Raw genomic sequence first — 72,089 nt, 5'->3', positions numbered from 1 at the left:
TAAACACTAAAAGGAAAACAGATGAGAGGATGATGAAATCTAAGCATACATGAATCAATTTAATGGGCAAAGAATTACAAAAAAAAGGGAAAAGTAGAAATTGGATATATAGAAGAAAGTGAATCATCCAAGAAAGGAGCTCCAAAGAATCAAAGACCTACTTGAAGCCACTATGGTAAGATAGGTCATACATCAAAAAAATGTTGAAGCAATGGGAAAGATAAATTTAATGGAAAATGCTATAATTTCAATCAGCATGGTCATAGAGCTAATGAATGCAAAAAAAAACCTAAGTTTGAAGTTAAATGTCAGAAATGTAGGAAGCGTGGACACAAATCCTCAAAACAAAAAACTAAGATATTGAACCCATCAGAACAAATTATAAAAGCTATATTTGATTGGGACTATAACATTTGGTGAAAATCTCATTACTATGGAGAATTTGGACACATTGTAATGAATAGTGTAAAACATCATATGAGGACAAGAAACACTACCCAAAATTGTTTCAGTTGTACATAACTTGGTCATCCTGCCAAGAATTGTATGAATACTGGAAGAATTAAAGATGAAAAGAAAGCCAAGGCTAATAACATGAGAAATTAGATGAGAAAATAGTGGATTCCAAAATATTCTAAGAATGAAAGTCCAAGCATTGAAGTAATTGTCACTCAAGAATTGGGTGACTCAACTATTTCTACTTGATCTGTCTCAAAGAGGACTAGAACTAGGATTCTGAAGAAGACATCTCACATCAATTCTAGTTAGTAGAATGTAAGATCCATATCAGTATTCAAGATGCAAAGGGATCACCAAGCATTTGAAAGGATACCAATAATTACAAAGTGAGGTTAGGTTACAGACTTTACCAAACAAGGTTAGGTTGTGGACCCTACCAAGCAAGGTTGAGAGCTACTAAAATTGTTGTCTAGACACCGAGTCATGGATGACTCTATCGAGAACTTAATGCAAGTGAAGTGGATGATAGTCTATCTTTTGAGAAAATAATCATACCTAACATTTTTTATGATCAAAATGAAAAATTTGATAAAAGGGTGAAATCAAAGTTATTTGTCAATGCGAAGTTTTTAGAGCTATTTGTATAGAATGTTCTTAATGCATCTAAGTAATCTATGTGAATTAATCTTAAATATTTCCATGTTCTCTCAAACCCTACTGAGAAAAATGGCATCCACTAGCAACAAATCAAGGAAAGGAATTGATATGTTAATTTGAGGTGTTGAATGGAAGGCACCAGACTTCAAGCTAAGTCTGACTGTCACAAAAACCCTAGATCCAAGTGGAGCTCAATCTCAAATTCCATCAAAGGTAATATTTATTAATGATATTCATTCACACTTTTTTTGTGCTATTCAAGATATTGGATCACTAGAAATGGATGAGTCATTGAGAGAATTGAGATTGAATGGTGTGTTAAAACCAGAGCATCAACACCTTAAAGTGAAGGGTTTGACTCACATTTCGGATATGCCACAAGACTTTCAAATCAAATGGATAAGATTTATCCTTAGTCATGTGCATAATGGTCTTCTATGGTTGGAAAAACCCATTGTGATATCAAAGAATATGATCCATAGGATCACTGGTCTTCCTATGTCGGAAAAAGAAATAATGACTAAAGCCCCAAGTTAGGTCAAATTAGAAAAAAAAACCCTTGCCGAGTGGGATGGAAGGGGAATGAAGATCAATTGTGTCATGAATATGGAATTCAAGTTTAGGATACATGTCATCATGCACAAAATATATAGCTCAAGAAGACTCAACAATGTATCATGTGAAGCAGTGGATCTCGCATACAAAGTGGTCAAGAATGATATGTCACTTGACCTTGTTGAGTTCATGTTGAATCAATTCAAAAAGAATGTGGAGAGTATAAGAACTTCAAAGAAAAATCCTTGTAAGTTTGATTCACTCTTAACTTGTCTATTTTTCTATGTGCAAAAGTTTTTCCCATCTAAAAGTACAGTCATATGAAGGAAGGATGTACCTGTTCTTTATCAAATCCATGAATATATAGCTAAAATGGGAGAAAACTATGTGATTATTATGGATAATTAATTTGATGCATTCAAGGAAAAGATGAATAATAGATTTAGGATACCCAAAAAACTTTTTGATGATTACAAAGATAATAATTGTTTCATGGTTGATAGTGATAACGTATATATACAAGTAGTAAGACTAAGAATTGTATGGGTCAAGCCTCTAGGTTATGAGGTTAACATAGATGAAACCAAGGACATTATTGAAGAAATAATTAATGAGCCTATTGACCCAAAAGCTACATACTTTGGCACCTTTGATGAATCAAAGGAAAGAATAGAACTTGAAATAAAACTACCTCAAGTAGTCAACAAAGGGAAGAAGAGAATTACAAAATTAAAAACTAGCTCCACTCTTTTGTTGACTGAAGTCAAAAGTGATGACATTGAGGATGATGAAACAAAATATGAAGAGGAATTAGAGGAAGAAGAGCTAGAAAAGAAGAAAGGTAAGGTTATTATATCCAAACTTTCCAAACCATCTACTGCTATGTTCACAAGGAGGACATCCAGTAAGAAACTTGATAAAGAAGGGGAGGAGATATGATATATAAATGACCTCCACCTACCTTTTAGGAAAGATTGAAAGAAATAGAGTTAGGAGTAGGCATAAAAAACTTTAGATCACTAAAGTATGAGACTAGGGCTATAGGATAGCAGAAGAAAATAGAAGACATGATAGTGTCTAAGATGGGTAAATGGAAGTATTCCCTAGATCAGCTTGCTTAGCCAATTTTGAGTGATTTAATGTATTAAGTCAAGCCAAGATGGGAGAATTCTATGAAAACTACTAAAGAAATATATGAGTAGACCCTGAGGAAACTTATGTTGAGCTTAAAAGACAAGGAAGTAAAAGAATCCTTAAAGAATAATGAAGAAAAACTTACCTTGAGATTCAACACTTGCCTTATATTGATGAATGACATTGAACATGTGGTAAGGAATGTCACTAGCACATGGAAGAGTTGTAAATATTTAGATAGGCTAGGGTACTAAGAGGGGAGGGGTGAATCAGTAACCCTATAATTTTTTTAACTTCAATTATCCAATTAGTATTTAATCCTTCTTACATAATCTGATCTGATTGCATGCATAACAAACTAAAAATATGAAAGCATCCATAACACTTTAACACATAGATTTGGTGATCCAGAAACCTTCCAAATAGAAAGTAAAACTGGGATGGGAATGATACTTACAAGCTTTAGTACTCTAGTATAAAGTTGGCCTATTCAGGCTTACATTGATCACTTATAATGATCTGCCCTATTAGGAGCAATAAGGACTGCTAGGTCCACCTTATGAAAGGATTTACAAACATACAATGAAGTATGCACTTGGTAAAGATATTTTACAAAAGACTATTAGGTCTACCTTATTGAAGGATTTTATTGATCCACCTATTAGGATGAAGTAGTAGTTGATCTCTAATCTATAACATGGTTTGCAAAATGAGATTACTTTATGTACTAATCACATTGATGTGATAGATATAACTGTTTTGCTCCTTATACTATTGTAGCCTTTGTAATTCACTCTTTTCTACTCTTCTCTGATTATATTCAATTACATTTCATATATACTCACATACTTGGATATGTTACAATATAGTACATATATATCAATCCAATTACAAAATTACAAATTCGACCACAATACAAGTTTTCATAAATATTACAAAGTTGGTACAAATGTAGACACTTGGGCTTTGAAGACTAACTTGGTGAGGTTCTAATACTTGACATCATCATGCACTCACTAGATATAGAAGCTTGGCCCATACTAATCACTTCCAAGTAGTCTTGAACTCAGTTTGCACTAGTGACCTTGTAGATACTATGAAACTCGTCATATAAACTGAGTCTCTTAGTTTACATTGCATGACTTGGTAAACACTATTTCCTTGAGCTCAATGTAAACTAAATCACTTGGTTAACACTGAGTAGCTTGTTTAACACTGGATTCACATCATATAAACTACAAACTTAGTAAGCACTACTCTACTAAGTTTACATTGGTAAACTCGGCATACACTGAGGTGCTCGATTTACTCTATTGGTCTTCACACTAACTATAACTACTTGGAATGCACTAGAATTTGTCCAAAGGACTTGCTAGCAACTATAGAAATCAATCAAAAATAAAATGCTTGGTAAACACTAGTAATTGTATAATAAGCTTGGTAGATACTTACAATCTAAATAAGTGTATGTCACTAATAATAAACTTGATTGATATGTCAACAATCTCCCCTTTTGGCATTAGTAATAAAAACACTCATCAACCAAAATTGAGTTTAAAAAAAAAGTTTCTTGAATACTTATCCATTGCCTAGTGATTCTTGCTCAGTAGAGTATACTATTTTTGATATTTTTCAAAATTGATTTTGTAAGGTATATGTCTATATATGGTAAGGTTCCTTCATATAGTATACTATACAACTTTTTGCTATACACAATATATACTTACTATATATAAATTTTCTCCCCCATAACATCTTTCTCATATCTGCTATACATATATCTCTCTCCCTCTTTTTGACATTAATGCCAAAGATTTATTCTATTTATTCACATGTTAATGACAAAATGCAATAGAAAACATGAATGTACCTTGAGAATGATTTCCAAGGTCTTGTCCCACTCCTCTTGCAAAACCTTACTTTTGTGTAGTGTAATTTGAACTTCTATAGTGCATCATATGGTTTAGTATGGACCAAGCCCTCACTTCTACCGAGTGCATGATGATGCTGAGTAATGTAGTGGATGCCCAATATCAGAAGGTCAGCAAGTTAGTTCAGTGAACCCAAGTTAATTACTGTTTGGCCGACTCAATAATATTTTATTCACTTGTGTTTTAGCCAAAATTGCAATTTTAATTATTGGAATGGTATATATGTAATGTATTATATCATTTTCAAGATGTGTGTGTGTGTGTGTTTGATGTGGATAAGAGTATCAAGAGAGACATGTAATGTTTTGAGAAGTGTAAATGTGAATCAGAAGAAGAGCAGAATCTTCAGCAAGGTCTACAAGGAGCAGTAGAGATTTATCAGTCACAAGAGGTGATCTATACATCAAGGATCTAATCAACAAATCAAGTTTGTAAGTAGATCCACTATTTCATCCTAATAGGTGAATCAATTTTGTAAATCCTTTAACAGGGTAGACTTAATAGTCTTTGTATAAATCTCCTAGCAAAGTGCATGCTTCAGTGTATGTTTGTAAATCCTCTAACAAGGTGGACCTAGCAGTCCTTTATGCTCCTAACAAGGCATATCACTAGAAGTTCTCAATGTAAGCCTTAACAGACCAACTTCATACTACAATAATGAAGTTTTGTGGGTATCATCCCCACCCCAGTTTTACTTTCTATTTGGAAGGTTTCTAGGTCACCAAATCACTGTGTACATGTGTTATGGATGTTTTATTTCTCATATATGCAGTAGATTAGATGAATGAATGATGAATGGTTAAAGTGTTGAATTGTTTAAAGTTTTAAAGTTGCTAATTTTTCCCTCCCTTCTCAGTAATTTATCATATCTTGAATATTTCCAACAATTGGTATTAGAGAATTTTGGTTCTCAAGACAAAGCTTGACAGCTTGAGCAAAGATCAAGGACAATGGAGATATTCAGACTTGACAAAGCTATTGAAAATGAAAAGCTAGATCTGGAAATGGTCATGGCTCAACTCAAAGAAGCTAAGGAGCATCTTTCTCAATCCTTGAAGAGAAGGAAGTAACTTGCAAGACAAATGAATGATCATCAATATGTTGAAGAAAAGATAGAAGACCTTTTACCATTAAGTAGTTCAGATGAAGCTAATGAGGCTATCAAGAAACTCCTAGCAAAGAATGGTTCCCTTCAGGAAGAAGTAAAAAAGCTCAAAAGAGAACAAGAAATTCAATCAATTAGGCTATGTGAAGTTTTGGAACAGAGAGACAAGACAAATGAAGACTTAGAGGTAAGAAATAGTCAGTCCCTTTAGCATGAAGATCTTATAAATCAACTATCTAATGCAAATGAAGAAATTATGAATCTGAGATCTGAGAATGAAAGCTAGAGGAATGATTTAATCATCGAAAAACAAATCAACGAAAGCTTAAAAAGTGACTTCAGGTCTGAAAGAAAAATCAATGAAAGTTTGGAAAATAACTTAATCACTGAAAAGTAAATCAATGAGAGAATGATGAAATCTCAAGCAGGCATGACTCAATTAAATCAGAAAAGTGAGCAAAATCTTCAAAGACAAAAAGGCAAAGCTGGACTTGGTTACAAGGAACAAGGTGCCCAAAGGAATTAAAGACCTACTTGCAATCATTGTGGTAAGCTAGGTCACACATCAAACAAGTGTTGGAGCAATAGAAAAGGTAAATTCAATGGTAAATGCTACAATTGTAGTCAGCATGGTTATAAAGCTAATGAATGTAAAGAGAAACCAAAATTTGAAGGCAATTGTCACAAGTGTAAGAAGCATGGTCACAAGGCATTCCAATGCAGATCCAAATCATTCAATCTAGCTAAACAACTTGTTCAAGAAATCTTTGGATGGGATTACAATACCTGGTGTAGATGTCATTATTGTGGAGAATATGGACACATTGGCAAAGACTGCTCAAGGCATCACTTAAGGAAAAGAGACACAACAATAAGATGTTATACATACACTGAACTCGGTCATATAGCTAAAAATTGCATGAATATAGGAAGAGTTGAAGATGAAAAGAAAGCTAAAGATAAAAACATTTGGAAGCAAATGAGGCAACAATGGATTCCAAAATCTACCAAGAAAGATAGTTCAAGTGATGGCAATGTCACTCAAGAAGTGGGTGACTCCATCGTTTCCAATTAGATTCATAAAGGATCTAGAACTGTATCATCAAGCTATATCCAAAGCAGTTCTGAATGCAAGAAAAGAAAAATGATCAAATCAGTATTCTAGATACACAAAGATCAAAGAAAGCATATCTATCATTGAGTTACATCTACCGAGGAAAGTCAATTGAAGACCTTACCGAGCTAGGTCGGTAATAACTAAAATTTTTGTTTGATCATTGAGTAGCAAGCTTCTAACTAAGAAAATGAATGATAGCCTGTCAAACACTATGTCATCTTAGCCACCTTCATACCAAGCATTTATGGAAATTTTTTGTCAAAAGGGCAAAGATTTCATTCTTCATTGCAATTTCAGAGCTAAGAAATTTCAAAGAAAATTCCAAGAAACTCCAAGGGATTTCAAGCAATTTTAAAGTGGACAACTAGAATTTTCTTACACTTACTGAGAAACAATGGCATCCAGGAGTACGAGCAGCACCAAGGCAAAAAGAGGTTTAGAAATGCTGGTAAAGGGTACAAAATGGAAAGCGCCCAAATTCAAAATTGTTTCGATTGTTGCAGAATCACTCGACCCGAATGGAGCTCAATCGCTAATTCCACCTAAGGTACTTCTTATCAATGATATTTGTACTCATTTCAAATATGTTGTTCAAGAAATTGGAAACCTAGAGACGGACAATGCCCTAGGAGAAATGAGTGTAGATGGCTCTCTGAAACCCGAATACAAGCATCTTGAAACCAAAGGTTTGACTCATATCTCTCATATGCCTAGAAGCTTCCAAACCAAATGGATTAGGTATATTTTGAGTCGAGTGCACAATAGGAAACTATGGTTAGAGAAGCCAATATTAATTACAAAGAAGATGATTAATAAAATCATGGGTCTCCCTATGCTCAGCAAAGCAAAAATCACCAGAACCCTAGGTCAGGAGGAGTTACAGAAGCAAACCCTATCTGAGTGGGATGGTAGAGGTTTAAAGGTCATTAGTGTATCAAATGTCAAACTAAGATTTGGCATTCATGTCATTGCCCACAAAATCTATAGCTCCAATCGACTGAATAGTGTACCTAGTGAAGCTGTGGATTTGGCCTTTAAAATTGTAAAGAAAAACCTTGAATTTGATCTATCAAAATTACTGTTGAGACAATTGAATAAAAATATGGATAGTATAAGGACTTCAAAGAATAATCCTTTTAAATTTGGCTCTTTATTGATCTATTTTTTTTTTCTATGTTTAAAAATTCTTTCCATCAAAAGGAACAATTGTATGGAGAAAAGACATTCCCATTCTTTATCAAATTAATGAGTTTCTAGCAGAAATAGGTGAAAATTTTGATAGCATCATGGACAATTATTTTGAAGATTTCAAGTAGAGAATGAATAATAGGTTCCAGATTCCACCAAAATTAGTTGAAGACTATAGAGATGATGTATGCTTTATGGTCGACTATGATAAGGTATACATTCAGGCAGTCAGACCCCGAGTTGCATGGGTAAAACCTCTTCCTTATGAGGTAAATATTGATGAGGCTAGGCATATTATTGAAGCACTGGTGAATGAGCCATTAGACCCAAGGAAATCAATCTTTGGAACATATGATAAGGCAAAGACTAGAATTGAGCTTGAAATCAAGCTACCCTAGGCCATAAGAAAAGGAAAGAGGAAGATAGGAAAATTAAAAACTACTACCAATCCTCTTATGCTTATTGAGGGAAAAGGTGAGGATGAAGAAGATGATGAAGAAGAAGAAGGAGGAGAAGAAAAAGAGGAACAACCAAAGAAGAAAGGTAAGGTAACTATTAGCAAACCTAAGAAAAAGCCCACTGCAGTATTCTCTAGAAGAACCAGAAAAGGCAAGTAGGAACACATACTGGTCAGACCTCCACCCACATTTGAGGAAAGGCTTAAAAAATTCGAACAAGGAGCTAGCATCACAAATTTCAAAGAATTGAAATTTGAAACAAGAACTAATGCTGAGAAAATGCAGATTGAGGAACTGGTACTCAATAAGATGGGTAAATGGAAATACTCCCCAAACCAGCTTGCCTCTCAAATCTCCAAAGAACTGTTGGAGAGATTGCAATTGAGATGGGAGTTGACCACCCAAATAGTCAAGGACATATATCAACAATCTCTGAAGAATCTTCTATCGAGTCTCACTAGAGCAGACATAAAGGTAGCAATGAAAAAACATGAAGGTAAAATGATGATTAGATTTCACACATGTTTGATCTTAATTAAAGACATTGAGAATGTTGTAAATGATGCAACAAACATGTGGAATAACATCTATCATCTACAAAAGCTTAGTAAATATCCAGTTGAGATCAAGGATGATGATAGTAGTGATGGTGATGATTTTGATAGCACTCCATCCATCACAGTTACTCTGAGAGAGCTTCATGCACTTATGGAAGAAAAAGAGGAAGAAGACAAGGAGGAAGAAGAAAATGAGGAAGAAGAAGATCCAATTAAAATTATAGCAAAAGTGATTGCATCCCTTCCTCACTCTCCACTAAAGATTGTTACATCCACTATGGAGATAGCTTCGGCAAGTGAGATTGTGACCACAACAGTCACATCAATTGCTCAATCTTCACCAACCTCCTCCCAGCTCCAGGTATCTGAAATAGATGTGCCAAGCACTTCATCTACTAAGCTAACTATTACTTCTTTAGCTACCGAGACAGCCTCCTCAAATCCTTCATCAACAATAAGTGTACTAGTAAGTTCCACAATTTCATCTTCATCAATTCCGGCAAGTTCTATAGTTTTTTTTTCATTAGCATCAACTATATCCACATCCACTCCAATCAATTCTGCTATGGGTACTCTACCGAGTATGATACCATTTCTGGGAAATGTTTCAAATTTTGATCTGGTTAATACTCCTATTGGCATTCAATCCTCAAATCCTATCTTATTTTTTACTACTAACCCTTCCATGTCCACTATTTTGTCTATTCCTAAGGTCAAACTAGTCATCAGAAAAGTCAAACAAAAGCATCCATTAAGACATCTGATCATTGGAAAGGAAATTGTATAAGATATTGACTTAGACACAGAGATAGTAATTCTAAAGATTGACTATGAAAATGCTACCATTGAAGAGATGAGGTTAGCTAGTCAACTAATAGAGATGAAAGCTATGCAAAAGTAGTTAAGGTCTAAAAGGGATAATGAATACATAATAATTGAGAATGCCAAGAATATAATTACAAATGCTATAGGTGTTGAAGTAGATTCTACTCAACACATTTTGATTTAGTTAGAAGAGGCTGTATAGAAATTCAATGAGGATTCTTCTGGACAAGAAAAACTTATTGAGAAAGCTGAAAGGAAATTTGATCATAAGGTGCTAGAGCACATTGCTCAAAAGATAGCAATAAAGGAAGTTGAATTGTCAACATTTTTGGAAAATTTTGAAAATTCTTTTGATAATGTAGCATCACTTTTTGCTAAACTTTGTGATTTTTTTGGCTTCACCAAAGAATTAAAGGATAAGTTAAACAAGATTGACATTGATATGCAATGAAGTGCATCAAAGTTGAAGGTGGACTCCAACTCCACAACCTCCCATCACACCAAGATCAGCTATTTGGCAGATATACAGGCAGAACTATTGAGAGAGGAAGCAAGGATCTGGTCTACACTCATAGACATCTAGAATATGACCCTTCCTATCATGGACACAATGCAAAAACATCTTGTACATTGCAAAAAATTGGTCCAAGATTAGAGCTTCTCAGTGGTTGATCACTTGATCCAATTATCAGCACAAGTTGAAATTGCCCTCTCCACCTGTCAAATTTTGTAGGAAACTTGGGATAGTACTTTTGCAACCATTCTTAAGGTACATCAAGAATTTATATCTCATTTTGGTGTAGCCATATAAATTGTATATATGCAGTCGTTTGGCATTATTGTCAAAAAGGGGGAGAGATTCAGAAGAAAGTCATCATTATAAGTGATAGAGGGAGTTAGCACACAATAAAGTTTGCATGTGTACATAAGTAATTTGTATATACAATAGTTCTACAAAGATCAACTTTGAAAAACCTAAATTCATTTAGTCAGGCTGTGTACATATGTTTTGGCTTATAAGTGTTTTTGTCACTAATGCCAACAGGGGAGATTTTTGGCATTAAGCTACTATTGCCATTAGTGACAACACTTATCTATATCAGTATAGCTACTAAGCTCATCACTAAGTCTATAATGTATGCCAAGTATTCAGTGGTTACCTTGTACATTCATCATTGAAGCAATTTACACTGAGCCTCGTAGTTCACACTGAGCATTTAAGTGTTAATCGAGCTGAGTATAGCTACCAAGTGAATGTGCAATCCAATAGTGTCTACCGAGTGATGGAAGCATAGTTCCTACCAACTGATGGAAGCATAGTGTCTATCAAGTGATGAAAGCATAGTGTCTACCGAGTGATGAAAGCATAGTGCCTACCGAGTGATGCAAGCACAGTGTTTATAGAGTGAAAGCAAGGTAAATGAAGGACTCAATTTTTACCGAGTGATACTATATCCACCAAGTCTCCAATGGTTACTAAGTTAAGAACTACATTTGGTGATTAGTATGGATTGAGCCTTTACTTCTACTAAGTGCATGACAATGCTGAGTAATGTAGTGGATGTCGAGTATAAGAAGGTCACAGCATCAGTTCAGTGAACCAAAGTTATTTACTATTTGGCCAACTCAGTAATATTTTGTTCACTTTTATTTTAGCTGACCGTGCAATTGTAATTATTGGAATGGTATATATGTTATGTATTATATTATTTGCAAGATATGTGTGTGTGTGTGTGTGTGTGTGTGTGTGTGTGTGTGTGTGTGTGTGTGTGTGTGTGTGATGTGGATAAGAGTATCAAGAGAGACATGTAATGTTTTGAGAAGTGTAAATGCAAATCCGCAGAAGAGTAGAATATTCAGCAAGGTCTACAAGGAGCAGTAAAGATTTATTAGTCACAAGAGGTGATTTATACATCAAGGATCTAATCAACAAATCAATTTTGTAAGTAGATCCACTATTTCATCTTAACAAGTGAATCAGTTTTGTAAATCCTTTAACAGGGTAGACTTAATAGTCTTTGTATAAATCTCCTAATAGAGTACATACTTTAGTGTATGTTTCTAAATCCTCTAACAAGGTGGACCTAGTAGTCCTTTATGCTCCTAATAGGCCAGATCACTAGAAGTGGTCAATGTAAGGCTTAACAGGCCAACTTGATACTGTAGTAATGAAGTTTTGTGGGTATCATCCCCACCCCAATTTTACTTTCTATTTGGAAGGTTTCTAGGTCACCAAATCAATGTGTACATGTGTTATGGATGTTTGATTTCTCATATATGTAGTAGATTAGATGAATGAATGATAAATGGTTAAATTGTTGAATTGTTTAAAGTTTTCAAGTTACTGATTGACCCCTCCCCTCTCAGTAACCTATCATATCTTGAATATTTCCAATAGAGGGAAGAGTCTACAGCTCAGTAGATGAAGTGGAAGTCACTGTAGTCAATGATGTTCTCAATTGAGTAGGAGAAAAGAGTGATTGGATATTTGTATTATCATTTCTGGTCACAATCAATATTTTTGCGGTTGTCTCCACACTTGATGTTGTCACTAGTTTTCTTGGAGAGTGAGGAAGTGAGGCAATGACTACTATAGCTATCTTAACTAGATTGGTTTCCTCATCATCTTGCTTTGCTTCCTCAATAGCCTCTTGCTCCTATTCATCTTCATCTTCTACATTATCAAAATGAGTTGCTTCTTCAACATTTTCATCTTCATCTTTCTCCTTATCCTCCTCCTCCTCATCATCATCTTTTACATCAATAGGAAAATCACTTGGTTTATGTAAAAGATAGACATTTTTCTAGGTGTTTTTTGCATTCCTCACAATATGTTCAATATCTTTCATCAAAACCAAGCAAGTATTGAACTTTAGAGTCAATTTTTCTTCAGTGACTCTTTTACCTCTACATTTGATATGCTTGATATAAGCTACCTCAAGTTTTTCCCATCGATTTCTTTGGCAATTTGCATGGAAAATTCCCATCTTGGCTTTATTTTCTCCAACAAAATATTAGGAATCTGTGAAGCAATCTAATAAGGTGAGTACTTCCACTTACCCATTTTGTCCATCACAAGATCTTCTATCTACTTCTACTCTTCAGCTATCCTAATCTCATACTTTAAAGACTTAATGTTTGTTATACTGACTCTAGCTTCTAGGTCTTTCAATCTATCTTGGAAGGTGGGTGGAGGTTTTATGAATATAATGTCTCATCCTTCCTTGTCATCTTTCTTCCTTGACCTCTTGGTAAACATAGTAGTGATGGCTTGGTAATAATCACCTTGCCATTTTTCTTTAAAATTTATTCTTCCTTAGATTCTTTTTCATCCTCTACTTCCTTATCCTCTACTTCCTTATCCTCTACTTCATCATCCTCACCTTTTCCTTTGGTCAACAAAAGAGTAAAACTTGTTTTTAGTTTAGCTCTATCCTTGCATTTGCTTCATCATATGTACCAAAAAAAAATTCCTTAGGATCTACTAGCTCATTAACAAGTTCCTCAATGATATCTTTGGTTTCATTTATATTAACCTCATATCCAAGAGGTTTTACCCATGCTATTCTAGGCCTAACTACCTGAATGTACACTTTGTCACTGTCCATCATGAAAGACACATCATCTTTGAAATCTTCAACTAACTCCTTGGGAATCCTAAACCTATTTTTATTCTTTTCTTCCCATGATACTATTATAGTTTTCACCCATCTTAGAAATGTACTCATTGATTTGACGAGGCATAGGTACATATTTTCTCCAAACAATAGTGCCCTTTGAAGGGAAGAATTTTTTAGCATAAAAGAATAGAAATGTTATAAGGAGCCAAACTTACATGGATTATTCTTTGATGTCCTTATGCTCTCCATATTCTTGTTGAACTATTTCAATAGTAGCTTAGCAAGGTCATAAGATAGATTATTCTTCACTACCTTATATGCAAGGTCAATTGCTTCGCATGATACATTGTTTAACCTACTTGAGCTATAAATCTTATATGTGACAATATGGATTCCAAATTTCAGCTCCATGTCTATAAGACTACTAATCTTCATTCCTCTGCCATCCCATTCTACTAGGGTTTTCTTTTCTAGTTCAGCCTGACCTAGGGTTTTAGTCATTTTGGCTTTGGCTAGCATTGGAAAACTAGTGATTCGATGAATCATCTTCTTTGTGATCAACACTGGTTGCTCCAACCACAACTCCCCATTATGTATCCAACTAAGGATAAACCTAATCCATTTTACTTGAAACTCGTGGGGCATGTGAGGAATGCAAGTCAACCCTTTATTTTCTAGGTGTTTGTGCTCAAGTTTCAAAACTCCATTTACATGAAGTTTATCTAGGGCATCATCCATTTATAAAGTGCCAATCTCTTGAATAACACATTTGAAATGAGTGTGAGTATCATTGATCAATAGTACTTTTGGAGGGATTTGAGATTGCACTCCACTCAGACCTAAGGTTTCAGCAATTGAAGGGGTGAGGTTGAAGTTTGGTGCCTTCCATTCCACTCCACAAACCAACATATCTGATCCTTTCTTTTCATTGCTACTTCTGGATGCCATCTTCACTCAGTAGGGTTTGAGAGAATTTTAAATCTTTTGTTGATAATTAACTCAAATCACTTGGATGCTCTAAATTTCACACTTCACAATAGCTCTCAAGAGTTTCATGATAAGGATGACTTTGATTCCATTCTTTTTATAAAATTTTTTCCATAAATACTCAGTATAAAAGGTAGATCAACTAACATTATGTTGATAGACTTTCATCAACTTCTTTGCATTGAAAACTCGATGAAGACTTTATGACTCAGTAACCATATGCATCTTTGTTACTCCCAACCTTGCTTGATAGAGTCTTCTATCATTCAGTAACCACATAGAATTTAGTTACTTTTGACCTTGCTCAGTAGAATGTATGATCCAACCTCACTAAGTAAGGAAAGTAACTAGATAGATACTAGTACCCTTTTACTCAATGATCCCTTTGTATGTTAAATACAGATATGGATCTTCTTTCCTTTCAATTTGGAACTATTTTAACTTTTTTTTGGTAGTATAGTCATAATTTCTTCTTTGAGGAATTAAGTAGAAATGATAGAGTTACCCAATTCTTGAGTGACTTGATCACCATTATTTGGACTTGTATTTTTGGTATACTTTGGAACCCATTATTGTCTCATCTATTTTCGAGTATTATCAACTTTAGCCTACTTCTCATCTTTAATTCTACCATTATTCATGCAGTTCTTGGTAAGATGACCAAGCTCTATATAAATGAAACATATTTTGGTAGTATCTCTTTTCCTCATATGATGTTTAACAGAATTCATACCAATATTTTCAAATTCTCCACATCAATGACATTTGAACAAGGTGTTGTAGTCTCAACCAGATAATGCCTTCACAATTTTCTCTACTGGATTCAATATCTTGGTTTTGCATTCTAATGATTTGTGTCCATGTTTCTTACATTTGTGACATTTGCCTTCAAATCTTGGTTTCTCTTTGCATTCATTAGCCTTATGACCATGTTGATTACAATTGTAACATTTTCTATTGAATTTTGCCTTTCCATTGCTCTAGCATTTGTTTGAGGTATGACCTATCTTACCACAATGATTGCAAGTAGGTCTTTGATGCCTTTGAGCTCCTTGCTTGGATGATTCTCCTTCTTCTGTATATCTAATTCTTGCTTTTCCTTTTTGTTTATAGAGATTTTTCTTATTTAATTGATTCATGTCTGCTTGGAATTTCATCATTCTTTCATTAATTTCCTTGTTAGAGTTGAGGTCATTCATCAATCTTTCATTCTTAGATCTTAGTCTCATGATTTCTTCATTTGCATTAGTGAGTCAATCAATGAAGTCTACCTACTGAAGGGGTAGGTGTTGGATTTCATTGTTCTTTCCTTCTATCTCTTCTTTTATCTAATTCTTCTCTTCCATGACTTCATATAGCCTTACTAACTAAATTTCTTACTCTTTTCATAGTTTTCTTACTTCTTCTTGCAAGGAACCATTCTTTTCCAATACTTCTTTAATTGCATCATTTGCTTCATTTGAGCTACTAGCAGGATGAAGGTCTTCAATTATTTCTTCAATGTAGAGATGATCATTCATTTGAATTGCAAGATATTTCTTCTTTTTAGGAATTGGGAGAGTTGCTCCTTTTCTTTCTTGATTTGGGATATAGCCATTTCCAAATCTAGCTTTTCATTGTCAATAGCTTTGTCAAGTCTAAATATCTCCATGGCCTTGATCTTTTCTCAAGCTATTAAACTTTCTCCTGAGAACCATAAAGCTCTAATACCAATTGTTTGAAATATTTAGATAGGCTAGGTTACTAAGAGGGGAGGGGTGAATCAGTAACCCTATAAAACTTTTAACTTCAATTATTGAATTATCATTTAATCCTTCTTATATAATTTGATCTAATTACATGCATAAGAAACTAAAAATATGAAAGCATTCATAACACTTTGACACATAGATTTGGTGACCCAGAAACCTTCCAAATAGAAAGTAAAACTAGGGTGGGAATGATACCCATAGGCTATAGTACTATAGTATAAAGTTGGCATGTTAAGGCTTACATTAATCACTTCGGATGATCTTCCATGTTAGGAGCAATAAGGACTGCTAGGTCCACCTTGTGAAAGGATTTACAAATATACAATGAAGTATGCACTCAGTAAAGAGATTGTATAAAAGACTATTAGGTCTACATAGTTAAAGGATTTGACTAATCCACCTGTTAGGATGAAGCAATATCTGATCTCTGATCTACAACTTGGTTTGCTGAATGAGATTCCTTTATGTACTAATCACCTTGCTATGATAGAGATGACTTTGTTGCTCCTTATACTATTCTAGCCTTTGTAATTTTCTCATTTCTACTCTTCTATGGTTATATTTAATTACATTGCATACATACTCATATCCTTGCATATGATACAATATAGTACATATATATCAATCCAATTACACAATTACAAAGTTGGCCACAATACAAGTTTTCAAAAATAATACAAAGTTAGCTCAGATTTAGATACTTGAGCTCTGAAGACTAACTTGGTGAGGTTCTCATACTCAGTATCCACTATCAATGCTCAACATCATCATGTACTCAGTAGACATAGATACTCAGTCCATACTAATCACTTCCAAGTAGTCTTGAACTTAGTCTACATTAGTGACTTGGTAGATACTATGAAACTCATGATATAAATTGAGTCTCTTGGTTTACAATGTATGGCTTAGTAAACACTATTTCCTTGAGCTCAGTATAAATTGAATCACTTGGTTAACACTGAACTCACATCACATAAACTATGAACTTGGTAAGCACTCCACTGCTCATTTTACACTAGTAAACTCGATATACACTAAGATGCTTGGTTTACTCTACTAATCTTCACACTAATTGTAACTACTCAGCATGCACTGAAATTTGACCAAAGGACTTGGTAGCAACTATAGAACTCAGTGGTAATTAAAATTCTTGGTAAACATTGTTAATTGTACAATAAGCTCGATAGATACTTACAATTTGAATAAGTGTATGTCACTAATAACAAACTTGACTGATATGTCAACTAGAGGAACATTTTCAATCTTCGCAAGAAGAGTGATTTTTTTGTTAATGTTAGTGACATGGATGAAGATGATGGTGAACATTACAAGGAAGAGGAAACTAATAATGAAAAGTAACAAATTATGATAACATAGATGATGAGGAACTAGAATAGGAATAGGAAGCTACTAAGGAAGATTTGCTTGAAGTTCAGAATATTAAGGAGATCAACCCAAAGAAGATTACAGTAGTGTCCATACCCTCACTTCCTCATTCTCTGAGTAAAGCACTAAAAACATCAAGCTTAGAGAAAGATACTACAAAATTGATTGTGTCAAACATTTCAAGTACAAGCACTCGATCAATTTTTGCACCTATTCAACTTAGTACTTAATTGCAAGTAGTAAACACTTCTTCCTCTATAAATTATGGTTGCACAAGGTATTCCTTCAATAAGTGCAATATCTACTTTTTTTGCTAGTACTACTATTTCTACCATTTTTTCCATTCCTAGCATGCAATTAATAAGTGCAAGGACAATTGAGAACAAGTCTCAACTTAGTACAAAATTTTTGAGTAAAGGAAAAGAGAAGGAAGATGAAATTGATCTTGATGAGGAGATTATTATTCCAAAATGGGATATCTCCAATCTTAATCTTGATAAAATGTATATATTTACAGAACTTCTTTAGAAGAAAGTGTTGACGATTGGCTAATTGTGATATTTAATAGTTTTCATTAATGGCAACATATGATGTACATGTTGATAGGAAACTTTAGAAATAAAGATACCTGGTGTTTGGTTATCAAAAAATTGTCTAAGTATATAATTTGGTTTACAGCAGTGTATTATTTTGTTTGTAATATGTTGTAGACACCATATTATGGCAAGAGAAGTTATATGGAGATAGTATACATGTTAGTGATGACATGTATAACCTTAGAAGTTTGTAAAAACTATATAGAATAGAGTTGATCATGTTTTGATGAAGAAAGACAATGGAATTGAAGGAAAGAATTGTTTTGGTTGCAAAACAACTATTTTCCAATTAGGGATGACATCCTAGATGTTTACTCTAACTTGGAAAAGTGAATTGTGATCTTAGCCGACCAAGTAGTATTTTATGTAAAGGAATGGTATTTATGTAAAGGACTTCTTGCGATAAGAAGTGCAATTATGAAGTACTATCAAGTAAGATCGTGAAGTGAGTGAACTTTTGTTTAATTGATATATGAAAAGTTTTGTATGAACTATCTAGTGATTCAAGATCAAGTTGAAGATCAAAAATTAGATAAGGAAGGAAAATAACCACAGATTACTTGTTTGAGTAGTGAGCTCTTCTTGTAGTTAAAATTGCATGTTTGGATAATGGGATAATCTTGCATACATTACACTACAACTCCTAACAGGGTTGGAATCTCCTAATAGGGATTCAAAGTTTTCTAATAGGGACTACCATACTAAATTTTCTCATTGACTCCTAGCAAGGTCCATCCTCTAAAAAAGAACATATATATTAGTATATTATCTAGTGGGTATCATCCCCACCGGGGTTTTCCCTTCGGTAGGGTTTCCCTATTTAAAAAAATATGGTGCCATGAGTTATCTTTATGCATTGTTATTGTTACTACTCAATATTACTTTATTGCTTTGTTATGCATGGTTTAAAGTAAGTAATAATATCCAGTTGGTAACTAAAGTTTGTAGATTACTAATTCACCCCTCCTTCCTCTTAGTAATCCCTATTTCTAACAATTGGTATCAGAGTGTAGTTACTTTGTAGAGGCTTAAAAACTTGAGTAAGATCCCTATGGATATGGAATAGTTGAAAAAAAACCTTGAATAAGCTCTTGAACAAATTGATCTCCTTACTGAAGAAAGAGATAAGATGAAGGATAGATATGAAGACTCCAAAGTATATATTGGTCAGTTGAAAGAAAAAATTAAACATTTAAAATTTGAACCTAAACCTATTGAGTTTGGAACCACTGATGATGACTATTTAAATTTAAAGATATAATATAAGATCTTGAAGAATGAGTTGAAGATTACAAATCTGAATTTAACTTTGAGAAATGATCCTAGCAAAATTGAATCTAATTTGAAGACCAAAAATGTAGATCTGAGAGAAAGTCTAGCAAAGAAAACATCTAAACTTGAAACATTGAAAGAAGATCATGAAGAAATCCTTAAGTACAATACTATTGTGAAAGGTGAATTCACGTAGTGTAAATAGTAGCTTGAGAAGCTTTATTCTAGCAAAGAAAATCTTGATGATTTAATGTCTATATAGAGACCTTCTTATGATAAGTCTAGTCTTGGTTATTTGATTAACATGTCTACAAAGAAACTAGAGATTAGATCAGATCTGAAAGAAAAAGACAAATCTGATTATGAGATTGAGTCAAGTCAATATTTTGACAAACCTAAGGAAATTGAGCAAATCAATGAAGTTGAAATCTTTGATGAACTAAAGCAAGTGGAGACTCCCAAGGAAACTAGGTATGAATTTAGAGGTAAGTTCTTTTTATGTAATGAAATAGGTTATATGAAAAGAGACTAAAATAGTAAGTCATTTAATCTTGTTAAGAAAATTTATTGTCATAATTGTCATGGTATGGTTCATAATGAAATTGATTCTATGAAACCTAAGTATGATAGAAGAAATAGTAAAATGTCTAAAAATACTAACCCTATAGATAGAAGATGATCTAATGAGAGGACATCAAGAGAAAAAAGATCTTATGATGATAGAAGACAAATTGTGTGCTATAAGTGTAACAACTTAAGACACATAGCTCAAAATTGTCATGCACTTGATGATCAGCAAAATCCTAGAAGTAGAGCACTTGTATATTAGTTATGCAATAACTTTGGACACATAGAAAAGTACTACAGAATGGATAGAAACTTTTGAGATAGAAGGAAAAATAGAAGAAACTTCAAAAATAGAAGGAATGATAGAAGGAACTTTAGATCTAACAACGAAGAAAAAATAAGCATTGTAAGTGAACTTCAAGAAGAACTTAATGAAGCATTCATAAAAGGAACATATATCTCAAAAGAAAAGTTAAATGAAAATGAGATAGAAAGACCAAAGTTAGTTGTTGAGTTTGATTCAATCAAGTTGAATTAAGTTTGTTCACAACATCAAAATTTGAGAACTTCATGCAAAGACCAAAGTAGAGCTAGGGAAGTTGGGAAAATGTGTATATAGTCATTTTTAGATGGTATTTGAGCTCGCTTGCAAGTTTGAGCTCATTGGAACAAGTTATGATGAATTTTAGAGTTACTAGTATTATAGTAAGAGTTGATTCTGTAATGAAAGATGGAAGGAGGCTGTAGTAAACCTCGGGTGACATGTGAAGATCAGATAGATTGGTTTGTGTAGTTATCTAATTGCAAAATGTCAATAGTAGCTTTTTCATATTTGTGAGGTACACAATTAATAGAGTTTCAAGTTGATACATAAATGGAGTATAGAATTGATTTTACTGCATTGCAAACACATTCAAAGCAAAGTGCATTCCAAAGTGACTTTTTAGAGTGACTTCAAAGAAAACCCTATTTTTAGAAAGAGGTACTTTATCATTTTTCTACAATATTTGTTTAGCAAAAGATATTGTTGATATGAATTATGGATATGTCAGTTGTCAAAGTATCAAGAATAAGGATAGACATAATTTTAAGGTAGTTTTTGTAAAACCTAGTGATGGAAAGCCTAATTCTACATTGTCTATCACCCTGAACAATGTAGTCTATTTGGAAGATGTAGAAAACTATTTGAATTGCAAGTTTGAGTCTATTGACAATTAGTATATGAATAAGGATATGAAAATAGTTTTTAACCACGACATGACAGTGAATAATGGATTTGAGCATTTCAGTGAATTGAAATTGTTTAAGTATCATTTTTACCATGAACTAGATACAAATGAATGGACTCAAATTATAGTACGTAGAATAAATGATGGAAAGTTATGGATGCAAGATAATGTAGTAGAAATTTTGGGATCCATTGAGCTATCAGTTAAGTGATGATATTGTAGTTGCCTACATAGATTTATTGTTGAATTTTGAGAAAGATAAGGTAGAATAAAAATTTGGTATATTTGATGAGATCACACAATATGCTCATCAAGAAACCCTAGAAAAGGCATCTCACAAGAAAGTTGAGTCAATTATGAAGAAAGCATTATCTGAGGATGGAATGACAAAATGTGAGCCTAAGGTAGTGAGACAAATATTGAAACAAGGTGTATTGAATATTCAACCCTTGTTAGTTTTAGTTATAGAGACAACTTTGGGACAGAGTATACCCTATGCAGTAGTATCTGATGTTTAGCCTAGTGAACTTAAGAGAAAATCATAAAGATTACTTGAAGCAATGCCTACAATGGAAAAAAAAAGTCAAATAATTCACTTTAGGACTTGGAAAGAAGCAAAAGGCATTGTTGACAATTTAATCTAGTAGTGATGAAGAGGTTGAGGAATAGGAAATCAAGCAAGCTAAGAAAGTGACTCCACCTAAACAAGCAGTAGGAAGAACTCAGTAACCATGGAAGCTGAAGATTGAAAAGATAAACATAGTGATTGCAAATCAGGGAAACTTTGTTCAGATGAACAATTTTTATGATCTTTATAATAATTTCAAGAAAGATCAAATTTATATATCTAGTGTAAGACATATGATTGAAAATGATCTAAGTATGAAGGATATCGAAGGAGTAGTGAACAAGAAAGTCTATGAGAGACTTATTGAAAAGAAGACTCTAGCAAGGCAAGAAGACCTTGAACTTTAAAAGTCTATGCTAAGGACCATATGCAAGACTGATGATGAAAATGAGATTAAGAGATTACTGAATAACCTCACTCCTTACTAAAGGAACAAATTAAGGCCATTTTTGTTCATGGTTGGGGAGAAGGACAAGTTGAGGAAAGAGATAGTAGTAGCTATCAGCAAGATGTTTTTAGAATCATAGACAACAACTTCTCTCGCCCCAAGAACCATGGAAGTATCAGTAAGTGGTGATATCATGAAGATTGATCAAACTGATGTTACTCTAAACTTTGATGATATAAATCCATTTGGTGGATTGAAACCAAATATACTAGATACCAAGGATGTTGAAGATAAGCTAAAGTAAATTGAGGAAGAAAAGAGGCTTATAGAAATTGAAAAGAAAAAAGATAGAGGAAGCCAAGCAAAAATTGCTTGAGAATGAAAGGAAAAGTAAGGAAGAAGAAGATAATAAAAGGAAAACATAGGAGGACGAAAGGAAAAGATCAAAATAGAAGAAGGAAAGAGAAGAAAAAGAAAGGAAAGAAGAGGAAGAGAGGAAAGCCACGAAAGCAACAAAGAAACAAAGGGAGGATGAAGCTAACCCATCTAGTTCATCTAGTCTACTCTTGCTTGCCAGTCTATCTACCAATGATGATGATCAAATAGATCTAATCTCATCCTTGACCAAGTTAATTGAGAAAAATAGGAAAGTAGAGAGTTTACAAAGAACACTAATAGAAGTGATTGATAGACTACATAGTACATTGGTAGTTCAACTCTCAGAGCCAGATCTTGAATAAAGAGCACAAGTAGTGCTAAAGTCTTTTGATGAAGAATTTACAAATTTGTTGAATGTTGTAGAGGAAAAATCTTAGATTTCCCATGATGCTAACTTGTTTAGCACCATTTGCTAACTTGTTTAGAATATCAAGAACAACTTAGTCAATCTTGATACTTGCATAAAAGAACTTTGGAGATGTCAACAAGGAGGGAAAACTTTGCATGTTAAGTATACCTTGTCATACAAACTGACTAAATATTTGGATAGTTAGTTAGAGGCTAAGTCAAATGAGTTAGAGGCTTTATCCATCCTAATCCAGCACCCATCAAGTAAAGTTGATGATATTAAAAGCCAAGTTACCAGTGTTCATAGTGAGATCAAGAATCTAGAACTTCGAAAAGAGCAGATATTAAGGAGAACATCTAATTTTAGAGAATCCATTGCTCTAAAGTTATCATTTGTTGAGAAGTAGCTAGAAGAATGTGTTAAGGCCAAGGACAAATATACCAACTTTTTGTATTTAGATATTAATGTAGTTGAGATTGCATCATATGCATTATGTGCAATTCTCTCATCAGTAGATTCTACAAAAGATACATGGAAAAAAGGTATGGACAACTTGAAAACTATTTTTGAAGATTGTATGAAGATTTTATCAGCATAAAGGCAGGGACAACAATTTTGACAATTTGGACAGAATCTTAACATTTTGTGACCTTTGTCATTAATGTCAAATAGGAAGTAATAGAAGAGAAAATTGTGAAGCAAATTATTGGGAGAAATAATTGAATAATATGAAGTATATTGTAAGAGGGAGCATATGTAAATTCTTAATTATTAATGTAAGGGGTTATTTACTTTTTTCTTGTTACTTAGCCAGTTTTCCCTATTTTGTTGTCATCAATGCCAAAGGGGGAGATTGTTGACAATTGAATAATTGTGATATGTAATTTTTGTCATTAATGGCAATGCATGATGTACATATTGATAGAAAACCTCAAAAATAAAGATACCTAGTGTTTGGTTATCATAAAACTGTCTAAGTATAGAATTTGGTTTACAACAATGTATTATTTTGTTTATAACATGTTGAAAACATCATATTATGGCAAGAAAAGTTACATGGAGATAGTATACATGTTAGTGATTATGTGTATAACCTCCAAAGTTTGTACAGACTGACAAAACAAAGTTAATCATGTTTTGATGAAGCAAGACAAAGGAATTGAAAGAAATAATTGTTTTGGTTGAAAAACAACTACTTGTCCAATTAGGGATGACATCCTAGATGCTTACTCTAACTTGGAAAATTAAATTATGGTCTTAGCTAACCTAGTAGTATTTTATGTAAAGGCATGGTATTTATGTAAAGGACTTCTTGTGATAAGAAGTGTAATTGTGAAGTACTATCAAGTAAGATTATGAAGTGAGTGAACTTTTGTGTAAGTGATATATGTGAAGTTTTGTATGAACCATTTGGTGATTTGAGATCAAGCTGAAGATTAGAGATTAGACAAGAAAGGAAAATAATAGTAGATTACTTGTTTGAGTAGTGAGCTCTTCTTGTAGTTGAAATTACATGTTTGGGTAGTGGGTTCATCTTGCATACATTACATGACAACTCCTAATGGGGTTGGAATCTCCTAACAAGGATTAAAAGTCTCCTAATAGGGATTGTTATACTGAATTTTCTCATTGACTCCTTGATGGGGACACAACCCAAGAACAAAATGGACACAACAGAAAAGGGAAAATTATATTAACTGAGAAAATAAGCCAGTACAATAGTACATGAAAATAAACTTCAAAACATGCCCTAAGGGCTTACAATAGCATAAATCTAGAGATAATTTCTTCTTTCAGTACCTCCTCTCAAACTCCACTCCGAACTGCCTTTTACAATGTCAAAAATCTCCTTAAATAGACCTTGGAGGGTTAAGGACTAGGAGTACATTCTAGAAAGTGCTAGTAGACATCCACCAACCAAATAGAAGGTTCCAAAAGCTATGGTAGAAGTTGGCACAAATCTAGAAGAATCCAGAAATGGTAACCAAACTTTTGAGAGGCATAACTTTTGAACCGTAGCTCCGATTGATGAATCGTTTACATTTTTGAAAAGCTCTTGAAGTTCTCTATAGCCCTGTGGACCAACTTCACTCATCCCCCATTTTTTGGCCCTTTTTGAGGTCATTTAATGCCCTTAAATTGACTTTGAAGCACTCTTAGGAGGTCTCCAAAACTCGAAAAACTCCAATAACTTTCAAACCATGGGGCCGATTGACCTGATTCTTTTTCTAGAATTCTCTAAATCATGATTACATTCATCTAGCCAATTTACACCTTCTAGTTTACCAAAATGATGGCCCAATTACATGCTCCTAATTTTTTGGGATTTTTTAGCACACTGATAGTGGAACTGTGAGAGTTAGAACCTTTATTTGACCCAAATGGGTATCCAAAAATGAAAACACATGCAACAAAAACTAAGTCTAAGTAATTTTTTATTTTGGTGACACAGGATTGCCCTTATACCTCTGGATGCTCCTGCATCAAACACCCAGGGTAGATTGAAAAGTGACCCTATCACTTTATGAATGGTAGAGGAAATCCCAAATGGGAAACATCAGCTGTTGAAATCCAAGTTGAGTCCTCAATCGGTCATCCTTTCCATTTGACCAAATACTCTTCATACTGCCTATTTCTGGTACTCCTACCCACATGATGATCTAGAATGTCTTCTATCTCCTCCTTCTTAGAAGCAAGAATTGGACATGGCTCTAACACCAGTTCGTCATCTGCACCATCATCATGATACTCTATTAAATTTGCAATGTTGAAAATGGGAGAAATGTGAATACCATTTGGCAGCTCCACCTCATATGCATTTCCTAAGTCATGTTTCTTCAAAACATTGCAGGGGCCAAATTTCTTCATTTTCAGCTTGTTGTAAGTACCAGCTGGAAATCTTTCTTTTTGTAAGTGCACCATGACTAAATCTCCTACTTGGAATTCCTTTTGTCTTCTCCTTTGATCAGCCCTAGCTTTATACTCTTGATTCATCTTGGTAATGTGTGCTTGAACCTCCTCATGTAGATGCTTGATATGTTTAGCAAATTCTTCCGCTTCAGCACTTGTCCTCTCCCCTTGCTCTATCTTCCTCAATTCTGGTGTAGTCCTTGGGCTATTCCCATATACAATTTGGAATGGTGATTTTCTAGTACTCCTATTTATAGAGTTATTGTAAGAAAACTCTACTTGTGGTAGAATCAAATCCCATCCCTAACTAAACATCTCAACAAATTGCCCATACTTCTATTTACCACTTCTATTTGGCCATTAGTTTGTGGGTGATGCGTGGAACTGAATTTCAAGTCAGTTCTTAACTTTTTCCACAATGTCCTCTAGAAATACCCCACAAATTTAGTATCTCTATCAAAAACTATACTCCTTGGAAGACCATGTAGTCTCACCACCTCTCTGAAGAACAAATCTGCAATATGGACAGCATCATGAGTTTTGTGGCATGGAATGAAATGTGCCATTTTGGAGAACCTATCAACCACCACAAATACTGAGTCATTACCCCTTTGTGCCTTCGGCAATCCAAGAACAAAATCCATACTTATGTCCTCCCATGGCCTTGATGGAATAGACAATGGCTAATATAGGCTAGTATTATGACTAAACCCCTTGGCAACTTGACAAACCTAGCAACTCTGTACAAACTTCTTCACATCTTGTGAAATTTGAGGCCAAAATAATGTTCTCTAAGAATGGAAATGGTCTTATCTCGACCAAAATGTCCTGCCATCCCTCCACTATGTTTCTCCTTAATTAGATTTTCCCTCATGGAACTCCTTGGAATACACAATTGACTACCTTTGAACAACATGCCATCCTGAATCAAATAGTCTAACCACTTGGTTCTATCTACAGCAACAGGTTCTTTACAAGCTTTCCATGCTTCAGCAAAATCAGGATCGTCAGGGTACAAATTCTTGAGTTCATCAAACCCAACTACTTCAACCTGCATTACTGTAAGCAACAACTATCTCCTACTTAGTGCATCTGCCACCCTATTAGATTTTCCACTTCTATGCTTCAACACAAATGTATAATTCTACAAGAACTCTACCCACTTCATATGCCTCTAATTCAATTTACCTTGGCTATTTAGGTACTGTAATGCCTGATGATCAGTATACAAAACAAATTCTTTTGGCAATAAATAATGCCTCCATTTCTTTAAGGCCTGAACTATTGCATAGAACTTTTGATCATAAACAGAATACTTCTTCTTTGCATCATTCAATTTTTCACTAAAATATGCAATAGGCTTACCTTCTTGACTTAATACAGCCCCAATAGCGCTACCACTGGCATCACAATCCACCTAGAAAACCTTTCTAAAATCTGGAAGTGCCAACATAGGCTGTTCTATCACCTTCTTCTTCAACAATTCAAAACTCCTCGTAGCTGCTACAGTCCATTTGAACTCTTTTCTATCCCCTCTTATTGTATCAGTTAGGGGTGCACATATGCCACTGAAATTCTTAATAAACTTCCTGTAAAAACTAACCAGACCATGAAATGATCTTACCTTAGTAGCAGACCTTGGAGTAGGCCATTCCAAGATGGCTTTTACCTTCTTCGGATCCATTTTGAGACCTTCAGGTGATATAACAAACCCCAAATAGATTAACTCCCTTTTTGCAAAGTTACACTTCTTCAAATTAATTAACAGTTTCTCTTCCCTTAGTCTTTCAAGGACACTACGAATATGCAATAAATGTTCTTCCAAAGTCTTGCTGAAAATTAAAATATCATCCAAATAAACAATAAAAAATTTTCCCAAGAACTTCTTAAGTACCTCATTCATGAGCCGCATGAAGGTGCTTGGGGCATTCGTCAATCCAAAGGGCATGACTAACCACTCATAAAGACCCTCCTTGGTCTTGAAGGCTGTTTTCCACTCATCTCCTTCTCAAATCCATATCTGGTGATAACCACTCTTCAGATCTATCTTTGTGAAGTACTGAGCTCCACTCAAGCAGTCCATAATATCATCCATCCTTGGCAAAGGAAATCGGTACTTGATGGTGATCCTATTTATAGCTTGAGAATCTGTACACATCCTCCACTCTCCATCCTTCTTTAGTGCAAGTACTATAGGTACTACACATGAACTTAGGCTCTCTCGAATCAAGCCCTTCCTCAACAACTCTTGAACCTATCTATTTAGCTCCTCTGTTTCAGTAGGAGTCATCCTGTGAGCAGCATTGTTAGGCAAACTAGCTCCTAGAATCAGATCTATCTGATGACTGATTTGCCTTACTAGTGGCAATCAATCTGGAACATTATCAGAGATAATATCTCCAAACTCCCCTAGTAAATTTGAAACTTCAACTGGTATTTCACTACTACCTCCTTTATCTTTCCTAGGAATCAAAGCATAGCACATATGTTGATGTTTCATGCCATCTAAAACCTTCCTTTCATCAACAAGACAAATCCTAGCACTGCTACATACCTTTTCACCTTCCTTTTTCATGGGCTTCAATTTTTGGCAAACTCCATCCTTTGTTAGAGAGTATGTGTTTGTATGTCCATCATGTACTACATGTCTATCAAACTGCCATGGTCTACCCAACAATACATGGCAAACATCCATCGAAATAACATCACAAAGAACTTCATCATGGTAACTCCCAATTTTGAATTTTACTAAACATTGTTCACTTACCAGGACCTTATGATCATCTTTTACCCAAGCAATCTGATAGGGCTGGGGATGTTTCTCCCTCTTGAGCTTCAACTTAGAGACCATCTCTTCTGATACCAAGTTATCAGTGCTACCACCATCAATGATCACGTCACAACATTTATCCTTACACTTGCATCTAGTACGGAACAAAATCCTCCGTTGTCTTGGTTCAATCTCACCACTTAGTAGGACTCTTTCATTTACCAAGGTCTCTCCTCTTTCTAAATCCTTTGAATGTGATGATTTTGCATCCTCATCCACATGAGCAACCCTAGCTTGGTCCTCAGCTCTCCTATCTGTCCTTCCTTGTCATTGAGGGCATTCAAAGGCATGATGACCTTCTTCATTGCAATGGAAATAGGTACCATGAAAGCCTCCTCTTCCTTGTCCATGTCCTCTACCTCTTCCTCTCTGATTTCCAAAGTCTTGATCATGGGAGTGGTTGAAACCCTCATTCCTCTGGTTCCTACTAGTACCCACATCTTCATTTTTCTTTTGGGTTCCATTGCAGCCTCTAGATGATCTACCACTTCCCCTTCCTCCTTGACTGCGCCCTCTTTGTCTTCCTTCAAATCTTTTATTCAGCTTCTCTTCAACTTGTAGGGCAAACTGGTATGCCTCTTCAACATTGGTCATTCTTACTAGACTTAATTCCTCCTGGATGCTAGGTCACAACCCACTAATATAACGAGCAAGAGTCGGTAAAATTCCTCTGTATATTCTTGGACTGATCTTCCTGCTTGCTTTAACCCATGCATTTTCTTAAACAAATCAAGCTCATAGTCCACAGGAATGAACTACTTCTTCAATTTGTCCACCATGCAATCCCATCTTGTGATCTTCTCCTTTCCTCTTCTATTTCTTTCCAATCGGACCTCTTGCCACCAAATTTTGGTATGGCCTTTTAGTTTGGCCTTTTCAAACTTAGCCCTATCTGGGTCCCTGATATCCTCATACTAAAAGTATTCTTCCAGTTCATTGATCCAATCGATCAACTCATCTGGTTTCAGATTTCCTAAAAATACACCCACTTCAATTGTGGGTCTTTTCCCAAACTTAGTAAGGGCCCTAAAAATCCTTTCCTCTTCATGATTTAGAACTTCCCCATAAAATTCCCCTTTTGGTTCCATTACTTCTTCTTCATTGTCATCCTCATTGTCGTCACCTGTGGCAACATTTGCTCCTCTATGCCAAAGCTCCTCCTGCAATGCCTATACCTACCTTTGGAGGGCTCTAACCTCCTCAGGATTAATAGCTCTGGCCCTTCCACCACACTCTCTTCGTGGAGACATCTTCTTAACTCAAACCCACAACCACACAGTCCTGGTGCAAACTGCCTCACAGTCGGCGTTCTAGCTACACACTCATGAAAACCAATTCTGATACCACTTGATGGGGACACAACCCAAGAAAAAAATGGACACAACAGAAAAGGGAAAATTATATTAACTAAGAAAATAAACCAGTACAATAGTACAAGAAAATAAACTTCAAAACATGCCCTAAGGGCTTACAATAGCATAAATCTAGAGATAATTTCTTCTTTCAATACCTCCTCTCAAACTCCACTCCAAAATACCTTTTACAATGCCAGAAATCTCCTTAAATAGACCCCGAAGGGTTAAGGACTAGGAGTACATTCTATAAAGTGCTAGTAGGCATCCATCGACCAAATAGAAGGTTCCGAAAGCTGTAGTAGAAGTCGGCGCAAATCTAGAAGAATCCAGAAACGGTAACCAAACTTTCGGGAGGCATAAATTTTGAACCGTAGCTCCGATTGACGAACTGTTTACATTTTCAAAAATCTCTCAAAGTTCTCTATAGCCCTATGGAAAAGCTTCACTTGTTCCCCATTTTTTGGCCCTTTTTGAGGTCATTTAATGCCCCTAACCTGACTTTGAAGCATTCTTAGGAGGTCTCCAAAACCCGAAAAACTGTAATAACTTTCAAACTGTAGGGCCTATTGGCTGATTCTTTTTCTAGAATGCTCTAAATCATGATTACATTCATCCGGCCAATTTACACCTTTTAGTTTACTAAAATGATGGCCCAATTACATGCTCCTATTTTTTCGAGATTTTCTAGCACACTGATAGTGGAACTATGAGAGTTGGAACCTTTATTTGACCCAAATGGGTATCCAAAAATGAAAACACATGAAACAAAAACTAAGTCTAAGTATTTTTTTTTTTGGTGACACAGGATTGCCCTTATACCTCTGGATGCTCCTACATCACTCCTAATAGGGTCCATCCTCTAACAAGGAACATATATATCAATATATTATCTAGTGGGTATCATCCCCACTGAGGTTTTCCCTCGGCTAGGGTTTCGCTACTTAACAAAATATGGTGTCATGAGTTATATTTGTGCATTGTTACTATTACTATTCAACATTACTTTATTGCTTTGCTATGCATGGTTTAAATTAAGTAATAATATCTAGTTGGTGACTAAAGTTTATAGATTACTAATTCAACCACCCCCATCAGTAATCCTTATTTCTAATAGAAAGATAAGCAACAAAGGCTTAGAGATGAAAGAAATAAGGAATTTCAAGTGCTTGAAGATGCAAAGAATATTCTAGCATAGGCACTCAACATAGAGGTTGACACTTCTCAACTAAGTTTGGCTCAATTAGCAGAGGTAGTCCAAAAATTCAATGAATATTTGAATGGATAGGAGAAATTGTTGTAGAGAGCTAAGAAGAAGTTTGAGAATAAAGTTTTGGAATTAGTAGCACAATAGATTGCAATTCATCAAGTAGATCTATCTACTATTCTAGGATCATTGGAGACCTCTTGCAACAATGTGACTTCATTATTTGGTAAACTCTATGATACTTCAATTTTGACTAAATAAATTAAGGAAACAGTTTTTAAAATTGATGAAGATTTGAAGGCAAGTGCACAATAGTTTGCAACTTGACCTAAGTTACAACTCTATCCACTACACAAAGATTAGATTCTTAACTGATATGCAGGAAAAGTTGCTAAGAGAAGAAGCCATGATGAGAGCTACATTAGTAGACATACAAGGCATGATTCTCCCAAACATAGATGCATTGTAGAAACATATTACACATGCTAAAACCCTCATCCATGGTAACAACTTCTCAATTGCAAACCACATGATAGAACTTTTAGTAGAAGTTCAAGTTGAATTACACACATGCAAGGTGTTGCAAGAAAATTGGGACAACACAATGGTGTTGATTCTAAAGGTACATTCAGATTTCTTGTCACATTTTGGCATTATTTTATAGTTTATAGTATACATCTTTGGCATTAATGTCAAAATGGGAAGAAGATGTATATTGTAAAGGGGAGAAGATACAATATAAGATATAGTATACATAAAGGGGGAGAAAATGTATATATTATATGTGAAAATGAAAAGATGTGAAAAGATGTAAAGTATATTATATAAATATGTAACGCCCTGCCAAGGGATCCAAAAGAATTAACCTAAAATTTTTCTAAGTTTTCCAAACAATTTTTTTTTTAAAATCATGAAAGATAAATGATTCACATCAAACACATAGTAGTAGAAACAATAACATACAATCAACTGTAAGCATACATAACAGGTTAAATTCCTTAAGGATCCCAAGATGTTGAGTCACATTTAATTCAATTAATACTAAGTCTAACCACTACCACATCCACATCAAAGAATAAATAGAAAGTCCAATATTCATATTACACATTTTTTCCAAATGCCTCTTGGCAATTAAATTTGCAATGCTCAATCATCCACTATACATGACACAGGGTACGAAAGGCTTAAAAGAATATACATGTGTAAAAATAAAGATACATCATCCTCATCGAATCCATGATACAAGTGCAATAAAGTAAATGAAACCAATAACATACATGATATATCCATTAATAAATAAAGATATAACAACCATCATAAAAGATAACCATCCATCATAAAACACAACTAAGTGTGTGGTTCCTCCCAACTGTCAATAGCATCATTAGACCATTGTGGGCCCTAGCCATCCCTCCATGCATAACATCCCAAGCTACTGAAGAGATCATCGATATTATCATAGTAGGAATGTCACTCCTAAAACATACTACAACATATGTAGAAAGAAATCTAACATGTAAGAATAAAGCATAAGATGATCCTACAAAGTAGATAACATCATCTATCACATGCTAGTCATCAATATAAAGAAACATGTCAGTAAATAACATCCATCATAAGATCTAAGAATAGAATGAAGATAAATACTAACCAAGAATGCTCCAACCATGGTGTCTACAGATGGATCTCAAATGGTAAGAGTGAAAAAGTACTACCACTTGATTACATGGAACCTAAATGGTCCATTTCCACCATGCTGAGGAGATAATCTCAAGTCCCAAATAGGCTATCAAATCACAAAGCACAAATACTCTCTAAGTCTAGGAATCCTAAAAGTATACTAACTCAAAGGTTCCAACATAAACTAACATCTAATGCTAGTGGCACAACAAAGACATGTAGGAAACCTACTATGCAAGTGAGAAAGTGTCATCGCATGAATCATGCTAGAGTTTCCTTGGTAGTCTCTCAATAGACCCCAGCCCCCTAGTGATCCCTATGCAGACACTAGTATCCTCTCATACTGACAAGGCATACTATGGAATGCAAGGTCACAACCAAGTGTTCTCTCTACTCCCATCCTAGTCTATACTAGCACTCGAGGCATGGGCGAGAGCATACAATTATCTGATTAGGTTCATTTAATTCCCATTTAGTGTAAATGTTTTCACTTATTAAATAACATACAATGAGTTACCATGGTAGCCACTTAGGGCCCCGACCCCCATTGCAAGCCACTTCCTGACACCACAAGTAGATAACCTACCCTAGGCTCATGGAATCATAAATCACAAAATCACCACAGTCCTATACAAGTGAATAGAAAAATACCAAAAGATAATCCACAATAAGAACACCAAATCTCCATGAGCAACTTAAAACATTGAATATCCACAATATCAAAGATAATCACAATATCCATCAATCCTCATCAAGCAACCGTATAAATCTCAATAACCATATCAATGATAAATCACCATATGCATTGGTTCTCAACGAGCAACCAAAAAGGCATCTCAAAGAAAACAATACTAATCGAAGACTCCAAAATGGTCAAGTCAAAACATGACAACATCTAGAAATAAATCAACACTACAATCCCATCATGGCAACTGGAAAGTAACCTAAGTATAACTGATCGATGACTCAAAAATGGTTAAGTCAAGTATCTCAAATACATACACCTTAGGTTCACATAAGAAGACTAGAAAGCATCAACGAACAATAAATACAAACATCTCATAGAGCATACCACTACATTACCATGGTTGGGTTTTAAAAGAATTGAGACCAAATAAGATCAACATGCCATCACATCTCATAAACCTCCAAGCCTTTGGTAGATGTCCTATAACTAGTCAACAATCTAGTGAACCCAAAAACCCCAAAATAGATAGCATAGGGAAACAAGTGACAAACACATGTTTTAGTTTTCTTTTGAAATCACATGGTTAAGCCAAATATGATGTTTCAGATTTTGTTTCAAGTATATTTCAAGAGTATAAGATTCTTTATTTAACCTCCAAGGCAACATAGAATTATCCCTCTATTATTTAAAAGCAATTTTCTAAAATGATTTAGAAGATAATTGCGTACTCATCTAAATCATTAAACTAGTTCCTATTGGCTTCTAATAAAATCATTTTACTGAAATCAGTAAAAAAACTCCCTTAGTTCTAAGAAATGACTCCCATTTCAAAATCATTACAACAATACTTAACATCTTTCAAGAATTAGATTACAATTTCCTTAACAACACTCCAAGGACAATCATTTATTTGAAGTAACCGTCAACCTTATTAAAATTAATCTCATTAATGATGCTATAATTCTATAGTTCCACTAAATGCTTATTGATATCTCTCTTTTTAAAATTTGCCCTCATTTAAAAATCCATTTACTTAAATTGACTAATAATTAATTACACTTCTTCTACTATTAACTAATCTTAATTAAATTTAATTTAATTAGATTAGTTAATAAATTATATAAAACTAATGCTTAATAATAAGATTCTATTTTAATTTGAGCCCAAACCCGAATCAATTTCTAAATCTTGATTCTACTAGTGAAGATTGCAATAATATTTTTAATTCCCATAATTGGATGAAACAATATGCATGCCCGAATCCAAAATTACAAAATTGAAGATTCATTCATAGAGAATTATTCAGACACACATAATAGACACGATGAAGATAGGAAGAGAAACAACGTAATAAAATATGTGAAATAATCATGAGTGCCTACCTGGACACTGATGCTAATTCCCTACATGTCAAAAAATTGTAGAGAAGCTCCTCCTCTTAGAACCTTCTCCTTTTCAAAAAGTCCTTCCTTCTCCAACGTTGGCAATTCCTCCAAGAAGCGAACCCCCCTGAGTGACTAGAAGTGCTTGTAGAAGCATATGAGGATGTAGAAGCATATGAGCTTCTCGAATGCATGTAAGCTTGTCCATACACACTAGGAGAGCCTATTTATAAAGGCCTCTAAGATACATCTAGAATGTGTCTAGAAAGAACTAAGAGATAAGCATGACAACTAAACACATAACTTCCACAATAAGAAGATAAACATGATGAGGTGTCTAGAATGTTGTAGACACCATGTGCTCAAATAATGCACTAAGTGTAGACAACATGTGCATAATTAGAGTGCAAACTCTTCTATTGTCAACATGACAACTCACAAGAGTTCACATACTCCTATGTGAATAAATATTAAAATAATGCACATTAATTTATTCAATATTCACTTTACTCTTTTCAATTTAATTTTTTAATTCTAAATCTCATGCACTTATCATGAAATTATTAATAAATTAATTTCTTTTCCATTTTTAAATTTATTTTTGAAACTTAATTGATAAAATATTTATTAACTTAAATAATAATATTATTTAGTATTTATTTAAAAATGAACTCTAAATATGTATTAAATAAATAAATATTATCACGTTCCAAATTGAAACTTATAACTTTCATCTCCAAATTAATTCTTCTAACTTGATTCTTTCTATTTAATTAATTTCTAAATTAATTAAATAAAATCAAATATTAATATATCACATTAATTTTCTATTAAATTAAATCCTTAATTAAATCTTTAATTAGACTGGATTAATAGAAAATACCCAAGAAGGAGTTCAACAATGATAACCAAATGTGAACTAGGGGTAAGCACTACAAAATATGTATGGAGGAGCATCATCATATTATATATGTAAAGATATTTAGAGAAACATATTTTACAAAAGAAATTTTGAAAAATCCCAAAAACAGAGTACTCTACCAAGCTAAAGACACAAGGTGATGGATAAAAGATGTTCTTGAACTTTTTGAATTCAGTTTTGTTTGATAAGTGTTTTTGTTACTAATGCCAAAGGAGGAGATTATTGACATTATAGTTAGGTTTTTTATTAGTGACACACACTTATTTAGATTGTAAGTATCTACCAAGCATATTGTATAGTTAATAGAGTTAACCAAGCATTTCAGACTCTACTAAGTTCTACAATTGCTACTAAGTTCAAGGGATAGTATTCAATTTGCATTGAGTAGTTTCTATCATGATGGTGATCAGCAATGTCAGGTCTCTTAGTATTTACTAACTTCCTCAGTGCAAACTAAGTTATGTAGTACTTAACAAGTTCACAATTACAATGATGTGAATCTAGTATTGATTGAGCCACTCAGTGTTGACCAAGTGATTCAGTATAAAATGAGCTTCTTGTGATAGCATTGGCCAAGCTATGCAGTGTGAATCAAGTGATTTACTTTATATGTCAAGTTTCACAGTATTCACCAGTTCACCAATGTAGAATGAGTTTAAACTTCTTGGAAGTGATCAGTATGGACCAAGCTTCTATGTCTACCAAATGTATAAGGATTCCAAGCATTGGCAGTGGATGTTGAGTATCAGAACCTTGTCGAGCTAGTCCATAGAACCTAATTTCCTATAGTTGTGGTTGACTTTATTTATTTTGTGTAAACTTGTATTGTAGCCAACTTTGTTAATTTTTAAATTGGATTGGTATATATATATATATATATATATCACATCCAATAAGAATAATGTATGGAATATAACTAGAAGAGAAGAGTAGAAGTGTGAAATACAAAGGCTACAATAGTATAAGGAGCAACAAAGATTTATCTATCATAGGAAGGTGATCATTACACTCAAAGGAATCTCATTTAGCAAACCAATTTGTAGATCAGAGATTAGCTAGTGTTTCATCCAAACAGGTGGATCAATTAAATCCTTTCACAAGGTAGACTTAACAATATTTTGTAAATCTCTTTTCCAAGTGCATAATTCATTGCATATTTGTAAATCCTTTTGCAAGGTGGACCTAGAAGTTCTTATTGCTCCTAACAAGACAACTTTATACTGCAGTACTAAAGTTTGTGGGTATCATCTCCACCTCAATTTTACCTTCTATTTGGAAGTTTTCTAGGTCACCATATTGTGTTTCAAAGTGTTATTAATGTTTAATTTCTTTTAGTTTCTTATGCATGATCAGAATTCACATGAAGGATTAATTGGTAATTAATGATTAAGCTTTATAGGTTACTGATTTACCCCTCGCCTCTAAGTAATATAGCCTATCATATATATATTTCCAATAGATGGAATTTCTAAATCAACTTATGTGATTGTTATTCTCAAATTATTGCTACTTATTTTGAAGAAGAGATGCACAAAATTGTACTTGTGCCCTTTCTATGTGATAATTTAGGCATTTTCAGTCCTTGGGATACCACTTTCTCCATTGACTACATATTGAAATTAGAGTATTGCATTCTGATTAATTTTTTGTGATCTAATTTCAATTAACCTCTATTGAATATTAGTTTGATCTATTTTCTATTCAATGAGCCTTTTCACAACATACTAATTTAGAGATGGAATATACATGCTTGCAAAGTTCAAATATTAGCAACCACAGGGACATCCATGGCAATATAAGTTGCAACCAAAACTATATGAGAAAGAGGAACCTCCAAGAAAGAGATGGGAAAGGACAACACACATCCCCCCATTGAAACACAAACATGAAGAGTGAACATGACATTGCAACAACCAAGGAAAGGAGCTCTGGTGACAGAAGCAACTAGAACCATCACAATGGGTTCTTGAATCATGTGATCTTCTACATAATGTTGTGAGTTATTAAGAATGATTTTAGGATCATATTTGCAATATGTTAGCATACATTATTTAGAGGCAAGTGATTCTTGGTAAACACTCCACAAAATCACATTCATTGCTCATTAATTTTAGAGGATACTTATATAATGCTATGTATTTAAAATTTTCTATTCAAATCAACTATTATAGAAAGATTTTTTTTTAAGTTCATGACCTAAAATTGGATTCAATCTCTTCTCAACTAAAACATGTATGATCAATAATGCAGTACACCTTACATAAAAAGGAAAAATAATGATAGAAAAGGGATTTTTATTAACATAATTTTAGGGATTTCTATTAATGCAATTGAATTGGATTCTTAGTACATTGATTTTTGAGTACCTCAGATATATTTAGTCTTATATTGGAAAAATATTGTGACTATCTTGTTCATAGACTAGACTTGCTCCAAAAAACATTGGAGTTATAATTATAGGTGTTAAAAATTTAGTTATCAAAAAAAAATGCAATCAAATGACAAATTTTGGTGCTAGGAAGCAAAGGCCTATTAGTGAGCTAGATAATAAAGGGCAAATAGATTTAGAAGAAAACAATTAAAGTAGACCTTGTACAATTGAGGATGTTAGATTGTGGTGACTAATCAGGAAAGTACTATACATACTTCATAAATTCTTTGGGGCTCGAGGCATTGCCCCTTGAGAAAAAAATTGGGTGCTATTTTATCAAATTTTGGGCTGACATGTAATTATTAATTATAACCCTAATGCAGTAAAAATACTTATATAAAACTGCTCAGGGTTAGGGCTTATTTCATAGTTATGATGTGAAATTTCTTCTTGTGGCATTATTGAGCTGTAAGAAATTATATATTGTAATCAGGTTGTAATCACTGGATTATAATAATATCAGACTTGTTGTTTGGTCGATGTAGCCCAGGGATTGGGTGAACCACATTAAATCTTGGTGTCTTGTGTTCTTTTCTGTGTGATCTATTATTTTCTAATATTGGTTATATTTGCATGTAATTTTTATTTATGTCTATGTTTTATTCCTAACAAGTGGTATCAAAGTGAGGTTGTTTTTCAATTATCCACTACAGGAAAGTCTCACAGTTGAGTGGGAGTGATGGTAAATGAGGGTAAGTTGAGGGTTTCCAAGTTTAATGGGAAGAACTTCCAATTATGAAAGATGCAAATGGAAGACTATCTTCAATAGAAGGATTTTTGGAAGTCGTTGGAAGGCAAAAGAAAGAATCAGGGATCTATGTCAAATATTGAAGGAGGTCTTAATCAAGAGGACCAAATGACTACTAGTACTATGGGAAACCAAGGCACAAAAAGAAAGATTGTTGGAATCAAAAGAAAAATGAAGGAGATAAACTAGATGGAGACAAAGAGGCAAATGTGGTAAGTAACAAGTCCCAAGAGGATGCTTTTCTTTTGTCTTTAGAAAGTTTTGATGATTCATGGGTTTTAGACTTTGGTGCTTCATTTTATGCTACACCTCATAGAGGTTATTTAATTGATTATGTCCAAGGAGATTTTGGACTTGTTTATTTGGGTGATAATGAACCTTTTCAGATTGTTGGAAAGGGAAAAGTTAAGATTAAGTTGTAGAATGGGAATCATTGGCCACTACATGAGGTAAGACATGTTCCAAGGCTAAGTAGAAATTTAATTTCAGCAAGGCAAGTTGGTGATGAGGGTTGTACAGTTACTTTTAATGAAAAAAATTGGAAGGTTTCAAAAGATTCCCTTGTAGTAGCAAAAGATGTGAGAGTAGGAACCTTATATCTTTGTATAGGTCATATTGTTCCTTCTACTTTAATTATTTCAGAAAAAAATAAATGTTCAAGAATAGTTGTTTTGGTTGAGCAGAGAGAAAAAATAGTTGTTGTAAATTCTGATACATCGATGTGGCACAATAGACTTGGGTACATGAGTGAGAAAGGTATGAAAGTAATTTATTCAAAGAATGTTCTATTAGGTTTGAAATGTGTTAATATGGATTTTTGTGAAAGTTGTGTGTATGGAAAATAAAAGAGAGTGATTTTTGTGGAGATTGGGAAGGAAAACAAAAAGGAGAAATTAGAGCTTGTGCATACTAATGTATGGGGACCAGCTTAGGTATCTTCCCTTGGTGGCTCTCATTATTATGTTACATTTATCATGATGCAACTAGAAAAGTATGGGTTTATTTTCTTAGACAAAAATCTAATGTATTTAAAACTTTTAAGAAATGGAAATGCTTGGTTGAAAATGAGACTAGTAAGAAATTAAAATGTCTCAAATCTGATAATGGTGGTGAGTATTGTGGTCATAAATTTGAATATTATTGCTCCACAAATGGTATTTGTAGACTGAAAACTATTCCAAGGAATCCATATGAAAATGGAGTGGTTGAACACATGAATAGGACTACAATGGAGGGCACAAGGAGCATGAGTTGGCATGTTGGGTTGCCCTTACAGATGTGGATGAAAGCTATTAATACTACTATATATTTGATTAATAGAGGTCCCTCTACTCCTTTGGGTTATGGCATTCTAGAGGAAGCATGGACTGGTAAGAAGGTGAGTTATTCTTTTCTCAAAACCTTCGGTTGTGAAGCATTTTCTCACACAGATTCAGAAAATAGAACCAAGCTAGAAGCTACACCAAAGAAATGTGTATTTTTTTGATATGGAATTAATAAATTTGGTTATAGGCTTTGGAATTTTGAAAATCATAAAATTGTAAGAAGCAGGGATGTCATATTCAACGAGAAAGTGTTGTACAAAGATCTGTTGTAGCAACATGAGAAGGAAGAAGATGATTATGTAGTGCTAGATGATAATCCAAAAGCTAATGTTCTAGCCATTCCTCATGATGTGCAACAACCACAAAAACAAATACCACACACAATGGTGAATTTTAGATGGTCAAAAAGGCAAATTAGACCTCCAAATTAGATTTTCTCCCTCTTTATATTCAATTTTACTTACTAATGCTAGTGAACTTGAATGTTATGATGAAGCTATGAAGGTGGATACTATGATAATGGTGGTGAGTATTGTAGTCATGAATTTGAAGATTATTGCTCTACTAATGGTATTCATAGATAGAAAACTATTCCAAGGACTCCACAAGAAAATGGAGTGGTTGAATGCATAAATATGACTATAATGGAATGTACAAGGAGCATGAGGTTGCATGTTGGGTTGCCCTTACACATGTGGGTGAAGGCTATTAATACTATTTTATATTTGATTAATAGAGGTCCCTCTACTCCTTTGGGTTGTGGTGTTCTAGAGGAAGCATGGACTGGTAAGAAGGTGAGTTATTCTTTTCTCAAAACCTTCGATTGTGAAGCATTTGCTCACATAGATTTTAAAAATAGAACCAAGATGGAAGCTAAGTCAAAGAAATTTGTATTTTTTGTATATTGCATTAATGAATTTGGTTATAGGCTTTGGGATTTTAAAAATCATAAAATTGTAAGAAGCAAGGATGTCATATGCAATGAGAAAGTGTTGGAAAAAGATCTATTGCAGCAACATGAGAAGAAAGAAGATGATTATGTAGTACTGGATGATACTCCAAAAGCTAATGTTTTAGCCATTCCTCATGATGTGCAACAACCAACACAACAAATACCACACATAGTGGTGAATATTAGATGATCAACAAGGAAAATTAGACCTCCAAAAAGATTTTATCCCTCTTTATATTCAATTTTACTTACTAATGCTAGTGAACTTGAATGTAATAATGAAGCTATGAAGGTGGATACTAAGATTTAGTGGGAGTCTACAATGAAAGATGAAATGGACTCTTTGCTAAAGAATAAGACATGAGATTTATGAAAGTTGCTTGCAAGTAAAAGAGCTTTAGAAAATAATTGGGTTTGTAAGTTAAAAGAAGATGAAGGAGGTAAGAAAATATTTAAAGCTAGGTTAGTTGGAAATGGATTTGCACAGAAGAAGGCTATTGATTTTGATGAGATATTTTCTCCTATTGTTAAAATGAATTCTATCCGTATTGTATTAAGTATTGTGGCTACTAAAGATTTGCATTTAGAGCAGCTTGATGTTAAAATAGCCTTCTTTCATGGTGATTTGGAGATATATATCTCTCAGCCACAGGAATTTGAGGTCAAAGGTAAGGAGAACTTAGTGTGCAAATCGAAGAATAGTTTATATGGCTTGAAGTAAGCACCTTAGCAATGGTATCTAAAATTTGACATTTTTATGCATGAGCATGGATACAATAGGTGTCATTTAGATCATTGTGTTTATTTTAAGAGATTGGATGATGATAGCTACATTATTTTATGTTTATATGTTGATGATATTCTTGTAGTTGGGTCTAACATGGATCATATTAAGGGGTTGAAATGCCAATTAGCACATGCATTTGCTATGAAGGATTTCAGGGCAACAAAACAAATCCTTGGTATGAAGATTTGCAAAGATAGGAAGAGTAAACATTGATGCTATCTCAAGTTGATTAAGTTGAGAAGGTGTTGCAATGTTTTTCTATGGAGAATGCTAAAGCTATTATGACACCTTTACCTAGTCATTTGAAGTTGACTAAGGAGATGTGTCCCAAGATAGAAGAAGAGGAGGATAAGATGTCCAAGGTACCTTATGCCTTAGTTGTAGGAACCTTTATGTATGCTATGTTATGTACAAGGCTAGATATTGCAAATGTAGTGGGAGGTGTTAGTTGGTATATGAGTCATCCAAGAACTAAGCTTTGGAATGTAGTCAAATAGATTCTCGAATATTTGAGAGGAACATCCAATAAGTGTTTACACTTTGGGGGCCCTATTGATGATTTACAGGGCTATGTTGACATAGATTTGGTAGGGTATATTGATACTAGGCAAAGTACTATAGGTTATATCTTTACTATTTGTGGGGTAGTCATAAGTTGGGTTTCTAGGTTATAGAAGGTTAATACTTTATCCACTACAGAGGTAGAGTATGTAGTTGCTACAGAGGTAGCCAAGGAGATGATATGGCTTCAATTCTTCTTGGAAAAAGTGGGGCACCCTCAAAAGAATAATTATTTATTTATAGATAGTTAGAGTGTCATTCAACTTGCAAAGAATTTAGCTGTACATTCAAAGACCAAATACATATAGTTGTGGTACCATTTTATTTAGTTAGTTTTGGAGGATGGATAGTTAAAGCTAGACAAGATACATATAGATAACAAGGGAGAAACTAAACTCCTCTTCCACTTCAATTGGTCTTCTATATTGAACATGAATAAAATAACAATAGAGTCTAGGGTGATTTAATCTAGTGGGAATCTCATGGAGTAGCGGCATAGCTATAGGATTAGTCTCCAAGTGAGAGATTGTTGTTTAGTATGGAGCATGATCAGTCCTCAATTGGAAGATTGTTAGATTATGGTGACTGATCAGGAAAGTACTATACATACTCCATAATTCCTCACCAGGGTTTAGGGCTAGACTAGGCCCTAAGCAAGGGTTTTGGGGTGAAAGCCCCCAATATAGCTAGGGCCATTAGGCCACAACTATTCAAGGGCTCAGGAGTGGACCCAAATTTGGGCACTATTTTATCAAGATTTTGGGCTGACATGTAATTATTAATTGTAAAAATACTTGTATAAAAGTGCTTAGGGTTAGGGATTGTTTCACAGTTGTGATGTGAAATTGTTTCTTGCAATGGTATTGAGCTGTAAGGGATTATAGATTGTAATAAGGTTGTAATCATTGGATTGTAATAATATCAGACTTGTTGTTTAGTTGATGTAGCCCAAGGATCGGGTGAGCCACATTAAATCTTGGTGTCTTGTGTTCTTTTCTCTATGATCTATTATTTTTTGATATTGGTTATGTTTGTATGTAATTGTTATTTATATCTGTGGTTTATTCCTAATAGAGGATGTTTTCAATATTAGTTAGACCTATAGGAGAGAAAATGGAGCATTCTTTAGAAGGAGGAAATTTGTGCTACATGAATGAAGTTATGCACCACGTTGAAAGGACCCTATAAAAGCAATGTTAAGCAATGAAAAGGCATGGTAACTCCCTTGGGAGATGTGTAGATAAGTAAATACAACACAATATTTGAAGAACATATCACACTAGAAATATTTCACTCTACTCTTGAGGATACACCCATGGCTGAGAAGCCAATTTAAAAATATCTTTTATAAAGAGAATGATGAAGAAAAACTACTAAGTGTCCTATAAATTTTACTATGTTGTTCAAACCTACACCTCATTTTTTATAAAGACAATCATGAGAAAAAAATTTATCTTCTTTGTTAGAAATACATTTTACTATGTTGATCACACATGTACAATGTTTAACGTAGGTCATGCAGTTTCCTCTTTGGACCCTCTCATAGAGATTATGTTTGACATTCTTTTAAGTTGACCTATTGATACTGCTTTTGCTCAAGCATTTCATAGATAGTGTTGCATTTCCATTTCCTTTTTATATTAATGTAGATAAGAAGACCAATGTTGTGATTATTTCTCCATGTAGGAAGCCATGGATTCAAAATACATTTTGTGTGCAACATTAGTTTATTGAGTACTTGACATGAAGAAAGGTGGACCACCACCAAAAGGCCACTTGCAAACATTTGTCCTTGCCACAACTTTCAAAATTAGATTTATCAATCTATCATTGCCCTTACAAAGATATATTTTGAGGAATATTGGAGGCACAACAATTGTAGAAATCCATGACTACCATATTTGGATCCATGGGTGCAAGAATTTGTTCCTCCTATAATACAATACAAAACTCTCCCTCCTTGCCCAATTCCTAGTTGCCCCTCCAATAATGAATGCAACCTCGCTAATATCATACAATATTGTTCCAACTCCATTCCAAATGCAGATAAATTATGTTCCACACATCATGAATTATATTCTAGAAATGTCTCCACCAAGTTTACCTCTCATGGGTTGTTTGATTCCTTTTGCTCCCATAAATACTCCCTTTCCTAGTGGAAGAATAGTGGAACCATCTAATTTTCTATCCAATTTTTTTTGTTTGCCCTCCTCATGAGAAACAAGGTTTGAAGGGTCCTCCTCCACAACATCATTGCCTTCACCTACATATATTATGATATATTGTATGTTCGATTCAATTGAAAGAGGTTAAAAAAAAATTGGTTCTAAGTCCATACATTGAGAGGTCTAGATTACCATCTTACCATGCACAATGCATAAACATTGAAGCATACTCTCAAAGTATTCTCACACTTTACCTACAAAGGAATTAAAGTAAACATAGTATGATTAAGAATATCAATTTGTAACACCCGAGTAAGGATCCCAAAAGAAATTAACCTAAGGTTATACTAAGTTTTCCAAGCATTTTTTTATTGTAAAGATAACAATTAAACAATAATAGATAGAATATAGCAGAAGCAATAACTCACATACAAACAATCATCAAAATAGATTACATCTCTTAATGATCCCCTAATGTTGAATCACATATAAAATTTTATTAATATTAAATCTAACACATAAACAAAATCCACATCGTGGAATAATCACAAGTACGAATCCATTAAATAATAGACAATTACAAAGGATGCCACTTGGCATAACCATAATGCATAATCATCCGCTGAACAAGTCAGATGGTGTAAAAAGCTCAAAGAATATACATCAAGGATAAAAATGCAACATCTCATAAGATATCTGATAAACAAATACAATATAATAGAATATAACCATCCAATAGAAATATAAGATTAGATAGAAAGGTACAATTGCATAGGTACATCCAATGGTTCAATCTCAATGGTATAAAAAAATGCACAACCACCCAACCTCATAGAACCTAAATCACCCATTCCAACCATGCTAAGGATATAAAATCAAGTCCCAAATAGATAATAGGCCAAAAGTCATAACCAATATCTAGGTCAAGGAAACACCTAGAAACAAACTATCTCAAAGGGTACCAAGACACACCAGAGGAAACAAAGACACATAGGAAATCTACTATGTAAGTGGGAAAGTGTCCTCACATGAGCCAACTCTAAGGTTACCCTAGCACCCACTTTGGATTTTTCTCCCCTAATGTCTCTATGCGGTACTAGTATCCTTTCATAAAGACAAGGCATACTAACAAAGAAAGGTCACAACCAAGCATCCTCTCTACTCCCATCCTAGCCTATAATAGCACTCAAGGCATTGGTGAGGAAAAATAATGACTCTTATTAATTTATTTTAAAACTCATTTAATGAAATATTATCTCTTATTAAAAAAACTTACAATGGGCTACCTAGGCAACCACTCTAGGCTCTGGGCTCTATTACAAGCCACTTCCCAACCTACACATAGATTTCCTACCCTAGGCTCATACAAGTACAAATCAAAGAATCACAATTTTTGTCTCAACCCTTTACAAGTGACTGGGAAACACCTATAGATAAAATACAGTGCTCACCTCAGTCCTTCACAAGTGACTGGAAAGCACCAAAAGAAAAATAATAAAATTCACGTCAGTTCTTTACAAGAAACTAGAAAGAACCACAAGACAAATCACAATAATCACCTTAGTCCTATACAAACAATTGGAAAGCATCAAAAGATAAAATACAAACTCAATCCTATACAAGCAACTAGAAAGCATCAAAATATAACTAATCGAAGACTCAAAGGTTACACCAAAAAAGTTACACCATTATCCTTATTTATATACAAGCAGCTGGAAATCATTAACAAACAATAGATTGAATCTCATCATAGAAAACACATGACACATTACTATGGTCAGGTATAAAAGACCATGTACATAACATCATCACATAAAAACCTGCAAGCCTCTAGTAAACATCCTAATTTGGTCAAAGATCTAAGTCAAACCCAAACCCAACACAAGGTAAAACATACATCACATCAAAAGTAGTTTCATAAATCATTTGTTTTGAAAACATTCATGTTTGGTTTGCAAATAGAATTCAAGTTTTCATTTTCTATAATTTTTCCAAATGATAATGATTTCAAGAATTTCTATTTTCCCAATAAACTATATTTCTATTTAAATGCAATAATAATTATCATCAAAAGAAACAAGGTGACCAAGTTAATTATGACTTAATATAAATCTGGTCGTCACATTTTGTGGCCATCCAAAAAAATAATCGAGACTCAACAGAAAGCATGACATACTTCTCAGATGCACCCACAATAAGAGAACCAATCTTGATATAAAGATGGGTATGAAATTTTCACAATTCAACCCTCAATACGATAAAGTAGAATTAAATTTCAAGAACAAAATTTCTTCTCTTACATTACTCCTCCCATACTAACAATATTTACTAACAAAATATAACACACATTATAAACATTCTTATAAAATCTTTTATTTAAGCACTTATAAATAATCACTTTATTTATATTATGAAATATTATTAAATGATATATATGTATATATACATATATATACATATATATACACATATATATATACATATACAGATATATATATATATACACATATACATATATATATATATACATATATACATATATATACATATATACATATATATATACATATATATATATATACATATATATATATATATACATATATATATATATATATATATACATATATATATATACATATATATATATGTATATGTATATATATATATATGTATATATATATATATATATATATATATATATATAAAATTTCAAATTAAATTATGTACTTTGTAAAAAAAATGACATATCAACTATATCCTTATTTTATTTTATTTTTAAAAAATCTTAAACTAACTTTTAAGTAAATTACATTTTAAATTCAATAAACCAATAAACCAAATACTACAAAAAAGTAAAACTAAAACCTATATGCATAAATTCCTATATTACATGGAGTGGACTCACATGCTCAAACCCCTTCCTTTAAAATTATAAACAAAGAAATTGAAAAGGTATATGGAGAACTAAGACCTATAAGAAAGATGGGCATGTGATTTATTTATTTTTAAAAATTCAAACAAGGCACTCCCTTAAAATCCAAATTGGAGCTGGGTGGCCCACCATAGGGTGACATCCATTGACTAGAAGCCTTCCTAATAGAGAGTATATGGGCTACGATATTTTTTTAGATGCGGCTCCCCCCCAATAAAATGTACAATTAACCAATTTTCAAAACATTGAAAACATCATAGATTTTTTTGAAAATTTTAGCATTTGATCTTCATAATTTGCATAGTTTGTACTCAAAAACAACAAATTTTTTTGGAAAAACTTCACTATATTTTCATGAATCTAGAAAAATAAAGTTTGACTTTGTTCTATCTTTCATGTTTTTTTGTGGGAGATTAGCCTGCCTCTTTTCTTTAGTGTTGTTCGCAATAAAATAAATAATAAGAAGTACTTGCACAGGTTCCACTAGATAGTAATTTTTTTTTGGGTAATGAAAAAATACAATTTTTCTTTTAATAAATTGAAAATTTATATATTCAATCTTTGGGGTTCCTAATTTATTTTTAAAAAATCTTTTTCAATATAAATTTTGTAAGAATTTTCCTTAGGGAAAAATTCACCCAAGAACACAACTATAGACCAGAAAGAGTATGATCAAAATAACAATGTATTCAATTCAATATGCATGAAATTACACTAGGAGTGCCTATATCTAAAGGCTTTTGAGATGCATCTAGAATTCCTAGGAATCAACTACATGATAAGTCATACAACTAGACACATGTCCACCAGATATGGGTTATCGTTAAGCATAGAAGTAAGTGTGATGATGAGAGGATAAGCCTACAAAGGTGTATCATGCAAATCAATATTGTAGACAACATGTGCTAAATAGGGAGTGTGAATAACTATGTTAACTACATGACAACTCAGTGAATGATGCAAACTCTAGTGTTATAGACACCATTTTCTGAATTAGAGTCGCATACTTCTGTGTTGTTAATATGACAACTCATAAAGGTAAAGAAAATCCTAAGTGTCTCACAAAATAAAATAATAAAATAATGTATTAACCTATGTAAACTTAAGCAAGTGTAAATAGTAAATACGTATTTACACTAACATCCCCCCTTAAGTGCAACTTAGGGGAATGCTCTTAAGCTTATGAAAACTTGGATGAAATGCAAGATCAGTCCCGACTACTAGGCCATGTTAGGTACCCATGTACATAATGAAAATGCAATCTCTCATAAAGTAGAGAAATAGGGAAAACCTCATGGGAAAAACCCTCCCCTAAAAAAAGAGATGAAAAGAAAGATGCATGAATGGATAAAGTGATCAAGATCCCCCATTATGACATACATCAAGTATATACAATAGTGAAGAATGAGAAGAACAAGACCTTATAAGAGGAAAAAGTCCCCCCATAAGAAAGAAGAATAAGAGAGACAAGGTAGTCCCCCTCCCTCCCCAAATGAAGAATGTTAACTAGTGATTTCTGCTCCAAGGAAGAAGCTAGTCCAAGAGTGTTGAATACTATTCCTCCCCTTTGGAAGAAAAAATGGGAAAGGTAAAATCTCGAAGATGTATGGTGGCACTGAAACATGCTCAAGTGTCCCTATGTTGATGCTAGTGGTTGCCCCTTCCAACTGTGTTAGAAAGAACACATGAAAATTTGGAAAGGATGTATGTTGAACCTATCCCAATGAGCCAACTATCTCCTTAACTAATAAAGAGACCTCTGACAACTATTGTATAAGGATCCACAAGCATGTCAACCTGTAAAGATTGATCATGTAGAGAATGGACATGAGGGTCATAGTGAGCCCTCACAACAACTATAGAAGGATCATTTTCATCAAAGAGAAGATGTAAATCCTCAAGGATGTCTCCCAAGTCTATAGTGTGTGACTCTATGAACAAACCTACAATGTTTGCCATGTAGTCATCCACTGAAGCTGGAGCTGGAAGACAACATGTACCTTGCTATGCTAGACCTATCACTATGGCAATATATGCATGACTATATTGATGCCATGACCTCTCACAACAACTATTGATAGAACCCCACGTATCTGAATTTGTTGAAGCACTATCACTAGTGTCACTATCAGTTTCCACTAGGTATGAAGTGTGGAGAGGAGTAGAGGATAAGCTGGGTGAACTTTACTCAAAGTGAACATCCTTCTCCACAAAGATCTCATGAGTCTCTAGATCCATAAGTTTTTAAGCCTTAACACCATCTTCATACCCAATGAAAGTACAAGGCCTAGGTGTGGGTGCCTTGCATCCCTTGGAAGATGGGTTCGCCCATGTTGGATAATCAAAGACTCTAAGGTGAATTGCAATTGGTTTTCTACTGCACCATAGCTCAAAAGGAGTCTTCCCATCTAGGGCATTATGAGGAGACCTGTTAAGTATGTGAGTAGCACTGTTAATGGCTTCAACTTCAAGATTTGGATCAAGATACTTGGCTTTAATCATGCAACTTTCCATGGTTTTAAGAGTCCTAATCCTCAGTGTTGCAACATCTGTCTTGTGTAGATTGAATGCTGGTGGATTCCAAAGATCAATTCCCTCAAGTTTTCAAAAGTCTTTGAGTCTTCTATTCACATATCTACTTTCATTATCCATTTGTAGAACCTTGATGGCTTTCCTTGATTTCTATTCAACATGAATCTTAAAGGCTTGAAGCTTATCAACCACTTCATTCTTGTGATGAAGAAAGTAGACCCATGCAAATCATGAAAAGTCATCAACAAAAGTAAGGATGTAGCAGCCTTGGCTGACTAAAGTCACTGCAAAAGGACCTTATAAAACCATGTGAACCAACTAAAGAACAACTAGTGCTCTAGAAAACTTCCCTTTATCATACTTCTCCTCAAGATGCCTATCCAATGAATGTGATGAACACTCACCCTTAGAAAATTTGATGTTAGGTAGACCTTTAACCATGGGTTTTAAGCAAAGCTACTAAAGATAGTAGAAGATAAGATGACCAAACCGCTCATGCCATAATTTGGTTTGTGATTCAGATTGAGTTAACAAGGCTTGAGAAGGAGACTTAAGCACAAAGTGGGAAAAGGAATAAAGCCTCTTGTCTTGATTAACTTTCCCCACTAGAACCAATGAATCATCTCTTAGACTTTGCATCATCACTAAATCTGGAAGGAACTCGACTTTGTTGCCATCTCTAAGGTGAGTGATTTGGTAAATTGAGAGGAGATTGGAGCTAAGGTTTGGAATGTAGAGAACATATTTGAATTCCTTATTTTCCATCTACACATGTCCTTTTTCTTCAACTTCCATTTTGGTATCATCTCTTGTGAAGGTGTATGGTACCTATGACTACTTCAATGAAGAAAAGTCTCCCTTTGAAGAAACCATATGATAGGAGGAACCTAAGTCAATTATCTATTTTGAAGAAGAACTTGTATTTTCCATAAGTGCTTTCCCTTTTCCCTTTGAAGAGGTTGATGTTGAATCTTTGGAAGTACCTGGCACTTGAATTTTGTTCTTCTTGAGTAGGTTTTCCCACTCATCAATTCTTTTAGTCTTACAATGATGCTCATCATGATTTGTCTTTTTACAGTATGCACAAAAAAGTTTTTCCTTCTTTTCATTACCTCCCTTCTTGTTGGAAGAAGAATTGCCTTGTTGTGAGGAGGATTTTTGTGTCTCAAGTTGTGATTTCTACTTCCATTGCTTCTTGATATTGTTAGAACTTTTCCCTCCTTGACTTGATTGGTGCTCATTACTAGCCACCAATGCTTTGCTCTTTGATGTCGTGAGAAGTCCCAAATCTATCAAGAGAGATTGTTCAACAATCAACATCTCTACGAATGCGTCAAATGTAGGCTTCTGGTAAGCACTTCCCATGGTCAACCTATGAGTGTTATAACTCAAAACAAAGGAAGCATACTCTAAAGGTAGCCTCTTTAGGATGTGATGAATCAACTTGTCATCCTTCATGGGATTTCCACAATCTTTAAGTAGTGCCCTATACTCATTGGCTTTGTTGATGTAATCTTGAATTGTGTCAAAGTTCTTTGGATCCAAGAGAAGTAGATCATACTCAATCTAAAATCCATTTTCCTCATCCACCTTACCATACAATGATTCAAGTTTATCCCATGCAGGTTTGGATTTCATGAAACTAGTAATGTGGAAGAAGAGATATCTATGTACACAACTCCTAATAATTCTTAAAGCTTGATTGTTTATAATTTTCCAATCAATGAGTTCTTTAGCATCAATGGGTTTTGGAATTGTACCATTAACATTAAGATTTAGACCTTTTTCCATTAATCTACTCCATATAATATCTTTCAATGTAGAATAATTAAGTAAAGTTAGAAGTGGACATTCAGGTGAACCCATGATGCAAAAAATGAAAAGAGCACAAAAGAGAGACACAAGAACACAATACACCATGACCCCCCTGCCCCCCCCCCCCCCCCCCCCCCCTTTTCACTCAATCAAAAGACCCCCCCAAAAAAGATGCTTTTGGCACTTTATATGTAGTGCATGTACAAGAGGCCACTTGTCAAAATGAACAAAGTGGACTTTTGATCTTTCTTTTTACAACTACCTTTTGAGGCCCAAATCTATCACTAAGCATTGTAGCTCAAAATGTACAACAATTTTGAAAAGTAATCAAAGCATTACAATGCAGAAAAACCCCTAGTTCTGAAAGTGAGATTTTTTTCCACACAACCCTAGAATCTGATAATAGATCTAGAAAGTAGACAAAAAATAACACACTTTTGAAAAAATAGAACCTAGAAAGGTGTCCAGATGAGCTCATATAGAGCATTTGAATTTTCAAAATGCAAGATTGAATAGGTACAGTCATCAGAAAATGCAATTTCAAAAAAATCCTTTCACCAAAACTAGAAAAGAACACCACCACTAAAAAATTTAGGAAGTTTTACCCAATTTCAAGAAAAAAGTCACACTTGATTTGGAGTCTGGATGACTAAGTTATGGCCTCGTATAGTCAGGCTGCCATTTCAAAAATGTATCTAAAGAGGGGTCTAGAAGGAAAATTATGTACATAAATTTGAAGGTTAAATGGCTATTGCAGTAGTTGAAAAATGACTAGGAATAACGGTCAGATGACCATCAATTTTAACCTCATGTCTAGTTGACATTAGCAAAAAAAATAGCTACCTACATGACATGGCAAGCTAACTAGATTATACAGTGTACAATAATGGACACATGTCATATGGATTTCGTACATGTGGCAGGTGATTGGACACCTTCGTGTCCACTAACTTGGCACTTGGCAGGAAAGTACAACTAGATAGTAGATGTGACATAGGCATGTTGGTGGGCTCTGTACACAGGGTAGGGAAGGGTGTCTGTGGAGGCCATGTAGAACTTTCATTTCCAAGAAAACTAGAGTGTAGTGGAAGATTAAATTTGACTACTAGTTTTTGATTGCAGTGGCTAGTGTTGTTGTTTTTGAGCACCAGATTAGAAGGACAATAGTCAGGAAGCCGATAATGATGCTGGGTTTTGGTCATTTAGTCCCATATTAGTGGATTCTTCAAATAGCAACCAGTTTATATGGTGAAACCTATGTAAATCAAACAAAGCCAAAGGCAACCGATGCTTTGTTGATAGGTTGTGAAATTAGGCTGGAATTATGTGTGGCTAGTAAGATTGGTAACTATCGATTTGGTTTGTTGTTGCCAAAATATGGTATATGCCCACTGACCAAAGAGAATATTCTTTGTGCCAAATGGAATATTCAATGCTGCAAAGCTAGGGTATGACTCCCAAAATCTACAAAAAAAATCTCTGCTAGCCCAACTAGCTACAAAAATCTAAAGATTCGACAAAAAAATGTAGAAAAATAGTAGAGAATAAATTGTAGATCCAAAATATCATACCCAAGTTGCAAATCGGGGCCTCTAGGTGCTGATTTGCAAAAAAAAAAAAATTCTCCACAATCAACTTTGGGCTAGGGTAGCCAAATTTATAGGTGATTTGCACTGAATTAACATTCTGAATGCAATAGCAAGGTCCATTCTAGCTCAAGACCCTCCCAATTTTTGCAGTACTCTAGATCTAGGTCAAGGTGTTGAAGCAACAATGTCTTGAATGGCTATGTGAAGAGAAAATCTCCAAGCTCTGGTACCATGTAAAAAATTTCTTTAGAGAAAAATTCACTCAAGAACTAAGAACTCAAACACAAACACAATTGTATACTAGAAAGAGTATGATCAGAATAACAATGTATTCAATTCACTATTCATGAAAGTACACTAGGAGTGCCTATATATAAAGGCCTCTAAGATGCATCTAGAATGCCTAGGAATTAGTTACATGATAAGTCATACAACCAAGCACATGTCAAATATGGGTTATCCTCCATTAAGCACGAAAGTAAGTGCAATGATGAGAGGATAAGCCTACAAAGGTGTATTACACAAATCAATGTTGTAGACAACATATGCTAAAAAGTGAGTGTGAATAACTATATTATCTACATGAAAACTTAGTGAATGATGTAAACTCTAGTGTTATAGACACCATGTGTTGAATTAGAGTTGCATACTTCTGTGTTTTCAACATGACAACTCATAAAGGTACACAAACTCCTAAGTGTCTCACAAAAAAAAAATGCAATAAAAAAAAATAATGCATTAACCTAAGTAAACTTAAGTGTAAATATTAAATAAGTATTTACACCATATGATAGTAATGATAGACAAATAATTTGCAATCAATCAAATTTATTAAAATAATAATATTTTCTCAATTTTTAAACTCTATCACGAATACATTTTCTGTATCTCAATTTTTCTATTGAGGGTTTCAATTCTAAAATTATAATTTTCATAACAAAATCCATATACAAGCACAAAGAAGATAGAGGAAACTCAAAAGAATTTACTATGATAATCTCAACAGAGTTCCTACCTCGATCTAATGCTAAACCTAATGAACGCTCAAAGAATACAAAAATTCTTGTCTCTTGAAACCCTTTCCAAAAATTGCTCCTCCAAACCTGTCTGTGGAGAAATGAGTTCTGATTTTCTAATAAAGAGCTTTCCCCCAAATTTGGGCTTTGATTGTGCAATCATGTGAAACCCATTTTTCCTTTATTATTATATCATATTTTAATTTTATGTGCAACCTTTTTGCAGTTAATTAAGATAATCTTTATTAAATCAATTTATTTTTTTGCTTTATTAGTTCATAGGACATTTTTTAATAATATATTCATTAATTCAACTAATAATATTATTTAAAGTTTATTGTTAAAATGCAACTCCTAAATAATTTATTACAAATTTAATAAATTTAATTTAAATGTCAATAATAGACTTTAATTAAATCTTTAAATTTAATTCTTTTATTTAATTAAATATTAAATTTTCTTTATAAAATTTAAATCATTAAATTTTCTTTAAATATATTTTTTATAACTGAAAATCACAACAGAGCCACAAGACCAAATATAACAACTCAACCGAAGACAAAGAACATAATCAAACTCCAAGGTCAAAATCACAAATGCATGTCACTTGATGAATATAGATGGGTAAAAAACTCAGACACTTGTTCTACTTTCTAGGACAATTGGCTTAGGTTGGGGTTTGGACTCAAGAATTATCTCCCCACTTTTACCTTTGAGATACTACAATAAGGCATGCTCATCTTGGCAATTTAGGGAAGTTGATGCCTGCTACTTGTAATCTATATAAAATTTGAGCATGTACATACTCAATATATTCTAAGCTAAATAGGAAATGACGGGGAGTGTTGAATCATGCAGATCCTAACTAATAGGTGACTATGACTCCCTCCCTCAACCACATCAGAAATTCCAATCATAAAGTAAAATAGACAAGTACACCACACACATGCAAGTATGGAGTATGTATCCATAAAAACTGCATACAAAATCATTCTTCTAACTAACATCATGAAATAAGTGAAAGTCACTAAATGAACATACATATATCATCATTGAAATAATCATGAACACATGAATTAACTAACTCAACACATATATCAACTAAATATGAAATAAATCTAATCAAATCTGGTAACCAAGTACCACTAATCATAAATCATAATCATAAATTTAGCCTAAAAGAATTGAATAATATAATAAGAAAAGTCAACTAGGGGAAGGCATTACACAATCCTTCAAGAATTCTTAGGATGAGAAGTTCTGAAAAGCCTTACAAACTACATTCTAGATATAAGTTCTACCTACTACATCATGATTAGATGATGTAGAAGCATAGCAATCAGCACCAACCAAAATTAAATCTCATTTTTAAAAAATACTCCAAAAATTCATCGTAATTATAATGGCTTTGACCGATGGTACACCATCTTAGTATCAATATTACAGTCAAACACCTATCACACTTGTGACAGATAAATCTGATGGATAGTTGTCACACCCACAACTCTATTTTTGCATTTCATTGTGATTGCAATGATAGACTAAAAATATAATATGTTGTAATTGCTATGGTGGCCTATCACAACTATGACAATGTGATGATGAACTCTTGGCCTTTCCATCTTCGAAATTGTGATGGTTATTGGCATCGCAATTGCAATAGATGAGCTTGTTGTCATAATTTGCGACCCCAAAAGTATGACACCCATTTGATGGGAGGAAATTCTTGTTATTACCATTAGGGTGATGGGGGGCCATCGTAATTTCTATGGCTTGCCATTACAATTTGGGTCCAAATGTAGTAGTGATATCTTTGTGGAGTTGATGCAAGAGTTCACACTTTAGGAACATTTATGAAGTTGTCAAGATGATTTTGATGAAATTGATGAATTTTGTACATGAAAGGTATATGTATAAATATAATGTTTTATAAGTTTCATATTGAAATTTATAATGAACTATGGAATTGTTGTCAAAGGGGGGGATGAAGTATATCCAAAAGGGGAGATTGGTAGAGAAGTGTATGAAAGGGAGAAAGAGTCTAAAAGTGTACAAGAAAGAGAAGTATAAGAGAATTATCAAATGGTGCAATACACTCAAAGGGGGATAGAATTTGCAAAGTGAGAAATATTGATGAATATTATTGGTGCTAGAGATACATACCAAGTTATAGAGAACCTGTTGATAAAGACAAAGAGCTGAAAAGTTATATTGTTGACAATGTATGAATTTGATTATCTCATGTAATTTTTTCTAATGTAAAAAAATATGTTATGTGTTTCCATCAATGCCATAGGGGGAGATTTCTATCCCCAACTAATAATGTAATTTTTATGCTCTGAATGTATGTAAAAGAGTCATATCAATCGTTATGTTATCATTGATGTCAAAGTCTTAGTTGGCTAGACATTATGCTAACTCAATAGAGTGTTATATCATTCTGATTGATGAAGAGGATTTGATTGATGAAAAGGATGATTTGAGGAAAGTATGTTGAAGAGAGATTTGATAAGTAATTTATTCAATGGGCACTTGAAGGAGTTGGAAAGTGATAATGTAATGATGGTTTGATTATTTTTTAATCATGTAATATTATAATATATTAAGCTATACAAGCTTACCTGAGTGACAAGGTTAGAGAATGATGATGATATCCATTGAGAAAATGGCAAAGTAAGATGGGAATTTAGTATTTCCCAAACATGTCTAGTATTAATTGAGTACTATATCACACAAGTAAAAAGATATGTTCACAAAGTAACATCAAAAAGAACAAGTTGAAACAAATATAAAATAACTATTGGTAATGCATGTTGACAACAAGTTACTAATGGGAGTATTAGATTGTGGTGACTGATCAGGAAGGTACTGTACATACTTCATAATTTTTGGTACTATTCATAGATTTTCCATTCGTAGATTCGCCACTAAAGTTAAGGCTAATTTATGGCCAACATGTTATAACCCTAAAGCGGTTTAATACTTGTATAAAAGGGTTTAGGGTTGCGTATTTTCATGATGTTGTGATGCAAAATTGGTTCTTGTGGTGGCATTGAGTTGTAAGGGATTATAGATTGTAATCAGGTTGTAATCACTAGATTGTAATAATATTGGACTTGTTGTTTGGTGGACATAGCCCAGGGATTGGGTGAACCACGTTAAGTCTTGGTGCCTTGTGTTCATTTCTATGTGATCTATTATTTTCTGTTATTAGGTATATTTGCATGTAGTTTTTATTTATGTTCATGGTTTATCCTAACAAGTGGTATTAGAGAGAGGTTGTCTTTCAGTTATCCTTTGCAGGAAAGTCTCACGGTTAAGTGGGAGTCTCATGGTTGAGTGCGAGCAATGGAAAATGAGGGTAAGCTAAGTGTTGACAGGTTTAATGGGCAAAACTTCCAGTTATGGAAGATGCAAATGGAAGACTATCTATATCAGAAGGATTTATGGAAGCCGTTGGAAGGAAAAGCAAAGAATTAGGGAACTATGTCAGATGTTGAATGGGATTTTTGGACAGAAAGACACTTGGAAGCATTCGGTTATGCTTGGCACCATTAGTGGCATTTAATATTACAAAAGAAAAGATGACAGAAGATTTGATGAAAACCCTAGTGACACTATATGAAAAGCCCTCCACTTCAAACAAGGTATTTCTCATCAAGCATTTATTTAATATGAAAATGGCAGAAGGTGGATCTATTACAAATCATTTAAATGAGTTTAATACTATTACTAGTCAATTATCTTCTGTGGGTATCAATTTTGATGAAGAAATTAGGGCTCTCTTGATTTTGTATTTTTTGCCTGAAAGCTGGAATGGCTTGGTAATGGTAGTGAGTAATTCTATTCTTGGATCTAATACCCTAAAATATGATGATGTGATCAATGTTTTTTTGAGTGAGAAAACTTATAGGAAATCCTTAGGTGGATCTACATCAGGAAGTTCTTTGAATGCGCAAAGTAGGGGCAAAAGGACTGAGAGAGGAAGTAACTCTGGTAATCATGATAAATTAAGAGAAAAGTCAAAGGGGAAGAGGTATCAATTGAGAGGACCAAATAATTGCTAGTACTGTGGGAAACTAGGGCACAGAAAGAAAGATTTCTAGAATTGGAAGAAAAATGAAGGAGATAAATCAAATGGAGACAAGGAGGCAAATGTGGTAACTAACAAATCCGAAGAGGATGCTTTGCTTCTGTCTTTAGAAAGTGTTGATGATTCATGGGTTTTAAATTTTGGTGCTTCATTTCATGCTACACCTCATAGAGGTTATTTCATTGATTATGTCCAAGGGGATTTTGGGCTTGTTTATTTGGGGGATAATGAACCTGTCAAATTGTTGGAAAGGGAAAAATTAAGATTAATTTGTAGAATGGAAATCATTGGCTACTACATGAGGTAAGACATGTTCCAAGGCTGAGTAGGAATTTAATTTTTGCGAGGCAACTCGGTGATGAGGGTTGTGCAGTTACTTTTAATGATAAAAATTGGAAGGTTTCAAAAGAATCCCTTGCAGTAGAAAAAGGTGTGAAAGTAGGCACCTTATAACTTTGTATAGGTCATATTGTTCCTTCTACTTTGATTGTTTCAGAGAAAAATGAATGTTTAGGAACAATTGCTACAGTTGAGTAGGGAGAACAAATAGTTGTTGTAGATTCTGATACAACATTGTGGCAAAATAGACTTGGCCATATGAGTGAGAAAGGTATGAAAGTACTTCATTCAAAGAAAGTTTTACCAGGTCTAAAATGTGTTAATATGGATTTCTGTGAAAGTTTTGTGTATGGAAAACAAAAGAGAGTGAGTTTTGTAAAGACTGGGAAGGAAAACAAAAAGGAGAAATTAGAGCTTGTGCATACAGATGTATGGGGACTAGCTTAGGTATTTTCCCTTGGTGGCTCTCATTATTATGTTACATTTATTGATGATGCAACTAGAAAACTATGGGTTTATTTTCTTAGACAGAAATTTGATGTATTTCAAACTTTTAAGAAATGGAAATGCTTGGATGAAAATGAGACTGGTAAGAATTTAAAAGGTCTCAGATCTGATAATTGTGGTGAGTATTGCAGTCATGAATTTGAAGATTATTGCTCCACTAATGGTATTTGTGGACAAAAAATTGTTCCAAGGACTCCACAGGAAAATGGAGTGGCTGAACCCATGAATAGGACTATAATGGAGCATGCAAGGAGCATGAGGTTGCATGCTGGGTTGCCCTTACACATGTGGGAAAAGGCTATCAATACTACAGTATATTTGATTAATAGAGGTCCCTCTACTCCTTTGGGTTGTGGTATTCCAAAGGAGGCATGGACTGGTAAGAAGGTGAGTTATTCTTTTCTCAAGACCTTTGGTTGTGAAGCTTTTACTCATATAGACTCTGAAAATAGAACCAAGCTAGAAGCTAAATCAAAGAAATGTGTCTTTGTTGGATATGGCATTAATGAATTTGGTTATAGGCTTTGGGATTTTGAAAATCATAAAATTGTTAGAATTTGGGATGTCATATTCAATGAGAAAGTGTTGTACAAAGATCTGTTGCAACAACATGAGAAGAAAGAAGATGATTATGTAGTGCTAGATGATACTCCAAAAGCTGATGTTCTAGCCATTTCTCATGATGTGCAACAACTGCAACAAAAAATACCACACACACTAGTGAATGTTAGATGATCAATGAGGCAAATTAGACCTCCACAAAGATTTTCTTCGTCTTTGTATTCTATTTTACTTACTGATGCAAGTGAACCTAAAAGTTGTGATGAAGCTGTGTAGGTGAATACTAAGATTCAATGGGAGTCTACAATAAAAGATGAAATGGACTCTTTGCTTAAAAATAAGACATGGGATCTATGCAAGTTTCTTGACATAAAAAGCCTTTATAGAATAAGTGGGTTTGCAGGTTGAAAGAAGAGGAAGGAGGTAAGAAAAGATTTAAGGTTAGGTTAGTTAAAAGTATTTGCATAGAAAAAGGGAATTGATTTTGATGAGATATTTTCTCTTGTTGTTAAAATGATTTCTATTCGTACTATTTTAAGTCTTGTAGCTACTGAAGATTTGCATTTAGAGCAGTTGGATGTTAAAATAGCCTTTCTTCATGGTGATTTGGATGAAGAAATATATATGGCTCATCCATGGGGTTTTGAGGTCAAAGGTAAGGAGAACTTAGTTTGCAAATTAAAGAAAAGTTTATATGGCTTGAAGCAAGCACCTCAACAATGGTATCTGAAATTTGATAGTTTTATGCATGAGCATGGCTATAATAGGTGGCATTTAGATTATTGTGTTTATTTTAAGAGGTTTGATGATGATAGCTACATTATTTTATGTTTATATGTTGATGATATGCTTGTAGCTGGGTCTAACATGGATCATATTAAGGGGCTAAAATGCTAGTTAGCACATGCATTTTCTATGAAGGATTTGGGGGCAGAAAAACAAATCCTTGGTATGAAAATTTGTAGAGATAGGAAGAACAAAACATTGATGCTATCTCAGGCTAATTATGTTGAGAAGGTGTTGCAACGTTTCTCTATGGAGAATGCTAAAGCTGTTAGCACACCTATACCTGGTCATTTGAAATTGACTAAGGAGATGTGTCCTAAGATACGTGAAGAGGAGGATAAGATGTCCAAGGTACCCTATGCTTCAGCTGTAGGAAGCTTGATGTATGCTATGGTATGCACTAGGCCAGATATTGTCCATGCAGTGGGAGACATTAGCAAGTATATGAGTCATCTAGGATTTGGGCATTGGAATGCTATCAAGTGGATTCTCAAATATTTGAGAGGAACATCCAATAAGTGTTTACACTTTGGGGCCTCTACTATTGATTTATAGGGCTATGTTGATTCAAATTTGGCTAGGGATATTGATACCAGGTAGAGTACTATAGGTTATGTCTTTACTATTGGTGGGGCAACCGTGAGCTGGGTTTCTAGGTTATAGAAGATTAATGCTCTATCCACTACAGAGGCAGAGTATGTTGCTGCTATAGAGGTAGCCAAAGAGATGATATGGCTTTAGTTTTTCTTAGAAGAATTGGGACATCCTCAGGAAGATAATTATTTATTCACAGATAGTCAAAGTGCCATTCATCTTGCAAAGAATTCAGTTCTGCATTCTAAGACCAAACACATCTAGTTGTGGTACCATTTCATTCGATCAGTTTTGGAAGATGGAAAATTAAAGCTAGCAAAGATACATACAAATGACAATCTAGTAGATATGTTGACAAAGGTTGTAACAAGGGAGAAGTTGAACTCCTCTTTAGTTTTGGTTGGTCTTCTAGACCAACCATAAATAAAAGAACAACAGAGTCCAAGTTGGTTTGATCTAGTGGGAGCCCCATGTGGTAGTAGTATTTCTACAAGATCAGTCTCTAAGTGGGAGATTGTTATTTAGTGTGGAGCCTGATCAGTCCCCAAGTAGGAGATTGTTAGATTTTGGTGACTGATTAGGAAAGTATTGTACATACTTCATAATTAGTGGGAAAAAAAAATTGTAATATTCATAGATTTTCCATTATTAGATTTGCCACTAAAGTTATGGCTAATTTATGGCCGACATGTTATAACCCTAAAGTGGTTTAATACATGTATAAAAAGGTTTAGGGTTGGGTATTTTCATTATGTTGTGATTCAAAATTGGCTCTTGTGGTGGTATTGAGCTGTAAGGGATTATAGATTGTAATCAGGTTGTAATCATTGGATAGTAATAATATTGGACTTGTTGTTTGGTGGATGTAACCCAAGGATTGGGTGAACCACGTTAAATCTTGGTACCTTATGTTCATTTCTATGTGATTTATTATTTTTTGTTATTAGTTATATTTGCATGTAGTTTTTATTTCTGTCTATGGTTTATCCTAATAGGGAGGCACTATCATGATGAGAATAAGTGCATCCATTAGAATTGAGAAGGAAAATGATGAATAAAGAAAAGAATTAAAGAGAACCAAAAAAGGGAGAGAAGAAACTACACCCTAAACTAGTCTAGGAAAAAAAAAGTGCATCAATAAGAGAACACAAAGTCCAAAAAAGATGGAAGAATAGACAAATATTGACTCAAGAAGATAATCATCCTCACCTAAATAAAATAAAAGTAAGGATGATTCAACAAGAAAGAGAAAAAGTGAAGATGAAGCCAATAAGAATCAAGCACCTATATAGAAAAGATCAAACCTATCTATAGGTGAATTTGTGCCAAGGTTAGCATAACCTATAACTAGAGGTAGTAATTCTACCTCTTCACTTTAAATTGAGGATATAAATAATGACATCATTCACAATGGAAAATATAACACACTAAGATATAGATATTCACTTATGAGTGAGAAATATTAGAACAATATCATAATAATTGTACAAGTTAGTATGAGGACTTTCAATAGAACACTTACAATGGTGATGAAAGTTCTACCAAAAGAATTGGTAATTATTATACTCAATAAGTGGTGAACTAGTGTTTCCCAACTCAAAGGAATTATTGATGACATACTCACAATGGTTAGACCAAAATACACTCCAATGGAAATAAAAACATATGTGGAAGCATACCTCAAAGAGTTGTGAACATGAGAAAATGTTTCATTAATCACGACAAGAAAAGAAATAGAAATGTTTGAATATGAAAATAGAAGTTGGAAATTGATAGAAAATAAAATGGAGATAATATGTTCATAGAAACCAACCAAACAATACAAATATCTAACCAAAGAATATTTTAATGACAAGGGAAAGCAGAATAAAATCACATTTGGTGGCCCCAGTAGAGTAGTAAAGTTTGAGGGTTATGTTGAGGAACTAATAGAAGAACTTGTTAACTTCAACCCTCTAACCTTTCTAAGGAGAGAAGAATATGAAACAACCTGTACTAAAATTATTCTAGATAGTGAAGTATCACCAGGTTTGCTAAATCTACAAGTCACTCCAATAACATAGGAACAAGGCTAAACTAAGACCCCCAAATAAACCAAGCTACTTGAAGAATCTAATATGGATAAATCATGCACAATTCATCATGAAGAAGGAAAGAATGAAGGAGCTACTCAATTGAGTAAGCATATAGAGTTTTAACATGTAGAAGAAATTTCATTAAAAAGTTCATAAAAGGAGAGGACAAAGATGAAAGAAGTTGAAAATGAGACATGATAGAAACACCTCTATAGGAACCTATTTCAAGGTGTGTATAATAGGAGGTTGGCTGACCAACCAAGAAATCCACTTGAGGGAAGCTAAGAATGATAGGTGGAGTGACACCGAGGCTCAAATTCTCAATAAGGCCAAAATCCAAAAAGATAAATCTTTAACATGGAAGACATTAACTAGAGAAAGTATAGGAGAAAAAGGAGAAAAAGTAGAAGTATGACATCTTTAAGTTTTGAAGATGAGGAAGAACTATTTGAGTAACATGCTCAAGAAGTAGAGAGCCTCAAGAAGATATAGGAAGAATTGGAAAATAATGCAAGGAATGTCAAGGAGATGAGAAGTGAAGATCTTGATCATCATAATCACTTATTGTACAAACTCAAAGAAATAAATAAATATCACTTGAAACAAGAATGAGAATGCACTTTTATCAAAGAAAGGGTAGTAGTAAAAGGACTAAGAGGTGTTGACAAAAATGCAACTATGGTAGGTCTCATTGATCAGCTTGAGAAATTAATCAAGATGGAAAAAATCAATAAAGTAATAGGTGAAATTAGTAAGAGGGAGAAAAAGGAGAATCTCAAGAAACTCATTGAGAAAAACACCCAAGAACTTGTGTGTGTAAGAAATATTGTAGTACATTTGTTGGAGGACATATCTCCAACAAGTTCATAGAACTTTCTAATCAATCTAAATGATACTCTAAAAATTTCAAATGTGATACTATAGTTCACTCAAGCAACATTCAGTGTAATAACAAGTTCAACCATCACATATATCAGCCAAATTCAAGAAAATATTCATTTGATCAATTGGGTCACCACAAAGCAACATAACTAGACCTCAACACTATTTGAGTTGTAATATTTCACATTCCTCATAATAGGAATTATTCAAGCCCATATTTAGAGGTAGATAATATTCTATCGATAGGCCTTGTAGACACCATTAAAGATATGGAAAATTGCCTACCCAAGATCACCAATATGTTATTAGCACTCAAGAACCTCCCAAATTTGTGGATGACATAGTTGGATTTTGTCAAGGCTAGGTACCCTTTTTCATTGATGAAAAAAAGAGAAGATGAAATGAGAAGTAGGAAAAAAGTGGGAGATGAAAAATAGTAAAAGGTGGAGATGAAAAACAAGATCAAGGGAGATGAATGATGATAGGGGAAGATGAACACAAAAGGAGTGATAATAATAATGAAAGAAGCACTAGGAAGTTGAAATGACAACAAGAAGAAGAAATAAAAAAGTAGATAAGAATAATAGAATATGTTATGGAAGGGAACATAAAATGGAAATTTTCATTTATTTGTAAAGATTCTACTAGTATGAATCTCAACAAGATAAAGTATGAAGATGATCAAATAGAGGATCACATTTTTTCCATCAATGCCAAAGGGGGAGATTTTTAACCAAATTGGTCACATTGGCACAACAAAGGGAAGTTGGTGTCATAAATATTTTACACACCAAAAGTGTTATCATTGATTGAAAAATGGTCAAGAAGAGAACACAATATCCTAAGTACTAGTAGTCATCTTCACCGATTTGCAAAGGAGATGAAGAAAAGATGAAAATTGTCATATTTAGCATGAAGAGTCATCATTGTGACATGGCCAAGAGGGTTAGTATTCTAACAAGAATGACATAATATAGTCAAGAAAAATGAATTGAGGCCAAACCAAGACTAGACTAAAATAGCTACCAGTCTAGACCCTATGGTGAAGGTATCATAGGTTGTTCATGGACCACTCAGAAGTGCAATTAAAATTTTGAATTAACTCATTTGACTAAGATAATCTTCTAGGGTTTTGACACCTAAAAATAAGATGACCAGATGCATCTAAACTATTCATCAACACATAGGATGTGTGTGTGTGTGTGTGTGTGTGTGTGTGTGTATGTGTGTGTGTGTGTGTGTGTGTGTGTGTGTGTGTGTGTGTGTGTGTGTGTGTGTGTGTGTGAGAGAGAGAGAGAGAGAGAGAGAGAGAGAGAGAGAGAGAGAGAGAGAGAGAGAGAGAGAGAGAGAGAGTCAGCTAGTGAAAGTGTGTAGAAAAGAGAGAATTATAATATGATCCATATAACTAGTTCCAAGAATGAATACAATGAAGAATAGGAACTTTTGTGTAGAGGATCAAGATGTAAAGCTACATCCACCCATAAGTAGAACTTGTGCACTGCTAATAAGGGCAAACATAGAGAACAAAAGAGTGATATTGTGAATATCACATAGCACGCCCAAGAGGAAAACAAGAGATACATTATCATCAAAATGTTTTCACTATAGATCTATTAGGAAAGGAGTGCTACACATATTAGATCACATTTTATTTCTCTTTAAAAAGTAGTAATTATTTTGTAAGCTCTTAATAGAGCATGATTCAATAGAAAGCATATGTTAAATCCTTTATGTAGGTGCCTCTTAGAAGGAGTGCTAAATCCCATAACCAAGTAGCCTTAGTAGGCTAACTATAACCCTAATAGGTTACTAAGAATTTTAACCATATGTGTTTTTAGAAGGAGCAATATGTATCTCTTAATTGGGAATCCTTCTATTTGCAATAAAAGGCTAGTGGGAGCATTATCACCACCACTGTTTTCATCCTATCATCAAGGGTTTCCATGTATGAAATATATGTTTCCATTGATGAATTATTTTGTGTGTAAAATTATGTGTTTCTATTTTAATGCATTCATAATTGTGTTAGTGCTCAAGTGGTTGTTGTAAAATATATTTTGAACAGTTGAGAGAATAATTAGTTTTGGAGTCGATACTGATTCATCCCCCCCCTCCCTACTCCCTTCTCCATTTTAGTTGGGACCAACATATGCATATACATACACACATACATACTATATATGTTTATGTGTATGTGTATACATATATGTGTCTATTACATATATATGTGTTTAGGATAATTACACGAAATTAATGAACATAAAGGAGGGGTGTAAGCGAACACCATTTTTAATAAATTAGGTAAACTTGAATTTTGAGGAGATGTTTGAGGGTCATCCACTCAAAATAAAAAAATGTGAAAAAATTATAAATTCTGTTACTCTAAATCTACTTCCTAATCTACTAAAAAATTAAAATTAAAATTAGGTGGCTCAAACCTTACGTGCACAAAAACTAGTTTCAATTTTTAAAGAAAAATATAACATATTCATTTTTGTACACTACACAAAAGACATAGTTATATTGAGAATTTTGCAAATCCCTTGGGTAGATGATAGCTAAGAGTTATATCTAGAAATTGTGTATTTTTAAAAAAAATTCTAATGAGTATTGTTATTTTAATGAATTTTTGAAGTGAGTGTATCCTAAGATTCTAGTATGTGTTCATGTATCGGGCATAACTTGCATAAAAATAATAATAAATGATTTTTTTAAAAAGTGTATCAAGTGAAGTGCAAAACCCCACTCTCTCTCCTTGACCCCCTAAACTCTCTCTCTATAACCCATAATCCATCTCTCTTTATGGCCCATAACCCCTAGCACATCTCTCTCACCCCTAATCCTCTCTCTCTCTCTCTCTCTCTCTCTCTCTCTCTCTCTCTCTCTCTCTCTCTCTATGACCTATAACCCCTCTCTTTAACCCTTGACCCCTAATGTGTCTCCTTCTAACACCTAACCCCTCTCTGTAACTTCTACCCCTCACCTCTCTCTCTCTCTCTCTCTCTCTCTCTCTCTCTCTCTCTCTCTCTCTCTCTCTCTCTCTCTCTCTCTTTCTCTCTATTTATCTATCTATCTATGTGTGTGATGTATAACCTCTCTCTTTAACCCTTGACCCCTAATGTCTCTCTCTCTCTCTATCTAACACCTAACCTCTCTCTTTGACCCTATTGCCCCACTTTTTATTTTCGAACCAATTTGAAAAAGTGACTTCTTGTGTATAGGTGACAAGAGCATAGTCTTAGTTTCATTTGAGTCTAGGTCTAAGTTGCTTTAGGTAAGGAAAATATCTATTGGATATTCCCTTTTCTCCCTCTTCTCATTCATAGTCAGGTGGGTTTTCATTTTGATGAGTGATATTATAGGTAGGTTAGTGCCTAGTCCAATAGAGATTCATTTTACTCATTCAAAGATCAACTAAATCTATGGCATATCACTATTTGAAAAATTGATATAGATGGAAAGTTGAAAATCGTCTTCTCCTTAGAGGGTTTCTTACCCATGAGGATGATTTCTCATGAAAGGTACTAAATTATGCATGTGTATCAAAAACATGCAAGTAAAAAAGCATCCTGTAGTCCATCAATGTTTTCATTTATGATTATGACTCTATAATATGGTTCAAATTCATTGTGACCCCCATAATCATTCTTGGTGAAAAACTCAAATCTAACTTCTCCTGAGTGGGTTTTCAACCCATGAAGTTAGTTTTCTAAAAAGGCAATTTGGAATGAAAAGGGATGTTAATTAGTCCTTAAAAAGGTCTTTGTACCTCATTTAGACATTTCTAACTTTTAGAAGGGTGATGTCCAAAATCTTATTGAAAAAAGAAACATTAGTGAAGAAATAGAAACTGTCTTCTCCTCAACGAGTTTTCAACCCATGAGGATAGTTTCCTAAATTTCAAAGAAAAATCAAGTTAATGATCAAGTTTGATTCACAAGTTGTATTTAGAAAATCTCAAAATGATACTAAAGCAAATCAAACCATTATGGAAAAGAAATTATTGTAAGGATCTCAATTGGTAGACATTCTCCCATGGGGTATCTTGATGGTAGCTTTTTGAAACTTAAGAAAAATAGAAAAGTAAGAAATGTGTTTACAAAAAGTTACCATTGAGTTCAACAGAACATTGAAAAGACCCCTAAAAGGTCTGTTGAGGATTCACATTTACTACTCAACAGGATTTTTCTTAAATTCCATCTGTGTGGTGTGAGTTTTATAGAACAATGGATGAATCAAGGGTCTCATATATAGAAACATAAATATTTGAATGAGCTACCACTTTTTATTTGAACTGTTATTTTGTTAAACATGTATAGCATTTTGAAAAACCAATGATTATTGTATTCATTATTCCTTTCATCTCTTCTATTCAAATCTTGTTCACAAAATCATGGCAACCAGGTTCACAGGTTTTGATAGATTGACTAGAATCAAATCCCAGTTGCAGAATTTTACAAATACTTCACTTCTATAACATGGAGGATTTTCAAAAGAGAGTAAAGTCTAAACGGATTCACCCCATCACTAAGAAACTTTGAGGATGCAAGTTACTTGAAGCCACTAGATTTCTAGTTACAGTTCAAGCCGCATAGCTGATTTACAAGTGCATACATCATTACCACCTAGAGATAAGGTAGATTGTGGTGCCTAATGACATAGTGTTAATTTCAATTGATAGTAAAATTGTAGTAAATTGCCTCCATGTGCCAGAGTGGGAAGAATTCTTAGACTTGACTTTTGAGGAAGCCCTTTCTATGTTCTTCACAAAGAAGATGACCTGGAGGAATGAAATCATGTAGACATGGTTCTAGAAACCAAGAGGTGCTAAGAGTAAAATTCCTAAAACCTTGTTTGGGACCAACCTCAAACCAGAGATTATTGATATTTTGGTTCTCCTACATAGGTTGAAAGGTGAGGTAGAAGCATTAAATTTTGTTGACAGTATTTCTTGTTAGTACAAGTCATTTCCTTTGACACTAAATACATTGATTGGGCTCAAGGGGTAAGAAATTTTTTATCCAATGCTCTCTAAGAAACCAAATTTTATAATACATTATATATGTCTTATTTCCTGATTTATATGTTAGCCTCGTTGCAACTATGGCCAGGCTTTAGAGATTTTTCTTGATGATGTGAAATCTTTTGAGTTTATCCATGCTTATAGTTAAAAAATAGTTATGCAGAGTATGTGAAAGTAAATGATGCATTTACTATGAAGATTTTTAGGGAGCTACAAGGATGTCTAGAGAGGACATTTAGTGCTAAAGTCATGGCTACTATCAACCAGTTTGGGAGTTATTTCATTCAATTCTCATCTTTCTCTTATTTGTATCTTGTAGCCTTCGATGGATTCCCCTTGAAGCTACCAAGGTATCCTAGTGACATGCTCAAGTTGATTGACGTTGTGAGGCAATCCCTTCAAGTGAATATATTGAGTGGGAGCTTGAAGAAGAAAGGATACAAATTTTCCATGAAGGTGGGGGCTTTTGGCTGTGACACCCTCTTTGACACCAAGAACATGTTGAAGGTATTTGAGAAGAAGTATAAGCTAGACATGTATGAGGTCCTGAGGCCCATGTGGGACCCAAATGGGTATGCTAGGGATATTTTGCAGATAGGAATTATGATAAAACATATCACCACCATTGAAGATTACTAGGCCAACTACAAGGATGAGTTTGAGAGTCATGATCAAGCCTTCGCTAGATTAATAGTTGATTAAGTGAAGATATACAAAGTTAAAATTGATGTAGAAGGGGTGGAAGATGATGGCCAAAATATGTATAGCAACACTTACCAGACTAAGCTCAAAAGTAGTCCCATAAGCTCAGAGCCTTATGAAGAAATTAGGGGGGAGCTAGCTATAATGATGGCTCAAGTCTACAAGAGGACTAGAAAATGGATCAAATGGACCACAACTTGGAGAAGTCAGAGAAAAGGAACATCTATTTAGGCTTCCCCAAAAGTAGCAGTAGCTTCCTCTTCTCAAAGTGGTGCATCAGGTGCAACCTTATCTATTACTCAAGGGCCGATACAACCATCAAGTGGAACTTACCAACCTCACAAAAAGAGCATTCCTCTTGCCTAAACTTGTCAAGATAGTTCTCTACTAGTAATTGGAACAAATATATAAGTGAAGAGAAAGAAATTTGAGGAGATTATATATAGTGAAATTGCAATGGCTCTCTACCATAGCAATAGCCCTATACCATCTATAAATTCTCCATTACTCTAGCCAAGTAGCCCCCAAGTACATGTGGTCAATCTTGGAGATGGTGGGAGAAATGAGAGTGATTCCACATAACCTAATGAAGCTACAAAGTAGCCAACAAAGAAAGAGAAGGGCCTTGAAACTTTGAAGCTTATTTCTTAGGCTCTAAAAAATCCTTTCTCCTTAGCCGCCAAGATATTGAATCTAGTAAAGAGGAAAATGTTCAATGTAGATACATTTGGTACAACATCTAAGGTAACTGGTACCAATTCATGGTTTGAAAACACCCTAGATAGAAAGAAGTAGATAGAGGAAGGAGTCCCAAACAAAGAAACCTTGTCTCTAGCTATTTGATCTGGATCAGCTTTGAGCAAGGTCAAGAAATAGAAGACTCTATCAATTCTCTGATGAGATTTTGATATAGGGCACCTAACTATGCAGATCATGAAACCCGCTAAGGAGGGAAGTGTTGGAATTATAGATGGAGTAACTGAGAGGGGGGGTGAATTAGTTACCACAAAAACAAATCCAAATCCCTTAGATATCTTAAATGACTAGTTACTACTAATACTTGGAAGCCACATAGAAAAAATGTTGTAACTCGGTAGATTAACTTGTTACTATTCTTTAAGCATTTACCATTATTAACATGCATGCAAAAGTAAATAAAATGAACACAAGAAACACCAGATTTAATGTGGATACCCAATATGGAAAAAACCACCAAGTAACTAGCTACCAATTTTCACTCTTCTAAAGTGAGCCCTATTAGGGGCTAACTTTGTTAGAAGTTACAAAACACACTATTAGTTGTGACCATGTTAGAGGATTTATTCACCCAATTAGGGGTGGCCTTGCTAGAGTTTTTTAGAATAATTCAACTGAACTATCCACCTTGTTAGAGGATTTACAAAATGGTTGTTAAATGAACTCTATTAAGAGATTTTGAAATCACTGCTACAATGGTTAGAAAGTAACAATCAATTGACTTGAATAAGATGTAATTGAATTTGC

This window comes from Cupressus sempervirens, chromosome 8 (genome assembly GCF_028749045.1).
Source record: "Cupressus sempervirens isolate cs-2001-9-10 chromosome 8, ASM2874904v1, whole genome shotgun sequence".
NCBI lineage: Eukaryota > Viridiplantae > Streptophyta > Pinopsida > Cupressales > Cupressaceae > Cupressus > Cupressus sempervirens.
Note: the sequence above shows the minus strand (reverse complement) of the source record.